This window comes from Lissotriton vulgaris, chromosome 2_1 (genome assembly GCF_964263255.1).
Source record: "Lissotriton vulgaris chromosome 2_1, aLisVul1.2, whole genome shotgun sequence".
Taxonomy (NCBI): domain Eukaryota; kingdom Metazoa; phylum Chordata; class Amphibia; order Caudata; family Salamandridae; genus Lissotriton; species Lissotriton vulgaris.
The window spans coordinates 1,596,333,384-1,596,405,472 of NC_141687.1; positions in this window are offsets into that span (position 1 = coordinate 1,596,333,384).

The following is a 72,089-nucleotide window of genomic DNA, read 5'->3' on the forward strand; positions in this document are numbered from 1 at the left end:
TGAGGTCGGGTCAGTGGTGTGAAACTGAAAAAAATGTAAAAAAAATTTGTACATAAGTTTGTGAACTACTTCTTGGTGGTGTAGGACAATGCTCCCACAAATGGTACTCAAAAACATTTCTAGGTGTTTTAGATTTGTGCAAGAAATGAAGACAATAATGTTGGTAACAGTACAAAGTGTCATAGTCTTAAGTACCTTCTAGCCTTTCAGTGTTCGGAAATGCAGCAGTTTTCTCTAAATCAAACAACATGTTAATAACAGTTTCAGAGTCCCAATCATCAGAATTTGTACTGGATGTAATGATATAACTCATTCAAATTTTAAATACATGAGACATTTTTAAAAGTTCAGTAGGGCCGAATATGTTGAAATCAACTGTGTTCCAAACTTTACCGTCCGATATAGGTACTGCTGTAATGTTCACTGATGACAAGTCTCTTTGTTTCCGATGAGAAGATTGATGTGGCTTCAGAATCAAATTAACTTTTTGGGCTATAGAGCTATGTTGGAGGTATCATCCATTAATAAGTAAGCATGCTAAAAGTTATAACTAAGCCTAGCCAGAAAAAACAGAACAGTATGACAGTAATTACCCAGAGTTCTACCTAAGGTGATGTCAGGTAAGACTTTTTGAGAATGGTCAGAAAGTCCTTGACTTGTTATTTTCGTGTTTGTGGAGCTGGCGTTGTTTCTGGTTCACTTGGATCCAAAGAAAACATATCAAAGTTCATGAAGTAGCCAGAAACAGTTCGATTAATTGTTGGAATGGCATCAGGATTTGTTGAAATCGTATTTTGCTCTTGTCGAGGCAGGTTGACGTAGACGTCTGTATTTGGTATAATTGCAACTTGGTTGTTATTTTGAGTTTCATTTAGAAGTTGAACTTCGGGTTCAAGGGGAACGAGTTCCATAGCATTGTTGCATAGTCCTTCATTCTGTATAGGAGGCTCTTCGAACGTGATTAGTCTCTTTGTTTGAACTTCTTGGATTGCAACTTGGTTGTTATTTTGAGTTTCATTTAGAAGTTGAACTTCGGGTTCAAGGGGAACGAGTTCCATAGCATTGTTGCATAGTCCTTCATTCTGTATAGGAGGCTCTTCGAACGTGATTAGTCTCTTTGTTTGAACTTCTTGGATTGCAACTTGGTTGTTATTTTGAGTTTCATTTAGAAGTTGAACTTCGGGTTCAAGGGGAACGAGTTCCATAGCATTGTTGCATAGTCCTTCATTCTGTATAGGAGGCTCTTCGAACGTGATTAGTCTCTTTGTTTGAACTTCTTGGATTGTAGCTAGAGGAGGGTGTCTGGAACTGTGGAGTCCACAAGGCCTACTGCTTAGTAGCGCGGCCACATAGTGTGGTTTTATTAAGTGGATAGAGGCAAATCTTTACTCATTTTTTCCAGGCAAGAGGCGGCAAAAGCACAGTTCTTGTTCCTTCAATTGCTAGTACTGGGACAGGCTTTCTGTATGATGGTCCAAATGATTTTTTATCCGCTAGTTTTTCTCTGAGCAGATCCCTGACTTTTGGGATCCAGACATGTCTTGCTGTGACTACCTTGACTTCCCTAGTGGCAGTCTATTTCATGAGGACGTTACTTTGTTGTGTCCTGGAATCATTTGGATTCCGTAAAACAGTCAAAAGATCATGGATATCAAATGATTTCTCATCTGCCATTGTGCCTTCACAATCAAGATCAGGTCCCACATTCTCATCCCAAATAGTACCTCATAAGGAATGACACCCCTAGAGAACTTCTTGGCTGGTTGTTGAGGGCTCTCTGTACCCTATATAGATGATTGACCCAACCACTGCCCTTGCCTAATACTCTAGCTGTTAAAGATTGCTTTAGGCCCCGGTTTTTCCTCTCCACAGCAAATTTCCCTCAGGATGGTACGGAGAGAAGTACCCCAATGCTACACCCATACTATCCATGGCCTCTTTGTAAGCCCGAGAACTAAATGCCGGGTCACGGTCAGAATGTAATGTGCCAACTGCGTATGTCCCTATAAAGACTTGCAAATCTTTGATAACAGTTCGAGCGTAAGTCGAGCGCTGAGGCCAAACCCATAGGAATCTTGAGCATGAATCCACTGCCACCAAGATATACTTGTAAGTCCCATCCGATTGTAAGGGGCCACAGTGGACCAGATACAAACAAGCAAGAGGTTTGTCTGATTTTAATAACGGTGTCTGTGTTGAACTGGGACTTGTCCAGGCTGGTGCGGGTACTAGGGACCTCCCAGTTGAATCTGAATCACAGTCAAAGCCAGAACCGGCTCGTTCCATCCCACTTGAACCTATCATAATTGTGGCGGCCCCTCTATCCACTTGCATGGTTAACCAGTTACCTCCCCAAACCAACAGTAAGGCTGTATCACAGGAGACACAGCAACCTTCCACTCTAAAAAACACAAAACCCAGTGGAAATAAACCCCGCAAACTGCCTACACCCAAAGTAGATATTACAGCTACCCAGGGATTCCACGCTAACTTGGCAGACGTGGTAGAAGGCGGAGCCTTTCAGCTGCTGGCAGATGTCACATTTTAAGTCATAGGCCCACATGCATCAAAGCAAAAACTGGTCACAAACGGGCAGATTCACAGAATCTGCCCCTTTGCGACCAATATTTTTTCATTTGGGATGCATCATCACAAATGCAAAAATCCCAATTTAAGTAATCTCTAAATTGCGATTACTTACATTGCCATTGCATTTAAGGAATCGCAAATTGATATTCCTTAAATGCAATGCATTAAAGTAAAAAAACTAGCGATTTTGCTAATAGGGGGAGCAAATTAACATGAAGTTGAACTTCATGGTAATTTGCAAAAACTGCATGGGGCATGTGTGTGTGCAAGATGCACTCATATGCAGATTTCAGGGGTGCAACAGGGTGTCCTTATGACACCCTGGCACCCTTGAATTTGCATTCCCAATTTACGATTCTCTAATTGAGAATCAAAAATTGAAAATGTCTCCCCATTCATTCCTATGGACCTCTAGGCTCTGGGGGAGCGTTTGCACACGCAAGGGGCTAAACTCACCGGCCAAAACTCTGCTACTCTGCTACATCGTGCTGCAACATCACTGGGGCCCTGACGCTGTGTGCTCTTCCCCGCCACCGTGCTCGCAGCATCGCACGGCCAGAGCGGGGGAAGACTACAGCTCCCAGAGGGCTCAGGGGCTGGAACCGCCCACTTCCTGTTGGAGCGCGCCCGGAGGCGCTTAAAGGACAGCAGCTCCCTCGGTGGAGCGGGGAGCGTTTGCATGCGCAAGGGGCTAAACTCACCGGCCAAAACTCTGCTACTCTGCTACATCGTGCTGCAACATCACTGGGGCCCTGACGCTGTGTGCTCTTCCCCGCCACCGTGCTCGCAGCATCGCACGGCCAGAGCGGGGGAAGACTACAGCTCCCAGAGGGCTCAGGGACGGGAACCACCCACTTCCTGTTGGAGCGCGCCCGGAGGCGCTTAAAGGACAGCAACTTCCTTCGCGTCGGGGGACGCGCGCGGGCGACGCCGGGCTGAGCCCGGGCAGAGGGCGGGCTGTCTGTGGCCATCCGGGGCAGGAAGAGGCATGGCAGGGCCAGTCACTTTGTCCAGTGCAATGGGGAAACACAAACTTGTCATAAAGTGCGGAGAAGGTAAGAAAGCCAAAGTCCCACGAAAATCGGAGACAATTATTTCCTTTCTTACCTCTGCGGTGGGGGCTTTGAACAACGAAATTGCTAATGCGGAGAAAGAACTGGGACTTGTCCAGGCTGGTGCGGCTACTAGGGACCTCCCAGTTGAATCTGAATCACAGTCAAAGCCAGAACCGGCTCGTCCCATCCCACTTGAACCTAACATAATTGTGGCGGCCCCTCTATCCACTTGCATGGTTAACCAGTTACCTCCCCAAACCAACAGTAAGGCTGTATCACAGGAGACACAGCAACCTTCCACTCTAAAAAACACAAAACCCAGTGGAAATAAACCCCGCAAACTGCCTACACCCAAAGTAGACATTACAGCTACCCAGGGATTCCACGCTAACTTGGCAGACGTGGTAGAAGAACTGTTTGAATCCCGGTTGGAACCACTATTGGTAAATATTGCAAAGGACATAGTGGACACTTTGAAATCATGTGTAGAAAATACCCTGCATAAATGTGAACATATTGACAACTGGCTAAAAGACCTGAAGTCCCACACTGAGGGGAAGCGGGCCCATGAAAAGCCTGAATCGATTGGTAGTCAGGAGGTGATCATGGGCTCACCAATGCAGGCTAATAGCCAAGGCCATACAACATGCACAAATCCACCCAAAGGGAACATAACATCTCAAGGGGAGGCACATAAGATCTTAGTCTCGGGGGCTGTGCCTGAGGACAGGGCAGCCAAACCACTCATCAAGGAGCGAAGAAATAGTGGGTTGTACGCCAGACAGAACAACATAGTGGATCTCCCCCCAGATGCAGCACCCCTAGTTGTAATTTTAACTGGGATCCCATGCCTTAATATTAACCAGAGGGAATCAGAACAGGATCTACTGAACAGAACCAGAAGATGGTGTACACAGTTTAGTAGTGGGAGTTTGGATGTGGGAAAAAATATTATAGCTGCCAGAAGGGTGGACTGGGTGGGGCGAAGGGAGAAATGTATCACTGGTGACTGTGTGATTGTTAACTTTAACAGTCCCAATATGGCTAATACACTACTCTGGGATGGATCTGAGCTAGATGGCGCAGGTATCAGACCCCTGCCATTAGGCTACTTCTATCCACCTCCACCCCATACACAGGTCAAACCACGATCCTGGCATATTCCGTCACCATTAGGACACATGGGAAGGGCAGGGGAAGTGAGACACTATTCCTATCAAGCACAACAGGCTCGTCTGCCGGCGGGGGATAAGCTTGCCGCCACCGCACGCAATGTCCCTGATCATTCAGCTGAAATTCAGGTGGAACCCGTTGTGCTAAGTAATAGGTTCTCGCCACTTGCAAACCCCTCTAGCCTGGATCTAGTGGATTGACAACTACCCACTCACCTGACTGGTCATGAGAATTCCATTATAGTCAATCAATGCCATAAACCAATGGTACTGAGCTGGAATATAGCGGGGCTAAGGAGGAAAGCCTTGGATGACAGATGGGTTTATTTTGTAACTCACCATGACATTATGTGTTTTCAGGAGACGTGGGATACCAACGGAAATTTTTATTTAAACAGTTATCGTAGCTTCTCAGTTAAAGCGACCGCTGGGCTGGGAGGGAAACCCAAAGGTGGCCGGTATACAATCACCTCTATCAATTTGGCAGGTTCCATGAAGAAAATAGAATCATCAGCGGATAGCATTTTGTGTGTAGAATGGGTCAGGCCCAACCTCCCTATAATTTTAATTGTACATTTTTATAATGCACTGGATAAGGTATCTTGTAACACACACTTAAGGTCCTTATCCTCTTTTCTTTCTCACTACAAGTCACATCAAACAGCTTTATTCGAAATTTTGCTCATAGGAGATTTTAACATACACCCCTGTGGATGGGATTGTTTTTCTAAACAGCAACTGGCACCCCCGGGCGCGATCCCCATCTTGAACACACACCGCAGGGGATGGAGTTGGAAGAATTACTTGCCGACCTAAACCTGTTTGAGGTAGCTGGGCCCGAGGGGGAGAATAGGGCACCGACGTTCATAGGTAGAGATGCAAACACTGTTATCGATTACATCTTTATCTCAGCGGGACTAGTTGATGCGGTATCCTCCCTGGAAGTCAAGGTTTCCGCCTTTAGTGACCATAATCCCCTGATTCTGACTTTAAACATTGGGAGTAACAACGCAACCCAAGTTGAGCGTCTGGGTGGCTGCTGCGATCCCATCGTTCCCAAGGACCGGGGAAGAAGATTAAATTGGTCCAAGGTGGTCCCGGACACATTTATTCATTATCTAAAAGCAAATGTTCATGCAGATCTGTTAACATGCACAGACAGCTCGGCAGCTGACTCTGATATTATTAAATCTTTCACTAACATCTGTACGCAAGTTAGCCATGATCTAACACTCAGGAAGAAGCGAGCTGAAACCATCCGTCCAAGGTGGTTTGATAGGGAATGCTCAAAGGCACATAAGGGGCTTATGGAGGCCCTCAAACAGCAGCCGAGAAATCGGGGGCGGGTGATTCAGTGCAGGAAGCTCTACAGATTAACCATTAATAACCGAAAAAAGTCCATAAAAAACAAGGCTTGGGACAATCTCACATCAATTAAAATCCTGAGAGATAGTTCCAAATTCTGGGCTGTGATCAACCACTCCTATTTTTCTGAGGAGGAAAACTCTATCATGGATTGTGTAATCCCGGAGGAAGATTGGGTTGCCCACTTCAGTAAAATATATAACAGTGAAGAGTCACTAGCACCAGACAGTCTTCACCGGCTCACGGTCCCTGCTGTCCCCCTGCAGTTTAGTGAGCACGAGGTTATGAGGGCCATTTTGGAGATGACAAAATGTAAGGCCCCGGGCCCAGATGGTGTCCCTGCAGATCTTTATAGGTCACCCCTGGACATGTGGGCTAGAATACTCACCAACGTCTTTAATTCCTCCTGCACAGCTGGGTTTCCAAAATCCTGGTCCTTTTCGACCATCATTCCCATTTACAAGAAAGGCTCCCGAACAGATCCGGCCTGTTATAGGCTGATATTATTGATTGACTCTGCCGTCAAAATTCTGGGCAGAGTCATATTACAGAGACTGGGGGATTTCATAAAGGAGAAGGGGGTCCTTTCAGACCTGCAGTATGGGTTTAGGGCCAGGAGAGGAACCATGGACCAGTGCCTAAACCTCCTTATGCTGGTCGGCAAATACACCAAGGCCAAGGAGGGTAATCTATACATGTCCTTCATGGACCTCTCCTCGGCCTTTGACTTGGTCAACCGAACCAAGTTATGGGCCATACTGGCCAGTCTGGGTATTGACCCATCGCTGGTTAACTTCTTAGCGTCACTTCACACAGACTTGTCAGCCTCCATCAGAACCGATCGTGAGGGCAGCTGTACTCGGCCATTCCGTTCTAGAAGGGGTGTTAGGCAGGGCTGTATTTTGGCCCCTCTCCTATTCACCCTTTATAATAACTCACTGGGCAAAGAACTGGAGGACTCAACACCTGATATTCCACGCGTGGGGGATTCCCTGGTGCCCGTATTACTATACGCGGATGACGCGGTGCTCTTAGCCCGCACAGGGGTAGGGTTGCAGAAACTTTTCGACGCATTTGGAGAGTTCATGGTCTCACTCGACCTGGCGATCAACAACAAAAAATCCCATATAATGGTGGCGGGGAAGCGCACGAAAACTCAAAAGCTAAAGACGTTTACCTGCACTGGTGAGGGGGTGACCAGGGTACCAGTTTTTACTTACCTGGGTGTTATCTTTGAAGATGGGGGCTCTTGGACCTCCCAACTAAAAGCAAAAAGCCTTGCAGTTAAGAGATCAACCTCAGCTCTAATGAGCTTTGCAAAGCGATTGGGCTCGCGTCCAATGGACGCTCTCTTGAAAGTGTATAAGACAAAATGCTTGTCCATAGCTATGTATGGTGCTCCCTTGTGGGCCTTTTCGCCACAAGGTAAAATACAAATTGCGGAAAATACTTTCCTCAGAACATTGCTAGGAGTCCCACAATCAACACCAGTTTTCTCCCTGCATACTAAGTTATGTATAGGCTATGTAACCGATGAGCTCCAATTGGCCCCTCTGGTCTATTGGGCCAAAACCTGGTTAAATAATGATATCCCTTTGAACCACTGCATCCTTAAGGACTGCATGGCGTTAGACAAGGTGTCTAAAATTTCTTGGCTAGTATACATTAAGAACACGTTGAATAAAATGGGCGGGCCAGATCTTTACAAATACCCGAATAACATAGTTAAAGGAGACGTAAAATGGATTAAGGAAAACTTCCTGTTTAGGGCGAATCAGGCTAGGGAAGAGGAGGTCTTTGTGCATGTGTTTAAATATCTGTAATCTAGAACTAGACAATATAAGTTGTCTGGTTTTGATGCGGGAAACAAAGGAATGTTTATTGGTGAGGTGCATGTTTCAAGGAACCCTTGATATTCAAATTGATCTAGGATCTCCCTGACCTGTTTTTTTGCTTCTTGCTTTACTGACTATTATCTCTGTGTATTTTGAGAGATTTCTAACGGGATCACGTGGTGTGTTGAATCCCCATCCCATCCGGCATAATTTTTATATAATGCGGGAGCTAGGGCAACTGCCCGCTCCCGTGCATATGTGTGTTTAATATGAATTGGAAAGATGTTGGAGAATGATGGAAAAATTTTCTCCCGAGGGCACTCCGTAACGAATGCTGGCAGCAAATCTTGTTCAGCTAATAGGATGTCATAACCAGATGACAGGTTCTCCCAAAAGAGACCTTTACCTTCCTGGGCTTGTCCATTCCATTTGGAGTATTATTTTATGTAACTTGGGGGGAACCCTCACCCTCGTGTCTTAAGTTTCCACTGTGATGTGGTCATTCAAGTTCGCTGTCACCAGATATTCCATCAGGTTCTGGTGAGCTATTGTAACCTCTGCCACACTCTCTAGCATCGTCTGAGCCCATTCCCCGTTCAGAAGTTGTGTCTTAGTACGCTCTTCTTTCTATGAGTTTTTTGTCGAGCCCTCAAAGGAACGAGAGGATTGAGTGTCAGTATCCTGATACCTGTCAGGTTTCCTGATATTTATTTTTTGCACTTGTACTGTGCAAGGGCTACCCAAAAAGGGTTTCCCAGCGCATCTTTGATGTTTACAGATGTAAAGGGTCTTATTTATCGAATAACCAACTTTCGGAAACTGGGATAGTTAGGTTCATTCCTCAGTGAAATGGGGAGAGAATTCCAGTGGGACGGGACAAAGTAGTCAAAAGATTTTCCTCCTATGCGAGTGCTCTTAAATTTAGGGATACTAAAGCGACCCTGAGTGGCTGATCTGAAGTTCCTGGATGGGGTGTAGATATTTGCCAGTGAACAGAGGTACTTCGGAGCTATGTTGGCTTTTATTTTATACATATAGGTGAGTGCTTTAAATTTCACTCGATTCTCAATGTTAAGGCAATAAAGTTTTCGTCGGAATGCAGAGACTGATTCCCTTTTTGGTACCTTACATAGTAATCTGACTGCCGCATTTTGGGCCATCTGTAGACGATGGAGGTTGGCCTTATTTGATCCTAGATAAAGGACCCTATTCCCAAGGTTGTACCTCTTTTCAGAGTGCTCCTGTGGAGGAGATCTACCTTGGGATTGAGATCTGTTTTCTTTAAAGTTTTGTTGTTTTTTATTATCCCACTTCTTTTTTGAAGAAGCAGGTGTCTACTTAGAAGTGTCCTTTTCAGGACTGCCCATCAGTTGCGGTTTTAAAGATTTCTCACCGAAACTGTCTCCGCCTAATTCTGCATACGCAGAATTGTTGATCTAACGGACTGAACTCCCGTAGTCGTTGGCAGATTGCTTCCCCTTTAATATTAGCTAGTATTATGGCTGATACCAGGCCATAATAACCTAGTAACGTCATTCCTAAGTTCAGAGCAGGCTCTGCTCCGTACTCACTCTGTATTTGTCTTAATATATCAGTTTCACAGCTAATGAAGGAATACCATGAGTTCTGGTATAAATGGCAGCAAAGACTGTACCGCAAGTGGTACAATCCTCTAATTGTGGTGTTATCTCCATGGGCAAGCAGATTGTTAGCATTCTGTGTTTATCAAATGGGGTAGTATTCGGTAATACTGCTTCTAACTGTATTATTTTCTGAGCTATCCAGAATGGCATTTGTCCGCGTTTCGTGGGCATTTTGCCAATTACTGTGTGTAAGATTTGTGGTGTTACTCGTACTCGTACGAGGTGGAAAAGGTGAAAAAAAATAGAAGTCTGTTTTATTCATTAGGTCCCGGGGGCAAATTACGGGGTCAAATATTTTGCATAATGGGGGTTTGTAAGGTGCCTCGAGCACTGTGGAACAGCACTGCTGTGGTTTTATTTTGAAGTATGTGGGGGGTTACACTCAGAGACTACTCCCAGCAGTCTCTGGAAGCGGCACCCCTCGGTCTTTTAAAAAAAAATTTTTTTGAGTTCTCCCTCCCTCTATCCCTGTACACATCACGAGGAACGCCACATTTTAAGGGCAGAAATATGTAAAATGATCTTCCAGCTACGGGTATATCCACTGTCTGGGATTTTTTATTAATGTTGAGAGGGTGGGCTTGATAATACGTCCTTGTTAATTCCCATAGAAGCCCATGTTCTGGGTTAACATGGGTTTCTCTGGGAAATAACAAGGCCGCATTATCAAGCTCATTATTGCCGTTTTATCCACAGTTTCCTGCCAATAAAACAATGATAATTTTTACACCAGTCTTTGATAATATGCACCTAAGTTTACTGGTCAAAAAAAGAGCAATGGGCCATATTATCAACAAAAGGCGATACATTATCACCGCTTTTATCGACTGCCGATAAAATGATCTTTATAATATGCCCTTGTGAATTGCCATAGCAGCCCATGTTAATACCAGAACCTGGGCTGCTACGGGAATTTACAAGGGCCTATTATCAAGTCCATTATTGGCGCATTATCCCCAGTTACTGGCGATAAAAGCGGCGGTAATGTATCGCCTTTTGTTGATAATATGCCCCTTCATTTCTATGATAATATGTCAAACTTTCCTTTTTTTGTGTAGCAGTTTTACTCTGTACGTATGCGCAGCCTTGTTTCGAAACCCATGTTTTTTTCTTTTTCTTCAAGTGTAACAAACAAACCTTTCTTTATTTCAGGTATTAAATTTGCCGCTTTGTTTTCCGGGTCGTGTGTGTCATCCGCTGCTGTACTTTTGTAATATATTAATAATCTAGATTTATTAGGAACGTAGTGCCGAGGCGCCAAACGTTGATCACGTACTCCGTCCAGCTCCATTTTAGTCATTTTTTACCGTTGTTTTTATTATATCTGTTACTTTCATTTTATCGTCCTCCTATTTTCTTTGTGATCAATGAGATTTCGAGGCACAGACACCACGGTGTTTGCCCTTAAACTCTGATGTTATCAGACTTGGTCACAAGTATAGCTAAAAACTAATTTGAAGGACATTAGTCACAGCCATTACAATGCGTGTTCGTCAACACAAAGACATTATTAAGATTATGCGTGGTAAATGGATAGTATTTGTAAAAGCATTCGTGGTAAAACTATGGGGCATATTAGATTATCGCCGCTTTTATCGGCAGGAAACCTGCCGATAAAGCGGCGATAAAGGGCTTGATAATAGGCCCTTGTGAATTCCCATAACAGCCCAAGTTAACACCAGAACCTGGGCTGCTATGGGAATTACCAAGGCCCTATTATCAAGCCCATTATAGCTGCTTTATCGGCACTTTCCTGCCAATAAAAGCGGCGATAATGTATCGCCTTTTGTTGATAATACCCCCCTTCGTTCCGTGCCCTACATCGCATTTTACGATGCAGGGTGCAGGATACGAAATTCATTTTATTAATTTAATTGTTTACTTACCTGCAATCATCCAGATTCCGCTGTTTATAACCCCCCACCCTGCCTCCCCTACCCCACCTGCCTACCCCACCACAACTCCCTCAATGGGCCACGGCTGAGTCAGTTACTTGTACTTATCTTAAGCATAATAAATATTACAAAAATTATATATTATAAAATGATCACCTGTGGAAGATACAAAAAAACATAGTTACAATATATATTTTACAACACAAAATAATTTGTAAAACATTTCATTTGCCTTTTTTGCTGTTCTCAGAATAAATTGATCTTCACTACAAACCATGAGTTCAATAGTACTCATCAAATAACAGTGGGCAAAAAAAAGACAATCCATAAGGATATCTTAAAAAAACCCAGTCAACATTCTCAATATCAATATAAAAAAATAGAAATAAAACATATCTTAAATGTTTTTTCTAAGAGCATTTTCTTACATAAATATGACATATCTGAAACAATCATAAAATAACAAAACATTTTGATTAATTTTCTTACACTGTAAATAATATTACTTACAAATATATGCTGACAAACTACAAAGCAAAAACTCCTTAATGGCTTCACACATTTTTCCTTACGGCCAAATAGTATGCATCAAGTCCTTCATTTGGAAGTTGTTCAATAGTAATCCTGAATGTCCGCCTCACAGCCTTCTGATCCAAAACCACTGACATCATCTAAGGGTCCCCCAGGACTCATCCATCACCCCGACGCTGTTCAACATCTACATGGCCACCCTAACACAAATAGCCCACCATCACAACTTCAACAACATCTCCTACACAAAGAACACCCACCTCATCCTCTTCCTCACCAAGAAGCCACATACCACCAAAAGCAACCTCTACGACACAATGAAGGACGTCACCAACTACATAAAGAGCAGCACTGTAAACACAAACCTGCACACGATGATGGTACTCATCCTCAGACCCACCCCCTCAGCCTCAGAAAACTCCTGCTACCTGACTGCACTGTGAACAGTACCAACACCAACCAACCACAACATAGGATTCAACCTCAACTCCACACTCTCCATGTGTAAGGAAGTCTACACCATCTCCTCGTACTGCTATAACACCCTCCACATGCTCCACAACATTTACAAGTGGATCCTAACCAAAAGAAGAAGAATAGTGACACAGGCCCTCATCAGCAGCAGCATAGACTGTGGCAAAACACTCTATACATGAATTACAGCCAAACACCTACAACAACTGTAAAAAATCCAAAAGACCTCCACCTGAGTGATCATCAATGTCCCCGGCTGCACCCACATCATCCACTACCTGGGACACCTACACTGCCTCAATATCAACAAAAGGATCACCTTCAAGTTCCTTACCCTCACTTACAAACTACTCTACAACACCAGACTAGTCTACCTTAACAGCAGTAATCCTAAATAACAAATTTTGATCTTAAAATGTTGCCTTTAAAAATATTAGGTAAGAATTTGGTAGCTCTTTGGGCAAACGTTGCTTAAAAACGAATGGAGTATCATTACAATGTATCCAACCTTTCAGACATTTTAAATAAACAATGTAATGTCCAGATGTGGTAGAAGGTCCATCATGAAAAATAATAGCAACAGCTACAAAAGTTCTTCCTGATATTGAACATTGACCAGCTACAACATTTTTTATTAAAGTTTTCAATTTTCTTCCATCAGCTCTACAACCTTGCAGCATTAAAATAACATACTGTCCATATCTTTGTATAAGTAATGTTGATGACTTTTCTGATTTACATTGGCTACACTCCATGTTTTGACTTGTTCCTCTAATTAGATTGTTAAAAGACACTGATTCACAGTCAGGTAAAGTCAAATATATGAATCTCTCAGTGTCTATGTCAGTGCTACATGTAAACAAACAATTTTGACAATCATGTTGCCATTTGTAAGAAAGGCCAAAAAGGTTTTCAATATCTATATCTTCATCTTCCAGTACACCAAGCATAAACATTAAAAATTCCTGACAATCTTGCTGAATATTCTGCGTAAATTGAATACAACCAGAACATATGTCCAAAACTTTTCGAATATCAGAAACACTTTGTATTTTACTTGTATCACTACTACATTTCTCATAAACAGAATTCAACAATGAACAGATTCTTTTGTCCCGATTTTCTACAATTTGTGACGCAAACTTTCAAGAAAAAAAACAACATTAACAACTACATTAGCATAGCAGTTGACACCACAACTATTTTCAAACCGATAACCAACATTCTCTTCAACACTGTCCTTTTTCTTTTTGCTTGCAAGCGCTACTTCATCTTGTTTTTTTTCTTTCTCTACAGTTTCACAACAGATATTCTCAAATCTTCTCTTTCTACCTACCACACGATTTTAAACTACTGTTTATTGATCTAAATTGGGTGCATATTCTCATCTTAACCTATTATACTCTTTCACACAATTTGCATCTGCACAAACCTTTGTCTCATTAAAATCAATCAAGTACAATCCAGAAAAGGTTCTGACTCGAGACAAAGCAACATATGCCATACCTTCTTTAAACACGGTACTTCCAATATTCACTAAAGCACAATCTACACTTAAAGGTTGAGATGTTATGAATGGTCACCGCATATGCCAAACAAACAGGAAACTTTTTTCTGCAGACATACAACTCTTTTACAAGCAAAAAACGAGCTTCACAATGACTAACTTGTTGTACTTCAGCAATTTCATCGAATTTGATTTTCAAAAATTCAATCCCACCTCTATTTACATAATTGACAAAATCAACAATTTTACCCTTTGCTCCATTTACTAAACCTTTTTCCACATTCAAATTACGTCGCAAAATTACCCTACAATTTACACATGCATGCAAATTCTTTTCTAAACCAGCAGTTTTACTTATCAATTTCTCTAAACAATCCAACTTCCTCTTCAAATTTTCACTCAAAATAATACTGATTCCTTCATGTTGTATTTTATAAATGGCTTCCAATTTTATAATTTCTTCATTTTCCAACCTTAACATTTCTTCATTGAATATAGAACATTCACGGAGTGTTGGCATTAAGCAGATTACAGATTTGTTTTCTGCAATTCTCATGTATATTTTCACTGGGACAATATTTGCATTTGGAAAGACATTGGAAAGTAATCGTCTCTGTAAAGTTTGTTTGCCATGTTTGGTCAATTCTTATATCTTGAAGAATAGTTCCATAATCAACATCATTTGCCTGTCGCATATTTGCAGTCAGTTCCTTATACTGAAAATATGACCAAGGGCCCGATGTAGGTACCAAATACCGGTCGGAAACGGCCGATTTCGGCCGTTTCCGTCCGGTATTTGGCCTACTGAGATGTAGGGGACCTTTTTTTGTCGGATTCGGTATTTTACCGATTCGGTAAAATTACCGAATCGCAAAAATACCGAATCGGTAATTTTACCGATTTTTTAAATTTGGGATGTAGGTGGGACTACTTTCAGTCCCACAGGCCCTTCAGATTCGGTATTTTAACACCCAATCCAATTGGGTGTTAAAATACCGAATCCAGGTGTGCATGCACATGTGTGCATGCACACCTATGCCATGTGACAGACAGACATGCCCTTAGGGCATGTCTGTGTGCCACATGGCTCACATGCCTTTTTTTGGGGTGCTGGAGGGTGTCAAAGTGACACCCCCTGCACCCTTGCACAAATCGGTAATTACCGAATCGGTAATTACCGATTCGGTAATGCCCATTGATTCCTATGGGCTTCAAGGCCCATAGGAAGCAATGGGGGATACCGAATCGGTATTTACAGAATCGGTAAATACCGAATCTTACAGATTCGGTATTTACCGAATCTGAAATACCTACATCTCCCCCCCTCTAATTTACCACTTCATAAATACCGATTCGGTATGAATCGGTATTTATGAAGTGGTAAATGTAGATTTACCTACATCGGGCAGCAAATGTTTACATTGCCAATACTCCCCAAAGACTTTCTAGTATCTTCATGCACCAGTGTTTTAAACACTGGCTGTCCTTTTACAGGAGTAAGTTGTAGAAGATCGCTAAAAACTATGACGTGTTTTCCTCCAAATAATACGTCATACTCTGTTTTAAGAATTTGCTGCATTCTTAAATGCACCAAGGCAAGCATTAAGTTTGAGACCATGCGTACCTCATCAATAATGAGAAGCTTTACATTCCTCAATACTCTTGAAACTTCACAAGGTGCTTCTCCAGATAGCTTGTGGTATTCTAATTTGTTGTCATGCTCTACTGGTAGCATTAATAAACGATGTAAAGTAATTCCTTTAATATTGTGAGCTGCTAATCCAGTTGGAGCAGTGACAACACAAGACAAATGTGACTTAGTTCTTTTCTGTAGAAAACTTGTGAATACTTTAATTAAAAAACTTTTTCCTGTTACAGCTTGTCCACTCACATACATACGGATAGGTTCAAATGATGAGCAAGAGCATTCTTTCTTCTCATGAAGTAATCCATGGTCAATCTGTTCTCTCACTTGCTCATATATTTCTTTCTGCTCAAGATTTAGTTGTTCTTCCAAGTTTCCTAAGTTTGTTGCATCTTCTTGATGTTAATACATTGCTGTTTCCACCTCTTCCATAGCAGTTGCTGCTTCATTTAGAACAATTGGTTCTCCTAATGGGTTCTAACTCAATGGAGCAGAAGTTTGACTGTCTTGAGAACTGTTTCTAGTAATCTCAGCTGCAATTGTAGCTCCTTGCTCAATTTCGTCATTCAACATTTTCACATAATTAGCAAAAACAGGACATTCTATAGTATCTTTAGTTGCATTGAAGGAATCTTCATAGCTCTCAAAATCTCCAAGTAATTCCAATTCTGAACGCCATGGCTTGAAAAGTTGCAAAAGAGCTAAATAGTAAAATTCGCTTTGGTCAGGTGTTTCGCAACTTAGTTTACGGTGATTAATCAAATGTCCTTTTCTTTGTTTCACCAGACATCCTTCGGAACCAATCACAGCATATATACCATTATTGATGTTTTCGGTAATATTCTGTTTAGAAATATAGTTTTGCAGCACTTCATATAGACAAATGTTCTCAAGATGATGACTTCTATTTGGATAATATGTATCCAACATATTTGTTTTCAAAATATCTGTCTTTTTCAGCTAAATATTCAATTTCTTGTCCAGAAGTAAGAACTTGGTTTGGTGTTGCAGCAAGACCTAGACTCACAAATGATTCTTCTAGATTTAGGGTACAGACTTGCAGATAATAAGCGATCCGAGCATTCAAACGCTCCAATTTCTCGATGAGATAACATCTTCAAACTGTAACTGTATAATTTCTTACTTGGACTCTTCTCAAGGGAAATCTCTTCCCATATTTCCTTCAATTCCGTCTTTTCTGACTTTGTTATATACAATGTCACATATTGAGCAACAGCAATGGAATTGTCTGCAACATATTGAATATCCATATTAGCATTCCACATGGACCAAATGACTGGGTTGTAGTCATTTATGTATTTTGACTCTTCATTTCTTCCTAAGTTGTAGGTATTTTTAGGAGACTTTCTTGTGATAGTATGTCACAAAGATGACATAAAACTGTTCACTCTTCCTTTTGATATTACAGGCTGAGGAAATGCAAAACGGCATTTGCTGTAGAATTTGTCCTTAGATTTGTACTTTCGACGATAGTATTTCCCACAACGATGGCTTTGGAATCGTAAGACTTGTTGTCTTAAATCCTCTACTTGTACTTTTGGGTACTTCACATGTAGCATATTCTTCAATAAAAGACAACACAGTATCATCTGAGTCTGTTCCAAATTTGGGAGCATCTTTGATCCATAATAGCATATGTATGTGAGGAGCACCTCTCGCTTGATACTCCTTTCTCTAAAAGAAATCCAGAACCTTTCCAAGAGGAGGATTTTTTTATTGGTGATAAAAGACATCATAGCTTCGAATTTATGATTGAAATACCTACATTAACAGGATCCAAAGAGCACAATTCTCCAGGTGTCTTGTATTCGATATTTAGTATATTTGGATTTGCCTCTTGAAGAAATTGAAGTACGTCATCCCAAGCATATTCAGCACAGCTTAGAGTAAGGAACCATGTAGGATGTTCCTAAGTTCCTTAGCATACATTTGAGTTCTCCGTGACAACAGTACCAGTACTCATTAGTACCACGCTGACATACCATCATATTAATCAGCTGAGATTCCAAAACATTATCTTTATGCTGTACTTTATCCATAAATTCCTTTGTAGAAACATTTTACAGATATACACCTGTTTTCAATATATGGTTTACTGCATAAGAAAGTCCAGACAAATCACTCTCAAACAAAAGATGAAAATACATTGTCGAAATCTTGGATCTTCTGCATATAATCTTGATGTCCGGTATTCAGATGCAGGAATCTGCACAGGTCGTTCATCATATCGTCCTCCTTTTCCTGTAGGAAACAACTGAGGGAAACAACGAGCTTCCAAGCTTTTTTCCCATACACTAATGGGACTTCCTTTTGCTTCTTTCATTTGAAATAACTCTATAGCATTCCCCATCATTTCTTTGGAATTCAATGGATGAACACTGTAATGTTCGTAGATTTCTTCAGTTCTGGACACATCCACGTTTTCAATTTGTCCAGATGGCAAGTCATTATCTTCTTGTACAATTATTTCTTCATCTCCCATATACACATTTTTTATAAGATACAACGTTGCCTTTTTCACTTTCATAACATCTACTAATTCTTGCCAGATTTTCTTACTCTTAGTAGGAACGCCATTAACAAGAATAACTAAAGGTTCATCCCCTACATTTTCTACACTAATAGTTTCAATATTTTTCTTTAAATCTAGAGGCAAATATACAACTCTTCCCTTTAATCCTCTCTGTAAATCAACAGGAGGCAATTTTCCTGTCTTAGGCTACATACAAACAATAGCCTGAAATGGATGCACAGATTGAATAAGAATAGACTCATAGGTATTTAAATCCATCAGTTGCGAAGGAATATTTACCAACTTAAGATTATTATGCACAGCTCTAGGAGGCACTTTCCTCTCATCTAATTTGTTATAACAATATTTACAAATACGCTGATCAGAACCCAAATCAAAACAATTCTCTACCAACAAATAAGTTGCAAAATCCTTCCACTCATTATTATTTTCCTTTTCACTTTTTAAATACAGATCAACAGTCCTGGTCTGATTTATATAATTAATTCGTCAACAACAGATACAAGAAAAATGTGGCCTTTTACCTGAAATCACCTTAAACTGTATAATTTCTTGCTCAAAATTTTCTACACTGCACTGTCCTACATTCTCCTTCATTTCTTCTATTAACCTCTCACTTTCTCCACTGTCTTCCTGAGGACCAAAGTAACTAATCTGAAGTTCATCACAAACATTTGTTACATCTGATACAGATCCACGCAAAAGAGCACTGTTCAACTTTTTTAACATTAGTGCTGGACTTTTCACGTAATACAATGTTCTGACTAATTTCCTCATCTGAGTATGATGAACTGCTAACATCCTGTAATGGTGGAAAACACTTTGACATACTTTTTTAGAAAGACAAGCCAGAGAATGACCTTGCAAACCAGTATTTTCTCTCACGCTGCAAGGGTCTTGTCCTTGCAACATCTTAATCTTTTGTTTAACACTTTTCTTAGTATGATTACGTAAGAAATTGCGTAAAAAATCAATAGATTCTTGCCGCACACTGCAAACACTACTACAATTCCAAGTGTACACTGGAGCTTTAGGACGTCTCCCTAAAACTTCACCAGCTAACACATCTTCTGCATTTCTAAAAGCTATTTTCTCTTTCTCAATAGGACAACCATTTCTAACCTCATAAGCACGGCCACCTGTGTCAACTACATGCAACAAATCATTACTCTGAAGATAACTTTCTTCATTAAAAAAAGGCTCAGAACTTGAACTATGTTTCCATTCACCCAAAAAAACCTCACAAAAATTACTTCTGTTAATTAATCTTCTCCACTTACTTTTGGACTTCATTAAATGGATTCGCTTATCTAGTGATCTAACTCTATTGATTACTAAAATAAACAATTTTCTTTTCAATTCCAAAGCTTTCTCAACTACATTTTCAATAGCTTTTTTCTTCTTATAAAATACTATTTTTCTCTTCCATACCTTATTTCTTTAATTAAATTTGTCACAAGTCTATTATAAAACATTTGTTTCCTAATTTCCATAAATTGGTTTTCCCTTCTTTTACTATACACAGTTTTGTCTGCATTTGATTTTCCATTATTATTCTTTTTATTAGTATTTTTTTTTTCGTTGCTGATACACTAAAATATTTTTCTCTTTCTGAACACTACTCTTAGTCTTTAATATTTTCCTCAAAAAAGTGCTCCTGCTCTTACCAGGACTTTCTTTCTGTTTGTTAAGACATCTCTCTTCATGTAAATCTTCTTGATGACTTCTCTTCAAATACACACTTTTCTTTTGTTGCTTCCGCTTTTGGAACTTCGTTGGCATCATACAGTATTTTCAGTATCGATAAACACAACCTATAATAAAAAAAGATATATAACATTACACATTTTTTTTTAATCAAATATTGTATTATATTACTTACAAGAACAGAGGGAGGATTATGAGGACAAACCTCGGACTATAAAAATAAAAGGACTTACAACAAAAGAACAAGGAGTATGAAACAAGGAAAATATAATAAAAAATGAGAGTATATATAGGCACTGCAATATAACGGAATAAAGAAAAACCCGCGGCCCGTGGAGGGAGTTGCGATGGGGCAGGCAGGCGGGGCGGGGGAGGGGCAGGGTGAGGAGTGATAAACAACGGAATCTGGATCATTGCAGGTAAGTAAACAATTAAATTAATAAAACAAATTTCGGGACATATTATCAACAAAAGGCGATAGATTATCGCCGCTTTTATCTGCAGAAAAATGCTGATAAAGTGTTGATAATGAGCTTGATAATATGCCCTTGAGTATTCCCATACCAGCCCAGGTTAACACCAGAACCTGGGCTCCTATAGCAATTTACAAGAACCTATTACCAAAGCCATTTTTGCAGTTTTATTGGCAGTTTCCTGCCCATAAAACATCAATAATTTTAACACCAGTCCTTAATAATATGCCTGTCAGTGCCATATTATCAGTAAGGGGCGATACATTATCGCCGCTTTTACCGGCAGGAAACTGCCAGTAAAGCAGCGATACTAGTCTTGATAATATATCCTTGTGAATTCCCATAGAAGCCCATGTTAAGACCATAACCTGGGCTTCTATGAGAATTCACAAGGATATATTATCGAGACCATTATCGCTTCTTTACCAGCAGTTTCCTGCCGATAAAAGCAGCGATAATGTATCACCCTTTCTTGATAATATGGCCCATAATCCCTTAAAGTACAGAGACGCACAAAATGATATTAAACAAAAAAACATAACAGCATGCATTATAGCAAAACACATTTACTACTATAAATTGTTTAACAACGGACGAATATAAGGGCATATTATCAAGACAGGCGATCACATTCTCGCCGCTTTATCAGCAGTTTTCTACCCATAAAGCGGCATTAATATTATCGCCTGTCTTGACACACCCCATATTTCCTTAATGTACAAAGATGCACAGCACACACTCCCATACAACTTATCAAGTCACCTTTCAAATTGATTTGTAGATAAAGAAGAATACCACTCAAACAGTGGATATTCGTGTACAGAATCTTGGAAAGGGGCGACCATTCGGTCCCCCCGAACGTATGGACGGGTGCCCCGATCCCCCCGGGAAACCATTTTGGGCAGGAGGCGTGGCTAGGCTGGTATGCCCAAAGTGGCGTAGCCGGGGCGCGCCCTTTCCCGCCCAGGAGGGGTTGTCCTAAACACCCGCACGGAAGACCGCGCCCAGTGGGCGTACCTGATGAGGGTCCCCGCCCTCCCACAGATGGATAAATAGAGCGGGAATCCGAAGAAGCATCCTCTTGTTCCTGTGCTCTGAAGGCTGCACCACTCGATTGCTCGTGAGCCCTCGACGGAACAAGCGGCAATTTTGAGAACTTGTAATCTTGTTGTTTCTCTTTCAGTTATCCGGAGGACGAAGGATCTGGGACCTCGTTGACCGACTAGAGCGGGATAATCGAAGCTATGGCCGGCAAAAAAGCGGGAAAGAGCTCCGAGCTGGAGAAGGTACTGCGCACCTTGTCGAACTGAATGGCGGTTATGGACCGAAAAATCGGTAAAGTTGATTCGATCAGTCGAGGTCTGGCCGAAGTCAAAAAGCAGTTAGCGGCCCAGAACAACCCCTCAGGCCGTCCTAAGAAGGTAATAGGCCCGGCCTTGCCGGGAGTCGTCCCTGAGGGTAGGGGGAAGCGTATTAAGAAGAGGGCGGTTTCCGGGGAGGATCCGGTTCCCGAGGTGCCCCCAGTCGCCCCATCACACCATCAGGCACCCCGGTACCAAACCCAGATATAGGCCTACCAATCCCAGTCGTAATTACCCCTGTTAATGAGGAGGAGATGCCCCCAGAACTGGCCATCCAGTTAGCGGCAGTGTTACCCTGGCTCAAGAAGAAAGCGGGGGGCAGTGGCTGCGGGGTACCCGGCCGAGGAGGCTAGGCTTATAATCGAGCAGTTACGGCAGTCGAGAGAAGCCGGGACGGCGAATGTTCCTTTTGTTACCCCACAGGTGGCGCCAGGAGTAACTACGGTTAGCCGGGAAAGGGCAGCAGACACGACGATTGAACCCGGTAAGCAACCATTGCCAATGGCAGGGGAGGGTTCATTACCTTCAAGGCGCGAAAGGGTGGCCCAGCACATCCCTGCGGCCACAAAAGAAATGATATGGGGGGAAAAATATGTGAATATGTTTTCGTTGTTGACTGACCATCGCGAGATGGAATATGCAAAATTCCAGAAAGATTTATGGCACCCCAGTGCATGGCGTGCCAAGATGGCCGAATTTAGGGTCGATGAGACCGTTGCGAACTGGGTAAAAGCCTTTTCGATATTTACCGCAGTCATAGGTGAACGAAAGCCGGAAGTGATGACCGAGTTGTCCTGTTATCAGAATAGGATTATGGATTTTTATTCCATGTATGGGGGGACGAGTGGAAAGGATATGACATGAAATTCCGAAAAGCGAAGGAGTTTGATGCAACTTTGACCTGGGATTGCCTCGACTCGGTGTCATGGCACAAACAGCTCTTGCCTGGTGCGGCGGGTACGTCCTCGTCGGGCGGGAGCAGGCCGGGGTCAGTTCGCCAAAAGCCTGCGTTGCCCTTTCGAGCAAGCGCCGCTGGGGACTTTCAGCCCAAGACTGGCGGAAATGGCGGCAAGCGGGGGGTTTGTTGGGGCTTCAATAGAGGCAACTGTAACAGGCCCCAGGGAACATGTAGGTTCAGGCATGCGTGTGCGGGTTGTGGGAACTCCTCTCACCCGGAGAGTAGCTGTAGATCAAAGAACAGCGGAACGGGAGGAAAAGGGGGGTCTAAGCCAGAGTGAGGGGATGCTTGGGAACCGATTGCCTACACCTGTAGATATCATGGCTCTGACTCCTTGGCTGAACAAATACCCTGATCATGTATCCGCCGGGGTTTTGAGGAATGGATTCCTATATGGCTTCAACATCCCGGCGGGGGATTTTCGGGGGGACTCCTTTTGTAGAAATCAGTTATCTGTCCAACATAACCCAAGCGTAGCAGCAAAGAAAATCTCCAAAGAAGTCAGCCTGGGGCGGGTGGCGGGGCCTTTTCAATGCCCGCCGGTGGCGGATTTCGTGTGTTCACCGCTAGGAGTGTTCCCAAAGAAAGACCCAGGGGAGTTTAGACTCATTCACAACTTATCTGCCCCAAGGGGTTCTTCGGTGAACGATGCCATTGACCCGGATATTTGTTCGGTTTGGTACGCATCGTTCGGCGATGCTGTTGCCATATTAAATCATCTGGGCCCCGGAGCGCTGATGGCGAAATCGGACATCGAATCGGCATTCAGGTTGCCCCCGGTACACCCACGGGACCAGCGCTTGCTAGGCTTTGCGTTTCAGGAGAGTTATTACATGGATAAATGCATGCCTATGGGTTGCTCCATTTCTTGTGCTTATTTTGAAATGTTCAGCTATTTTTTAGAGTGGGCATTCACTGAAACCACAGGGCATGGGCACGTTATGCACTATCTAGATGACTTCCTGTTCTTTGGAGCGGCCGGCACTACAAAATGTGCGCAGGCGCTGCAGGACTTCTGCATCCTCATGCGTGAGTTCGGAGTCCCATTGGCACCAGGTAAGACGGTCGGACCATCTACTTCACTGGAGTTTCTGGGAATTGAGCTCGATTCTGTGGAAGGATGTTTCTGTTTACCAATGGAAAAAGTGGCCAAGTTTAGGGCTTCCTTGGCGCAATGCCTGGGCAAGGAGAAAGTGACCCTGACCAGTTACAGCAAACAGTGGGTCAGCTTAATTTTGCCTTAAGAGTGATACCGATGGCCCGCCCCTTCTCACGCTCTATTGCACAAGCTATGGTTGGCCTCAAGGAGGGACACCACCGTACGAGACTGTCGGCAGAGGTTCGCCAGGATATGCGCATTTGGTTGGCATTTCTGGCGGACTTCAACGGTCCAGTTGTGTGGAACAAACCACCAGCATCATCGGATGAACTAGGTTTGTGGACCGATTCAGCTGGGAGCGTGGGATTTGGCGCCATCTTTGGTAACCGATGGTCGGCGCAAGTATGGCCGACGTGGTGGCACTCCAGCGGTCTGACAGGTAACATAGGGTTCTTGGAGCTGTTTACCATTTGGGTGGCTCTGATGGCATGGCCAGACGACTTTAGGGACCGCTCGGTGGTGTTTTGGTCTGACAATATGACAGTGGTTGAGTGCATTAATCAGCAGGCAGCCCGCTGCAAGTGGATCTTGAGATTGTTAAAAGAAATTGTTTTACGTTGCATGAAATTGAATGTACAGTTCAGGGCAAAACATGTGCCAGGTGTACTGAACAATGCAGCTGATGCACTCTCTCGTTCACACATGCAGGCTTTCAGGGGCTATCTACCCACAGCGGACCTAGTGGCGGCACCGTTCCCCGAAACGCTATGGCTAATCGGTGCCCCGGATTACAGGACCTCGTGGCAGCCAGCTTAGCACCCAGGACAAGGAAGGCTTACGAAGGAGCGTTTCGTTCCTACTGCACATTTTTGGGTCCGACAGGGAGACAGAGCTGGGGTCAGGAGGAATCCTTCCTGGGGTTCTTGGTAGCACTACACAGAGAAGGCCGATCAGCGGCAACGGCCAATAGACATAGGGCGGCCATTTCATTCATGGCACAGCTGCAAGGCATAAGTGACCCGACGGGTTCCTTTTTGGTTAGAAAGGCGCTCCGCGGCTGGCAGCGCCTCGACGGTCGCAGGCAGGATACGAGGCGCCGATTGGCTTAGACAGATTGTCTCTGCTTTTAGCAAAGCTGGATGAGACGTGCTCCTCCCCTTTCGAAGCAGTTCTGTTCCGGGCAGCTTTCGCCTTGGCATTCCATGGGGCTATGCGGGTAAGCGAACTCGTGGCAAGGAACAGGAAGGATATGGAGGGAGGCTTGTGCAGGGATCACGTACAAATAAGGGGTGATTCGATGGTAATCTCAATAGCCAGGTCCAAGACTGACCAGGATGCTATGGGAGATAGTGTTGTCGTACAGCGGGCACGAGGGTCCCCCGCCTGTCCGATAAAGTGTGTAGAGGAATACTTGACACAGAGGAAGGCTACATGGGGGGGGAGCCTGCTTAGGCACAATGATGGCACCCCACTGACGAGATTTCAGTTTCAGAGGGTGCTGGCACTGACAATCGCTGCCGCGGGCATGGACCCGTGCGATTTTGGGACCCATTCATTTAGGATAGGGGCTGCTACTGAAGCTACGGCCCGGGGTCAGAGTGCGGAGGAAGTGAAACAGCTGGGCCGTTGGTCCTCGAACTGCTTCAAAAGGTATGTGCGATTGCACATATTGTAAAAGTCAATTGACATGCACTCACGCTTCTTGTCTTTTGTTTGAATTACAGTTTCGCAAGCCTGTCACGCGGGGCGGAATTGGAAGTCGACCCAGCATCAGGAGACCAGCGGTCGAGGATCACCGACTGGAGAAAGAGTGGTATGGGTCGAGGGCCACTCCTACGTGAGGCTCGCCGGGGACGTATTCAAGGCAGGTGACGCGATTCACGCATCTGGGGAATACGGGTACAGAGTGACCTTCCATGGGAAGGGCGGCCTCTGTTTTGACCAATTTCAATCATTTTTTGAGGGTCTTTTAGGGCGGCAAAGGTCACCGCCATCTGTAGTCATAGTACACCTGGGGGGCAATGACTTAGTGAAGCTGGGAAGGCGAGTGCTATTAGAAAGCATCCTGTCGGCAGTTAGCTGGTTGGCTAAGAAACTCCCGGGGTGCACGATTGCCTGGTCCCACATGATCCCCAGGAAGATTTGGCGGGGGGTCTTTCAGTGCCAGCGTTGAACCACTCGGTGAAGAGGGTTAACAATAAAATTGGGAAATTGTTTCTCTCCGCACAGTTGCATAGCATTCCTCATGGGTGTATTCAGGGTGATCACATGTATCTGAATGATGGGGTTCACCTGTCCAGGGAGGGGAATGATTTACTCATAGGAGACTTCATAGCATGGTTAAGGGGTTTGAGAAAGCATGACCTATAGGAGGAGTGGGGGGCCGGATAGTTGGTCAACTATCCGGCCTGTGGCGGTAAGGTCATGATCGGTGAGCAGTAATTTCAAGGTCCCTAGAGGGGGGCGCCACCCAGAATGGATGAGAGCGCCCGGGGGGAGGCGGTCATTGGCCCCTTCCACGGGGAGGCGGCACCCACTAAAGATGGGTCGCCTAGGGGGAGACGGCCATAGGCCCCTCCCAGGGGGGAGGCGGCTAGATGCCCCTCCTACGAATTTCCCGGGGGCCGGATATCCGCTCCGGCGGAAGAGAGTGTGGGGATGGGGGGAGTCCACGCTGTCCTTCCTACAGATACCTCACACGGGAACTCAGACGACCTTTAAGATGGCGTCGAGTGAAAGGGGGCCCCCACGACAAGGGAAGTTGCAGTTGGCAATGAGGGTAAAGTCCTCTGCGCATGCGCCACTCACACCGTGAGGGCGGGATTTTGGTAGTAGGGATCTGACACCGGTTAAGACCTTGCCGTTGGCCCTTAATGCTAGGATGTACAATTTTAATTTAGAATGCATGCATTTTCAGGATGCTAGACTCGGCTAGGAAACCTTTGTATTAGAGATCTGCTAAGGTTAGCCAAAGAACATGTCTTCATCAAAATGTAATAAAAGTAAAATTGTACATAATTCATGAAACTTTTATTTAATGTTTTAAATTTTGTTTCATATTTTAATAAATACGGCCGGGGGGGTAACTCCCCCCGCCTTCCAAAAGTTCAAACCTGTGTCTGTCTCCTCCCATTGGGAATTGGTGTTGGGAGGGGGTGGCGGGCATCCCGGCCATATGGAAAGGGGCGACCATTCGGTCCCCCCGAACGTATGGACGGGTGCCCCGATCCCCCCGGGAAACCATTTTGGGCGGGAGGCGTGGCTCGGCTGGTATGCCCAAAGTGGCGTAGCCGGGGCGCGCCCTTTCCCGCCCAGGAGGGGTTGTCCTAGACACCCACACGGAAGACCGCGCCCAGTGGGCGTACCTGATGAGGGTCCCCGCCCTCCCACAGATGGACAAATAGAGCGGGAATCCGAAGAAGCCTCCTCTTGTTCCTGTGCTCTGAAGGCTGCACCACTCGATTGCTCGTGAGCCCTCGACGGAACAAGCGGCAATTTTGACCCACCCACCAGCCCCTAATGCAATGTTTGTCTGAATAAAGTTGTGGATGATATCTGATCGTATTAAAGTGTTGCAGTCTCATCTTCAGTAATTATATATGCCTTGGATTAAAATTGTGTATAGGCCTTTTTTCCTTTGTAGAAAAGTAAGGGAGTGATTCATATAATGATGTTGCTTCTGTTTTTAGGACATTTTCTTTGAAGAAAGGTGAAAGTTGATGACTTGTCAAGGCTATGTCAGAATTTTTTCTTCCTTTAGTAGATAAAACAACTATCGTATTTATTTTTGGTCGGGCGGTAAGGTCATGATCGGTGAGCAGTAATTTCAAGGTCCCTAGAGGGGGGCGCCACCCAGAATGGATGGGAGCACCCGGGGGGAGGCGGCCATTGGCCCCTTCCACGGGGAGGCGGCACCCTCTAAAGATGGGTCGCCTAGGGGGAGACGGCCATAGGCCCCTCCCAGGGGGGAGGCGGCTGGATGCCCCTCCTACGAATTTCCCGGGGGCCTGATATCCGCTCCGGCGGAAGAGAGTGTGGGGATGGGGGGGAGTCCACGCTGTCATTCCTACAGATACCTCACACGGGAACTCGGACGACCTTTAAGATGGCGTCGAGTGAAAGGGGGCCCCCACGACAAGGGAAGTTGCAGTTGGCAATGAGGGTAAAGTCCTCTGCGCATGCGCCACTCACACCGTGAGGGCGGGATTTTGGTAGTAGGGATCTGACACCGGTTAAGACCTTGCCGTTGGCCCTTAATGCTAGGATGTACAATTTTAATTTAGAATGTATGCATTTTCAGGATGCTAGACTCGGCAAGGAAACCTTTGTATTAGAGATCTGTTAAGGTTAGCCAAAGAACATGTCTTCATCAAAATGTAATAAAAGTAAAATTGTACATAATTCATGAAACTTTTATTTAATGTTTTAAATTTTGTTTCATATTTTAATAAATACGGCCGGGGGGGTGACTCCCCCCCGCCTTCCAAAAGTTCAAACCTGTGTCTGTCTCCTCCCATTGGGAATTGGTGTTGGGAGGGGGTGGCGGGCATCCCGGCCATACTCTAGTTCCGTGTTTGCAGCAGAACCGTCAAATAGAACATTTTCCCTCTAATTTTACACATACATACATACAAATAACCAATTAAAATACTGTACACATTAATTAAAAATAAAACACACATTTCTATTGGTTTAACATTCCAAACCTTTCCAAATAACAAACCTTTCAACCCTTCCCCCGTTCCACAATCTGCCTGTTACCATAGAAACACTTCAGGGAACACCTAACTCAGCACACAGGTTAAAGGTTCATCATACATGGTTGCAAATTGTAACAGCAAGGATGCTTGACTGGAGAATATACCAGCATATTTTATGTAATGGTCTTTTCTATCACTTTTTCTTAACCAATAAAAATAAGGCTTTTAAAAAACAGAAATATGCAACCTAGTTTTCTGTAAAATGTTGTCAAACAACCAATCATTTCTTTTCTTTTTTCAAAACTGCATGTTGTCCACCATTTGAGAAAAATCTTACTTTTCAAACTACCATTTCATTTACAGACGCCATCAGAGTGTATCCAGACCTCTCTTCAAAATGCTTACAGTGTGGATTGTGGGACACAGCTATATTTTCTGGGGCCAAAGGTACGCACAACAGAAAAGAATTCACAAGGACCTACGTTTACCAAATGTGGACATTAAATGGATTGGACAGAGAGGATTAAAGTGTCACCAATTGATGCCATTGGTTAATTCCTTTATGCATCTTTAACACCCTGAGCTCATAATTGTGCACTGTGGTGGTAATGACCTAGGCACTTTGACTGGGGTAGCTCTGGAAATGCTTATGAGGGACACCATTGCACAATTGATGACACTGTTCCCCAAAACTGCCTTTGTATATTCTAATATATGCCAAAGGCATAATTGGAAGCGGTCCAACCACTATTGTCCACGGTTTGAAAAAGCTAGGAAACATGTGAATAAATCTGTTTCTGCCTTTCTCCGAGACTACAGAATGGGGTCCATTTACAACAACAATCTGCGTTTCAATATGCATGGCATCTATAGGATAGATGGTGTACATTTTACAGATGAGGGGAATAGAGTCTTCCGCATAAACTTAAGACTCTGCATCAGTACTTACTTGTAGGTACTAAAATCTCCAAATAAACACAACGGCTCTTTTTAGAGCCACACAACACATAAACAAATAAACAAATACACTTCATAAATATCTAAAATTATTTTTATTTTTCTTGCTTACGTAGGCTTACTGACTTTCAACATTCCAGCTGTACGTCGTCCATATATGCTTGGTACGCCTACAATACATCTAACACCCCCTGAGCAACACTATGGGGGTCATTAGGATGGCGGGCGGTTGCCTGCCCGCCATACTCGTGGTAATAGGGGTCCGGTGGGGTCCGGTGGGGAGTATTAGGATGTGCCCGCCACAGTGGCGGGCACATCCTGTATTTTTAGCATTGTGGCAGGTGGTGCTCTCTGCACCACCCGCCACAATGCTAAAAAAGCATTTCAGCATTTGCATAATCAAAGCAGCAGGCACCGCGCGGTGCCTGCCGCTTTGATTATGCAAATGCAGGGGGGTACCACAGGTACCCCCGTGTGCACCCCCTTACTCTCCTTCACTCTGGGGGCCCACAGGGGGCCCCCAGAGTGAAGACCGCATGCCTTTCCGTGGCTGCATCGTCGCCATGGAAAGGCCTCTACCAAAGCCCATTGTAATATGGCTGGAGGTCTCTAATAGACACCGCCACCATATTAAACATTTTTGGCCCCGGCCGCAAAGCGACCGGGGCGGAAAAGTGGCAAGCAGTGTTTTTCTCCGCTGCAGTCCCCCCGCCATTGTAATATGGCGGGGGGAATTCAGGGAAGGATGTCGGGCAGATTGCCCTCACCAGGCTGGCAGTGGCTACCACCAGCCTGGCGGGGGCAATCCCCCCGACATCCTAATGGGCCCCTAAATGTTCAGAATGTTTCTACCCTACCCCCTATCCTTATTTCTCAACTTTGTTTTACTGTTTCGTTGTGACTCGGCTGTCGTGACAAATAAGATGGCTGCCAAAACTTACTGGTTTGGAGTATTGATAGCCAATCAGCATTCAGCTCCTGCTCGTAATTGTACGGATTTCAGTACGCGTACGGCGCAATTTTTCTTTAAAAAAAAAATAAAATAAAGGAGACTAAACATCCATATACGATCCCCTGAGCAACCGTAAAGGATCAGAATGTTTCTACCCTGCCCCCTTCCCTTATTTCTCAACTTTGTTTTACTGGTTTCGAGTGTTGATATTATCAAACCCATTATCGCCACTTTAGCAGCACTATCCTGCCGATACAGTGGCGATAATTTTGTCGCCCAGGCTTGATAATATGGCCCAGAGTGCGTAGTGTACAGCAGCTTCTCTGTAAAATCTATAATTACCTTTGAGCAGTGACAACAGATAACTTACAACAGTCTGACAAACAGATCCACAACCTTATTACGCCACTTTTGAGTCACTTTTAACATGGGTAAAGTGACGCAAGGAGCTTGTAAATCTACGTCTCACTTTTCAAGAAAAAATCTCAACTCCAGACTCTGCGAGACAGTTTTAATGTTCTTTTCTCTCTCTTTCTCTCTCACTCTCTGTGACATCATTTCTCTTTCTCTCTTAAACTTATAGACACTGCTGTCCACTTGCACATGTAGAAGAACAGCCCAACTGAAGTTGCGATTTCCACTGGCTGAAGTCTTTGGCCGCAGTGTTTATACAACGGTAAGCACAGAGGCCTAGATCTACAAAGCCTTCATAGCATTATATTAGAAATAAGTCGACATATTTACAATCCTGTTATGCCACTTTTGTGTCAGTAACACAGTAGGCACTTCCATATAGACACCATTTGAACACAGCATTATAACAAGTGAAATGTACGAGGCACACTGCACACGTAAAACCATAGAGTTACCTTGACTTGTAATGCTTCAGCTCATTTACTCACATCTACATAATTTTTGTTTTCCAGATTACCAATCGGACATCTTATGAAGTCCATTTAACAATTTGCTTATAGTATTGTTTGTTATTAAACTTATTTTTTTACTTGTTTGCAATATAGTTATAATTAAGTTTCGTTTAGTTATTGTTTTAATAGAAGTTAAAAAAAGAAAAAGTACATACTTCTTTTATTTTTTTGGGGGGGGGGAGGGGGTGTGTGACGGTCCACAATAGAAATAATGTTGAAATAGTATAGTAAGATATTCAACACTAGGATTGAAAACTAATGACTTTTATTTCCTCTGAATAGACTACAACTTAGAAAAGAAATCAAAATAATAGGAAACAATGTGTACCACAGTTACAACCCTCTTGCAACATTTTCCCATGCAAACTTACCCCCCTACGAAATTAAATGTTTGGGCCTCAATAACACCCCTCAAACCACGGAAACTATCACCCCACAAAGATTTCTATATTGTATGAGGAGCTGCGTGGCCCTCCGCCTACAGCCCTGGAGTCGACGATGCCCAGACCAGGTTGCTGCAGTGTCCTGGGGGAAACAGCCATTACAACGCGGTCTTAACCACGCATCATCGTCCCCACGAAGCCATTAGCATGAATTTCGGTATTATTTTCAACAAAACTAGATAGATTATTGCCCCTTTATCGCCACTTTCCTGCTGATAAAAGCGGGGATAATGTATCGCCTTTTGTTGATATCGCGTTCTGTTGATAATATGGCCCGAAATTCATTTTATTAATGTAATTGTTTACTTACCTGCAATCATCCAGATTCCGTTGTTTATCACCCTTCACCCAGCCCCTCCCCCGCCCCCCTGCCTGCCCCATCGCAAATCCCTCCACGGGCTGCGGCTGAAAGACGCGGTTGCGATCTATTCATTTACCACAGAGTTGTGGGGAATCCTTGGTGTGGCACGCGCTCACTAACTAGCGCGCACTTCACCAAAGACGTTCCGGAGTTCAGACCCGTTTTCAATTGCTCCTTAGACATACGTGAAGAGAAAGTGGAAATATTTCTGTGAGAGTTAAAGAACTTTGTTTGACAAGTTAGTGAGTAAGTAAACTTACCTGACATTATAGACAATATTGAATGTTCTCAGTCAATGTATTTTCTCTAACTTAAAACAAGAAACGATAAAATTTGTGTTAAGGAAGGTCTTAAGGGAAAAGAACACATTGAGTTAGGAATAGTAGGAAGACATTTGAATTAAAAAGGAACATTAATGAAAAACACAAGATATTGAAGGATTGAGAGAATAGATAACAAGCAACTGCATAAAGAAAAGTTAGTAGAAGAACACGAGAAAATTATTAACAAAAATTAGACAGTAAACTCAGTCAATGTATTTTCTCTAACTTAAAACAAGAAACTATAAAATTCGTGTCAAGGAAGGTCTTAAGGGAAAAGAACACATTGCATTAGGAATAGTAGGAAGACTTTTGAATTAAGAAGGAACTTTAATGAAAAACACAAGACATTGAAGGATTGAGAGAATAGATAACAAGCAACTGCATTAATAAATGTTAGTAGAAGAACACGAGGAAATTAATAACATAAAAATTAGACAAGCAACTGAAAGGCCTAGGTTAATGAATGTTACGTAATTATAGTTGTATAATTTTGGAAAGGACTAACCCCCACATTCATCAAACCCGAATTCTGCGATTTCTAAATTGCGAGAAATACTGAATCGCAATTTAGAAATCGCAGAATGGGATGCATGAACATTTGCGATTAAAAAAAGCGAATCGCAATCGGCCGCAATTGCTGATTGTGATTTTTCCAATATCGCATAAAAATCGCAGAATCTGCAGATTTCCCTGTTGAAATTGCATTCTCGCAATTACCCAAATCGCAAATTGCGATCTCGCTAATTGCGAGATTGCAAAAATGGGAAGTCCCATTTCGAGCACAGTGATGACATCACAACCAGGAAGCAGGCAGTTCCCACCCTCATTCTGCATACTGAGCCTGAAGTGGAAGCAGCACTGTCCAGAGCTCCACTCCAGACCACCTCCAGCTCAAAATCAGGAGACACCCCAGTGCAGAAAATGTCCCAGGAAGCAGCAGGGGGCAGTACCTCAGAAAGGAAAAGAAAAATAAACTTTTCCGAACAAGAACTGGAATTCCTCACAGAGGGAGTGAGCAAAGACCACGACCATCTCTTTGGGAAGGATTCAAGGAGGGTGCCTGAGGCGGACAAAAGAAGGATATGGATGCGCATCCGCGCCAAAGTGAATTCCGTGGGAGTGACCCAGCGCTCCATAGAAGATTTAAAGAAGAGGTGGTACAACCTCAAAGGGCGTGCCAAGGAGAGGATCGCAGTGAGGGTGGGGAGAGTATCGCAACAGGAGGAGGAGAGGCCCCTGTCCCACCCAACACCCCACTTGAGGATCTCGTGGAAGACACCCTGAACCCCCAGGCATGCGTGGGGGTAACCCAGCTGGACTCCTCCCGACCCACCCAAGATTCACAAGGTAAGTGCCATGCGACTGCGACCCAGTCCCCTGACAATGGCCATGACCCTAGAGCAACCCATCAGCAACCCCAGTCATGCAGACCATGCACACCAGAAAAGCCCTATTGCATTGTGGGACATGTAGTCTGACCACATGTTCCATCTAGTCCCTTACAGCCAGTCCTGTCCAGTGAGAGTCAATCCTACAGCCAGTCGTGGAATGTTAGCCTGCATGCATGTAGCAACCTTCTATGTGCAAGATACATGTCATTAATTACCGTCCACTTTACATCACAGGTGGCGCTGCAGAACCCAGCACTGACAGTGAGGCACTGCAAATAGCTGATGATCCTGAGGACACAGAGGGAGACGTCCATCCATCCCCTCAACCAGGACCATCAGGCCAAGCTGCAGCACCAGCAGTAGTACCACCACCTGCCCCTGTGGACAGTGCCACCTCAGCGCCAACGGGCGCGCCACAACCGCAGCGTGTGACACACATGCCAATGGGACTGACAACAACAGCTGAAGCACGTAAACAAACACAGCGAACTGCCGCTGTGAGAACCCAGTCCAGCGGACTGATGAGGGAGGCGCGCACCACGACAGCATGCGCAGCCACGGGGGTGAATGTGCGGGCACCTGGGCTCTCCATTGAGCGCCGTATGCTCAGCATACATCAGAAACAAGCCTGTCATCCCGCGGCAATTCACGTACAGCTGCACAAGACCGCTAGCAATGTGGGACAGCTGTCAGACAGGATGGAGAGGATGACCGCTGCAGTGGAGGCCAACACCCAGGCCATGTCGACTCAGCGGGACGTCAACCGGCGCCGCCACCGCCAGCTGCTGACCCGCCTCTCTGCGTACACGAGGTCAAACTACTTAATAGGGAATGCCACCTCTCACGATGCTCGTTGGCCACGCAAGTGCAAATGGTCCAGTGCTGCCAGGATGTCGCAAGGGCACTGGAGCAAGTTATCACTGCAGTGCAGGGTCTGCAGGCAACTGGCCATGGCCAGGCAGTTGGGGGGGATGACACTAGTGAGGCAAACTCAAGCCACAGCAGCCAATCTGTGCCACTGGTGATAGTACCCCACCGCAGCACCAGGCCCACTGCTGCCTCACTGGCAAATCCTGAGGAAGAGCTGGAAAGACGACTGGGAGCGTCCGCCCAGAGGCGCCATTGGCCATTTCTTAAGTACCATGAAGGGCCATGCTGCTGAGACAAGCATTCCCTCCTACAATACATGGGAACATATGACTCAATATAGCTCTCATGTTACAGTGTGAGAAATTTAAAATTTATTGTGAACAAAACAATAACAAATATTCCGTACCAGTTAATCCGACTCATGTCATTATTTGAATTGTCATGCATGAGTGAAGTGTTGGGTGAGGGGAGTGGGTGCACTAGAAACAGTTAATAGTCATTTGGTTGTGGCGCCTGTGTCCTTCTGCAGGATTCTCCCCGCGTGCATGCCGCACATGTGCAGGTGGGCGGTTGTCCCCTTACGACTCACTGCAAGAGAACTCTAGAGGTATCCTGCGCTTGGTAGCAATGTTGTGGAGTATTGCACACACGGCCACGATGCAGCAACAGACCTCAGGCTCGTATTTGAGGGCCCCACCAGTCTTATGAAGTATGCAGAATCGGCTATTCAAAAGGCCAAATGCCCTCTCAATGCAATTTCTTGTGTGTATGTGTGCAGCATTGTAATGCCGTTGCTGTGGTGTTGCAGGGTTGAGGAATGGGGTGACCGTAGGCGCTGTCACCTGAATGTAAGGAGCAGAGGGTGAGTGCCTGTTATGCGCAGCTACATGGTCACAGTGTAGATTTTGGTGGCATGTGTACTTACCAAGTAGGTGTCCTTCGCCAAAGTCTCCCCTGGCCAGTCGTGCGTGCATGCCGCTGTGCCAGAATATGAAGGAGTCATGTGTGCTCCCCGTGTATTGTGCCGCTATGTCCGTGATGATTGTCTTACCATCTGGATATTCAGGGAGTGGTAGGACTTGCAGTTCCGGTACATATATTCGGTTTGTGAAGGTGGTCAGATGTGGATGTGGGTACAGTCAATGCATCCTATTACATGTGAGAATTGCGCAATGTTGTAGAAATGAAGCTTGGTTTGATTCAAGTGCTGTTGGGTGGTCAGGAATGTGATGTAATGGTGTAGCCGGGTCAGCATAGCCTCCAGGAAACTCCTTAGGCAGTGGGACATGGTGCTCTGGGAGTTCCCCCCTGCAACGGCGACTATCCCCTGGAAGCTTCCGGAGGCCAGGATGTGCAGGCTGCACAAGACCTGAACATGGGTTGGCACGGCATTGGTCCTCCTTGTTGGGTGCTGCAGCAGGGGGTCTAGGTCCCGGATCAGCTTAGTGATCATTGCCCCATTCAGGCGGTACTTGGAGTAGATTTGCTCCGCAGTTTGGCCCAGAAGGGTGATCCACTGGCGGAATATTCGCTCCTGGATCCTGCGTCTGTTCTTTGCTGCAGCCTGGAGCCTTCGCCGTCTGACCACCATGTATAGTCCAGGCATTATGAGAGTCCTCATGCTCCTACTGTGTCTCCTTAAGTTTGTTTGAAGAGGCCTGCACCTGTGGCTCGTTTTTCTAAACTTTTTTTTTCTTCATGGTTACCACCTGGTTTGGGCTCTCCTTAAATTGTGCCTCGCAAAATGCGATTTTCTGAATTTTCGCAATTTACAAGGAGCAAGAACATAAAGGAAAAATTATGGAAACAGAACAGCCCCATACCCCTACTTTAAGTATAATTTAAGAACCAATCGTATTTGTCACAGGCAATGAGAGTGAAGAAGGAGAAATTAGTGCTGCAGACATGAATTGTGATTTTGAAGACGAAAGCTTTGATGGAGATTTTCTGGAAGTTTAAAATTATGTTGAAATTTTAGTACAAATTAAATCAGAAACTGCTGACGAGGAAATTGATCTGAATGACATATCTGATGAAGTTGCATTGGAATATCTGTTAAATTTTGAGATGTTACAAGAATACATTTATTGAAAAATAATAAAGGTTTGAGCACTATCTACTAATGTATTTACTGTACTAAAAGTGAAGCAGTTATAGATTCAGTTATATATTCTTTAAATGTTTGTATTGACTTAAAATATGCAAAGTGGGTTTGAGGGTATCGATTGCTTAAAATCCGTATGGAGTATACATGCAGCCTTTTATGCAGCTGCAAACTTGTGTTTTATGCCTTCAATTGCCCAGTTTATAAGCTTAGACTTCCTGCAAACCCTGTGACACTGCTGTTTTAGTATTGTAGTGAGCCAGTCAGCAGTATGTTCTTATTCATTGTACCGTGGTAAAACTGAAGTTGTAATAAATTTAGTGAGGAACTTTTTTTTCAGAAGTGTAATGATCCAGTCAGTATTTAGATACTTATGGATTAAAAGTGGCCTTAGTTCATAGGCTGTTTCAAACCTCTATAGACTGTACATGCACTGTTCTATTCACTAGCAAACTTATGTTTTATACATTCCATTCCTCAATGTGTAACCTAATGATTCTAGCAAACATTCTCACACTACTGTTTCAATATTGTAGTGAGCCATTCAGCAGCATGTGTTTATCTGTATACTGTGGTACAACTGAGGTTGTTATAAATTCAATCAGGTTCTTTCCGTGCAGTCTTGTAATCATCCACTCACTATCTAAGTACTCATGCATTAAAATAGGCCTTAGGTCATAGACTGCTTCAAAACCCTTATAGACGATGTATGCAGTCTTCTATGTACTTGCAAATTTGTGTTTTATATGTTCAATTTACTAGTTTGTATCGTTACACTTCCAGCAAATACTCTGTCACTGTTGTTTTAGTTTTGTAGTGACTCATTCATCCGTATGTAGTAATCCAATCACTATATTAAAACACTAATGGGCACATATACAATAAATGGCAAATCCCCAGGAATATGTCAGTTATTGTGCTCCGTGACACCACCACCATGGATGCGCCGTATTTACAATGTGGTGTACCATGGGACAAAAATGGGACATATATATGTGATGTATCTGTGCTGTAAAGGTGGTGCATTGTTTGAGTTATGTTGGAAGTGCAACGTATCTCCTGCAATGGCCTGGGGGCTCTATGTTTAGACTGCTGTGTCAATCCTTACACCTGCTTCAAGGTAGTGCAGGGTTTTGACACAGCATGAGTGCAAAAGTGACAAAGTGAAATCTTGTAGATTTTAGTCAGCCACTTTAGGAGTTGTTCCTGCGAAGGAGCGCCTCCCCGTGTAGGAATGTGTCCTTCTGGTACAGTGATTTACAATGTGACGTACCTCCCAGATACGTCACATTCTATATACCACATGTCGTGGTGCATCTTTTGCACCACTGCTTCATCAGAAAAGTGATGCAACAGTGGTGTAAAAGAGGCACAAGGGTGTTGTAAATCTGCCTCTAACAAACACTTACAAATTCACTGAGGCAGTTTCACTAGCAGTGCATTCTTTTTGAATTTACGTTTGTTATTATTTTACATAAAAAATATGAAATGTAACTTTAAAAATAAAATAAATATAAGTATTTATAATAAAAATGTAGAAAGTTACTATAAAAAGAAAGAAATATAATAATTAGTATTTTTCAAAATTATCATTTACAAAACCTTTGAAATTCACAGAAAAAAACATAGGTTTCATACATGTTATAGTTAGGAATTAGCATTTACAAAACCTTAGAAATTCACTGAAAAAACCATAGGTTTCACCCATGTTATAGTTAGCTGCACATTTCTCTCATACAAAACCATTGAAATTCCCTCGTTATAGTTAGTTCAGCTAACTAGCGCGCCCGCAATGCACTGCTGATGACGTCACATATTACATCACTCATGACATGGCCAGTGACTTCACTCATGACATCACTGATGACATCTCAAATGACATCACTGATGACATCATCCTTGTGAAAGAGTGTCAGAACTCCTCTCAGTGTAATATAACCCTTAATACACACATACAAAATAGAAACTAAATATTTCAAAACAATGGAGATACCAATACCAGTTAGAACAACCTATTCAGTAATTCCAAAATCTACATACACATCCACTCATTCACCAACAGTTCTATATAGTCACTCATACATGTACTCACTCATCATATGTACTCATACACCTATTCATCCTGTTACACACCTACACTCATACATAGTTACTCACACACATACTCACACATGCAAATAAACTATCAAACATCCATTTACTTGTATATACAGCTATACATACACCACTACACTTACTTCTACAGAAACGTACACATACTTCCTCTCTTAAACAATCACTTATAAAAACACATACTTATTTATACAGGAACTCTTACAATCTCTCACTCTCATATATACTCACTTATAAACATACATTTTCCGATATACTAGTTTAAAACATATGTAGTTACTCATAAAGACACTATTGAGACCGTAAATTACTCACTAACACACACATACACACATTCATCCACCCATACAGTCCTGCAGACATGCTGTGTTCAAAACACATACAAACAGTGAGTCACTCATTCATGTATCTATGCGCTAAGTAATATCCCCACCAAACCATACAGACACTTAGGGGCCCGATGTAGGTAAATCTAATTTACCACTTCTAAAATACCGAATCATACCGATTCGGTATTTAAGAAGTGGTAAATTAGAGGGGGGGAAATGTAGTTAATTCTGAATCGGTAAATACCGAATCTGTAAGATTCGGTATTTACCGATTCTGTAAATTATGAATCGGTATCCCCCATTGATTCCTATGGGCCTTGAAGCCCATAGGAATCAATGTGGAATACCGAATCGGTATTTACCGATTCGGTAATTACCTATTCTTGCAAGGGTGCAAGGGGTGTCACTTTGACACCCTCTAGCACCCCAACTACAGGCTTGTGTGCCATAAGGCACACATACATGCCCTATGGGCATGTCTGTGTGTCACATGGCACAGGTGTGCATGCACAGATGTGCATGCACACCTAGATTCGGTATTTTACCACCCAATTGGATTGGGTGGTAAAATACCGATTCTTAAAGCCCTGTGGCACTCTGACATGTGCCAGCTACATCTACATTTACAGAATCAATATTTTACCGAGTCTGTATTTACCGATTTGGTAATTTTACCGAATCGGTAAATACAGAATCGGTAAAATACTGATTCTGTAAATGCATGCCCTACATCTGAAAACCCTAATACCGGTCGGAAACGGCCAAAATCGGCCGTTTCCGACCGGTATTAGGGCTCCTACATCTGGCCCTTAGACACTTATTCTGATACTCAAAAAAACAACTAATTATCCATATACACACTCATGTAGCTACTTAGCAACCCATGCAGCCACTTATAGACAAAGTGAGACACTGATATAGATATTTACATATTTAAACATTACTCGCTAATACATGTATTCTCTAAGATACACTTAATAAGTCAGTTATGCAATCATTTTTACAAAAAAAATCATTCAGACACTTATTTACCCATTTATTCTTCCATCGACCTTTAGATATACATATATAAAAAATATTTATTTTTCAGAAAGACACACATTCACTGGGTAATGTCATCAGTGATGTCATTTGAGATGTCATCAGTGATGTTATGAGTGATGTCACTGACCATGTCATGAGGGATGTAATATGTGACGTCATCAGCAGTGCATTGCGGGTGCGTGAGTTATAGTTAGCTGAACTAACTATATTGGGGGAATTTCAATGGTTTTGTATGAGAGAAATGTCCAGCTAACTATACCATGGGTGAAACCTATGGTTTTCTCAGTGAATGTATATATATATATATATATAAAAAAATAAACTGTAACTGTGTAACTATAACTCATGCCCTCACATTGCATCAATCAATTATGCCATTTCAGATGTCATCAGTGATATCTATGATGCCATAGAATATGTCATGAGTAACATCATGTGAGTGGTTATAAGCAGTACATGTGTTTTAGGGTCTGATTACAAGTTTGGCGCAATGGCGCCAGCTCAGTGCCAGATCTGCTGTGCCAAACCTGCACAAGGACCACCAACGGTATTACGAGTTGAACTCGTGTAACATGAGTTCAACTCTTGGTGCGGGCGGTGGTCCTTTGCCTTTCACATGGCTGTGACTTGAAAACAGGCACTGCAATGAGAACAGCAAAAACATTTCAGCTCGGCATGGACATGGACATCCATGCCATGCTGGAACTTTGTGGAAATACAGAAAGGGGGGCACACGTTGTGTCCCCCTAAATGAATCTCCATGGTGGGGGGGCAATCGGGCCCTGTATGTTTCCCTTTGTGCCTCAAACACCAGCCTTTTCATGATGGGGCTCCCACTATGAAATGCTGGTGGTAGACAAACTTGTAATATTCTGAGCGGGACTGCGCCAGTCCCTGTGCAACATATTGCTTTGTGGCGCAGCTGGCGGCCTACCACAAATGCGACTTTAATAGTCATAATACAATGGATGGTGGACCACTTGAGTGACTCAGGCGGTTTCCAGACCACCAGACTCTTAATCAGGCCCATAGTTATTTCAGTTAACTATAACTGGTGGATTTCACTGTGTTTGTTAGCTGAAAATGTTATGTTTTTACTGACATTTTTATCTCACTATAATGTCACTTTAACCTATGTCTTTTTCAGTGAATTTCTGAGTTTGTTTCTAATCTGAAGTAAGATATTACTAACAGACATGAATATAAAAATTACTGAAACATAAAAATTACTAACAGACATGAACCTAAAAATGACTGAAACATAAAAATGACTATACAGTACAAAAACTGGTCACTGTAAAATAAAATGCATCAGTGCCTAGCCTCGTCCCAATTTGAACGTGCAAACAATTCTAGAAAGAGGACCATATTATCCCTTTAGCTAATCATTTCCAGTTCAGCGTAGTGCTCGACCCATATGGGATAAGAGCTTTGCCTTATTTACAAGCCATCACTAAGCCACTTAACGTGGCTTTATGCTGACTTGTAAATAAGGCCCCCGTTCACAGTACACTTAGCCAGTAAGGGGCAGGCAATGAGTGTTGTAGTGGGGTGTTCCGCCACAACACCCATTGATTTTTTACGCTGCACCCTATTTACAAGAGCAGCATAAATTGGAGGCGATGCCAAAATTAAGACCAGGGAAAACCTGGCCTTGGGCAGCACACATGGAAACAACAAAACACCAATGATTGTTTATGTGCAGGAAAGTCCTCCTTCCTGCACATAAACAATTATTTAACAATGAAATAATCATTTAAAATAATGCTGTTTTGCAACATCTATGTGTGCTGCATTAAGCTGCACACAGAAGTTACAAAACAACATTTTAAAGATTGTTTATGTGCAGGTAGGGGGACTTTCCTGCACATAAACAATCTTCCCCTGAACACAGGCACCCTTGTACTCTGGTGCAAGGGTGCCTGCATTGCAGCTAGACAGCATAATTTAGCGTCAGCGCTGGGGGAAACGCAGGGCTGCACCATATTGTAGTAAATCAGGTGCAGCCCTGCTTTTCAAAGTGGCTAAGAATGTCGTTAGCCTTCTTATCCGTCACAAAATGCAGGTTTCACCATCAATCGCGTAGAATGCAAAAATATTACCATCTATGGGATTGCTGAGTTTAATTTGCATCGTCTAGTCTTGTATCTTAGATTTAACTACAGTTTCAAAATGCAGAACCTTCTTTTCTATGAGGAAACTCTGCCGGATTCTCTGACCAGAAAATTAAAGAAGAAACATATACATCTGAAAAATTACCTAACCAAGTATGTAAAAAGTATATTTAAACAAACTGTACTTATTAACAAACTTAAAAATGTAAAATAGCAAATAATTAATACATCACTCTCCAACTTATATCTCTTTACATAGACTTCCTAAAAAAAACAGTATCACTTGGAAAATTATTTAACTGCCAGAAGAACCAACTATCACAAACCAGCAAAAAGATATAAGAAAGTAAGTATATATAGAATAATTAAGAACTGTAAACTCACCCAAATAGAGAGTAAAAATAAACCGAACAACCTCATTCTCTACATACTACCAACAAATTAACATGTAAAAATGAAATTGACAGGGCGTTCTTATCCAACAGAAAAGAAAGCACCTGCACCACATCAGAACAAAACCAACAGAAAAGCTGCAAAAAAAGTGTGAAACATCTAGAGCGGAGATTCTGCCCCTAGTGTGGAGACTCCCCATGACTGCTGGGCCTTGGCCTTGAGTGTGGAGGCCCTTTGTGAATCAGGCACTTAAACAGAACATACATGTAAGTATACAAAATAGAAGTAGTCGAATAATTTAACATGTAAATAAACATACACATTTTAAAATATTGTATCTAGTTATATTTTACACTACTTTCAGATACAGAGACAGCAAAATACATAAAATTACAAAAAGAAAAGCAGTTACTAAATCACATGGGATACACCTACAGCAAAAAATGTGCTTCAACAGAAAATATAAATCGGAAATATACCAAATATTATTCTATAGCATGCTATTGTTGGGCAACTACAAAAGATGATGTTGTAATTTTTTTAATGGAGCACAACAGTCATCTCCCACATGTGACAGAATGGAATTAAGGGAGATAGTGCAGGATATAATAGATTCAAGCCCTGGCACCCAGGAATCCAAAACCAAAATCCTTAAAGATATACTTCCTAAAGTACCCAAACACATCACAGGCCAATAACCACCCATACCCACTTTAAATTCTTTAATCGCACAAACTAAAAAAGGCATCATAAGTCCTCCTCTTGTCCATAGAAGGTATGAGGAAACTTTCCTTTTACATGATAGCCTAAACAGTGAGAAACAAATCCTAATGTTCTCTACAGCAAATCTCTTATTAAAGCTATCCTGGATGATGGATGGGACCTTCAAAATGTATTCTAAACCATTCACTCAGAAATACACGATACATGGTGAATATCAAAATGGACATTCTCCTTGTATTTTGGCCCTACTATTATAAAACAAAGCAGCACTTACTATGAACTTTTAAACTACATTAAATATAAAACAAATAACTACCATGCCCAAAAAATAATCCTTGATTTTGAGCAAGCCATGATTAGAACCATTTTAAAAACTGTACCCCACACCCAGCCATGTAAGGCTGTTACTATCATTTTAATCAAAGTATATGGAGACACCACCCACACTCTGCACTACGTGTAGAATATTCTACACAGATTCAATTTGCTTTTAAAATAGAACCATGATAGAACTAACCTATGCCCCTGTCACAGAGGTAGCTAACCACTATAATTTACTAATAGAAAGCCTTTTCTACCCACAAAACTAAGGCAAATTAAACCCCCTAGTAGATTATTGATGTAGACACTTGCACAAGGTATCAATCTGGACACAGATGCCAACCCAAACTCTAAATAACATGATGGAATGTCTATGACAACACCTTGGCACAGGATGCCAAAATAAAGAACTCAGTGAAAGGATGGCACAATACCTTCCAATCGACACTAGGCAGAACCCAACCTACACTCTATAAATGTATAGAAGCTAAAGCTACCAATAACTACAAATGAAGCAAAATGTTTGGCAAAGTGACCATAAACTAAGCAAAGAAACCAAAAGAATGTATGACATGCTACAATTTAATATCAAACTCTTCATAAATAACAAAGGAGTAGATTACTTAGAATCGATAGCCAACAGCTTATTATAAAATGATTAGCAATCTACCAAAGTCCCCAAAAACTATCACAAAATCTAACCCAACATAGCAAATATATTTTTTATAAATAATAAATATAGTATTTTATTACATCGGTCAAAAAGCAGTCCAATGTTAATGAAAACTGACATAATAAAATGATATATTTATTGTTTAAAGAACAAATGTAAGCATCACCATCTAAAATACTATAAGCACAAATTCAATCATCACATAAAATAATTACACATAAACAACACAATTCCAAAAACACAATCACATCGTATTTACAGAAACAATAAAATATCCCATTTCCAAACCAAAGGAAATTAAATAAATAAGACTGCAGATCTTCCTCTGTATCCATGAATTCAAAAGTAGTAATCCACCAAATATGGGAAAAATAGGGCGCAAACCGCACAAAAGAAAATGCAAACAACTCTAAATCCAATAGAGATCCCTTGAAGCAATCAAAAATATCTAAGGACCATAAAAAAAAACATATTTTTAAAACAAAAAAAGAAACACTCCAGGAAACTCGAAAAAAGGGAAATCAAAGTAAAAAGCAATGGTTTATAATAAACCAAAATTGCTTCCCTTTAAAAAAAGGTAAGTCAAAAATGCCCATAAGACATGTTTGTAGTCAAAAACCTGCAGAAAAACCTGTAAATTAAATAAGACAACCAAACCGCAAAGCACATTACACTCCCAAAAATACATATATATCACACTTAATCATCAAAATATAAGTAACACAACACAATTTAACATAACATACTGATATATCACTAAAACAGTGTATAAAAACCCAAAACTACAAACTGGTGATAAACAATACTATTAATACTTCTTAATACACATAAAATAACACAAAATCCACTATAACTTACTTCTAGACATCTCCCCTAAAGCTCCCATACCTTTAGAACCCTTAAAAATCCCTAACAAGCCCTTACCTGTTCCAACAAATAGCAGCACCTTAACATGACCTGGTTCCAGGAAAATCACCTAACGATAACACAAATAGATTGTAGCAGTAAACAAAACAAGGGAGCTAAATTAACCCCTTAAGTGCGGGGAACGTTCAGCGGTCGTCGCGTGCACTACCTCGCTAGTGCTGCGCACGTCCGCTGAACGTTCCATTCCCGTTAGCGCAATCGAACGTCCGCACTGGGGCGGAATTTTCGACGCGCTAAACGGGTTAAACTTAAAAAAGATTACCTCCCCATATAAAGGAAAGAGAAATAATGCAACAATATTGAAAAAAATTTATGAAAAAATTTAAACAAATTAATAAATATGTAAAACATGTAAAACTGTTCAGAAAATGTAGAAACAAATTATGGTATCAATTAAATAATAGTATAAAAAATATATTTTTTTAATTTATGCTAGAAAAATCGTATGCTAAAATTATGCTGAAAATATGTATGCAAAACAATTTAAGAAATGTTAAAAAAAGTGTTAGACAGTGAAAACAAAATGGAAAATGTACAACATACAATAGTGTTTATAATTTACATTTTTTATTTGAAAATAAAATTAATTACAAATGTTTTATTTATTTAACTATAAATGTTTCTTTTTAAGTTGAACTATATATGTCCAAAAATTTAAAAAATATATATTAAATAAACTTTGATAACATACATATGTGAAATCTGTTACGTCATTATTTTATATTTTTATTATATTTCTGAAAACCAACAACTTTAATTAAATAAATCAAGCTATTTCTGCTAAATGCAAATAGAATTAGATCAAAGGATTTCAGACTAAAGTTATAAAAAATAAATGATCACACTCCAACATAAACCATTTTAAAGAAAGTGTTGGACACTAAAGAGGTGATATTTACTATTCCTGCTCCAATATAAGCCCTTCTGTGCCTGTCTGCACCTCGACCGTGCCCAGTTCCAGAAACCCTGACTGTCCAGCCACCCAAAGCTACACTCTGCAAGCTCAAAGCCCTGGACCCAGAATTCTGAAACAATAACTTCTGCTTTACCTCTTCCTGATACATGGTAGGATTTTCACCTGCCATCACTGGAGCACTTTGACAGCGCCTACGCGCTGGAACAAGGGTGTTTGCTTTGGCTTGGCAAGAGCTGTCAAAGCTCCCGCCAAGCAAAAGCAAACAGCTACGTCCCAGGAGTGGGCACCCCAGGAGCCAGCCCTAAGCCATGGCAGTCCTGATGGCCATGTATGGCTCCAGGAGGGGATCCCTGCAGCTCCCCTCCTTTCATTTTCATAGGCTGGCCCCAGGGAGATAGTGGTTGCCTAGGCTGCATATGGCCTTGGAGGGGGGGCATGTGACTCCCTCCCTCTTTTTAAAGTTATGTGCCCCGGTGGTCCGTGGCGCTCAGGGTTCTGCGAGGCCCCACCTTCACTTTCAAATTAGCCCTGGGGATGTGGTGGTCCCCGGGGCACATGGGAGTCCGCACGGCCTGTCCATTTTCTCAATATTGTAGCCCCGTGGTGGGAGGTGGTGTTCCCCGGTGCCCAGTGGGGTCCACGAGCCCCTCCCATTATAATGTTCAAAACACCCGGGGAGGTGGTGGTCCTTGGGGCAAAGTAAGCCCTTGGAGGGGGGGCCCATGCACCCCCTTCATTCATTATAAAATCGCAGCATGCAAGGTATATTTATTACCTGGGGTAATTTTGCTGTCCTAATACGTGGTTGGATTTGTGAAGGCAACAATTTGGGGAAACTTTAGCGGTGTATAGTAATACTGCGCAACTCAGAATATCAGGATCAGACACAAGCAATGTTCCAGATATAAATATAGGGCCTCATGAAGAGGACACTGGTAACTCGACTGGTCATTACATTCCTGCAGCTATCGTTACCATCTAGTATTGTATCCCTGGTGTTAGAGATTAGGTTTTTGGTGGGCAGAGAATACACCCTGTCCAAGCAGGAGCCACATCCTAGTGAGAGTAAGTCAGATACACAATCTAAATAAACCTGTGCTCACCCTCTGATAGCTTGGTACAGAGCAGTAAGGGTTAACATAAGAGGCAATGTGTAAAGTATTTGTTAACACTTTAATTACTGTAACATAGTGAAAACAGTACAAATAGACTCCACAATTTAGAAAAACAGAGAAATATGATATGATTACAAGACCAAAACAATAAACATCCAATAAGTAGAACTTGAGATCTGAAGTCCCAAAGTAGCTGTTAGCTACTGAGTAGCACTGGTGCTCCCCTGTTGAAAGTATTGAACCACTGTGGTGCTGGTGCTCTACATTTCAGTGTAAGTAGGCCCAGGTAGACACTACCTGATAGTCTGAAGATATGGACTGGCTATGGGGCTAAGGAAAACATCTCAATGGCAATTTGTTGATGGAGCTTTTGATGGGAGATCTGGATGTGGTTTAAAAGAGAGGCTCTAAATGGTGTGTTTTAGAGAGGTATATGAATGGCTGGGGCTTTGTCAATATCTGAATGGTGCTCTTTATAATGGGGCCTTGGTATGGCTTTGCAGTTGCTGTTTGGGGGGTGCTTTGCAGATGAAGTTGAGATAGGCCTATGCGTGAGCTCTGCAGATTGCGTTTGAGTCGAAATTTATAGTTTTCAAGATAGGACTCTGAAGAGCTGTATTATGATTACTCTTGTCAAAGGAGATCATAATTTGCCTTTTTTGAGGGGCCTGAATGGGGCTTTTGCTCGAATGGCATTCCCAAGGTTCTGCTGATTTAGTAAGCCTCCTTTACCTTGACTCCATCCATTGCTTTCAGAAGTGGAGGGGGGCCTGACTCCAAAACATTGTGCTAGAGTGGGGGATCATCATAACAGAGTTTGAAGACCGCCCTGTCTAGAGGGATTGCACAAACCCTGCTGCCATACAACCCAGGAGTGTATTCAGAGACAGGCAAAGGCACAGAATGGTTAAAGTAAGAAAATGCCAACTTTCTCAAAGTTAAATAAGAGAGAGGGGGTGCACTCCTAGTGCTCAAATTATACCTATAAGTTTTACATGGGGTGCAGCAACACGCAAGGATAGTCGGTCCTTGCTCTTGCAATTACTAAACATACAAGCATAGGGGCTTGAATGCGTTGCGCACTGTTCACCTGGTGTAAATAAACGCCACTCTGTATTCCTTTGCTGCAATCAGTGTATTCTGATATTTATTAAACTTTTTTCAATTTACTTTGCTTTGATCATAATCAATAAACATACCAAAATGACATTTCTTGCATTGTTACATCACAATGATTGTCACATATATAACATCATGGTCATAAAACAAAATAACACAACAATTACAAACTCATCTATTTAGATAATTCCAAATTTCTTTGCCGTTGCCCATTGCATTTCGGAACTTGAAGCAGTTCCTTCATCAGGGAATAATTCGCCCGCGGTCCGTGTTACAAACTTCCGGGCGAATTAAGGTTCTGTTTATGTGATCCTCAGAATACACAGAATTGACTTTACATGATTGAGATTCCAAAAGCATTGACTGGTTTTGGAAGCTGGTTGATCCGGTGTATCATTAGTTGTTGGACTACTCGTTTCTGTGGCAGATTAGCCCCTGATGAAGCAACTGCTTCAAGTTCCGAAATGCATTGGTCAACGGCAAAGAAATATTGAATTTTCTAAATAGATGAGTTTATAATTGTTGTGGTATTTTGTTTTATGTACAAGATGTTATATATGTGACAATCATTGTGATGTAACAATGCAAGAAAAGTCATTTTGGTATGTTTATTGATTATGATCAAAGCAAAGTAAATTGAAAAAAAGTTTAATAAATATCCGAATACACCGTGCAGCAAAGGAATACAGAGTGGTGTTTATTTACACCAGGTGAACAGTGTGCAATGTATTCAAACCCCTGTGCTTGTATCTTTAGTAACTTTCCCAAAGTGTCATTTTTCAGACTTGCAATTTGAAATCTGACTTCACCATAAGTTGTGATTTTAAAGTGTGAGTCCAGAGATATCAAACTCCAAATTCCTATCTGCTCCCAAATGAAAATTACACTTAAAAGGTGGTTAAGGAAATCCAAATGTTAACCTATGCAGTAGTGAAATACACATGTAGGAGTATTCCACTACCAGGGAATATAAAACTTTAAAGTACATGTCCTACGTTTTACATACACTGCACCCTGCCAATAGCGCTTCCAAGGGCCTAACTCGGGGGTGACTTACATGTCATGAAAAATAAGTTTTGGTCCTGGCAAGTAGGTTAAATTGCCAGGTTAAAATGGCAGCTTATAATTGTACACACAGTCTTGGCAGGGGCATGCCTGAGTCATGTTTAAGAGCTACTGAAGTGGGCTGCACAATTAGTGTTGCAGGCCCACTAGAAGAACTTAATTTACAGGCCCTTGGAACATATATTGCACTTTACTAGGGACGTACAAGTAAATTAAAAAGAGTAATTCTGGATAAGTGAATGCTACCATGTTTCGATTACATAGCAAATGTACTTTAGTACCGGTTAGCAGTGGTAAAGTGCCCACAATACTAAAAGCATTAAAATTGAAATCAGCAAAACAGGTGGTCAGGAAGAAAAACATCTGTGGAACCCATGTCAAGGATGCCAGGTCTAACACCTGGGGAAAAACACAATATTTTGAGTAGAGTTGAGAGGGTCCACGAAGAAACATCTGGGAGAACTGGGTGTTCAGCATCCAATTCCCCTGGTTATTCCTCATTTGTGGCCACATTTTCATCTCAAAAGTGAAGCTGATCTGAGCATCTTGACATCTATGGGGAAATTGTCTTTGTCTGCATGTTTATGTTCTATAATAGATGTAGGCCTGATAACTCCAGTAACTTAGCCCAATCGCCAGGTAACTCCAGTTACAAGACTCATTAGATGTTTAAGGCAATTCACAATGAGGGCCCATGTCTCTAAGCCTATTTGCAAGGTTATCATAAGTGTGTCAAGAAACACATGAAGGATGGACACTGGAATAAACACTCTAATAGGTGGAATAGGTGGAATCTATATGCAGCATAACTAGGTTATTTTTAGAATGACGGAAGGATGTGTCCCATTATCACTGGAAATGCAAATATTTTCCCCTATAATGTCCCATCACAATTTTGGCTGAACAAGTTTTACATCAATGATTAATAATAATGACCATGGCATTACAGCATAATGCAGAACTTCTTAGACTGCCTTGTCCTTCCTCTGAGACTGCCACACAAAGTTTAAGTTCTGTGCAGAATGCACACATTTACTAAGTTATCTTCTCTTTTTGTTTCTGCATTAATATTCATTCCCTACAATTTTATGCCAGCCATTAACACTTGTCAGATATATATGACCAAAGTCATCAAAGTGGGAAGCGGTCAAGTTAGAAGAATTACAACAGCACATGTGGTTAGAAGTAGCATTTAGAACAGTATTTGGATTCAGCACGGCTCTACAACAGATGTTGCTATATAAATAATACATAGAACATTTTCATTAGCAAAATTATTAACACCTCATGATCTAGGTACACTGTTTTATAAAATATGCATTAACATTTTAATCATGAATTTCTATTAACTTATTTTAATGTGCGATGTGATTCACATCATAAAACTATCGCACAGTTTGGAACAGCTTGGCGCTGCTCACAGCTTTTGCCCATGGGAGACAGGCTGAAAAAGCAAAGGTAGTATAAAACAGGATAGTAATGAGACAGAAAAAAACTGTCATGGATGCTCACGTGTTACCTGACTGTGCTGTGGAAGAAATGTACAATTCCAAAAAAGTCTTAGTTTGCATTTCAAAAATAATTGTGTTGCTTAAAGCGAGGGTTTTTTTTGTACAAAACATTAATAAGCCTATCTTATGATGGGTGCTGCCTGACACTATTAAGACATAGGAAAGTTTATAATACATTAACAAGAGGGACTTAGATTGACAACACCTCTCTTCCATATAACCACAATTTATTTATACTACTAAGGCCTGGATTATAAGTGCCCCCGAATATTCCCCATTACATACCCACCCCAAATTGCAGTTATCAGTGGTCCCAGTAAATCCATGAGCAGGAAATAATAGGGCTTCCATGATTTGGGGGAATAACAAGAGAGGGTCAGTGTTTCCACAACAATTTCCACATTATATCCATCATGTATTCCTACAAAGATCTCAGCTTCTTTAGAAACAAAAACAGTTTTAAAGGTGTGTTTGTCAAGTTAGCTCTGATTGGGTGTATGTTTATTGCATGACACCAGGATATCCAACATGCCAATGTCCCTTGTAACCATTCTAGTTTGTAAATATAATGACAGTAGAATGGACTACTTGAACAATTTATGGGCTTCCCTTTTGATTACTACTTGACCAAATGATGGGGTTCCCTATTGATTCTATAAGTTATTTGCAACACTTCTGAGTTGACACTAGTTCAGCCTTTCATAACTGCTGCAAAGATTTTCAGCACTCATTATCAGCTCTTCGGCTTCTCTTGTTTACATGTGGGTTCCTCTAATCAGTCCTTCCCTTTCTCCAATTAACTTCCCTACTTCTAGTGCCCAGTGATCTATTCCACTCATCTACTTAGTTCATTAGCTCCAGTGAACAGATTTTCAACCCAAAAGTGCTGCTTCATTACCTCTAGCTACTTCAAACAATCCTTTATTTAGCACCATCGCCCCAGCCAAGATTGGGTACTTTCTCTAGCAGGAAGATACTGGTGGATTGCCTTTCTAGTTTGCGCTTCAGTGGAGCTTATCAGTGGCAATAAGGTTTATGTACACAATGTCTGCTGCTTGTCCAGTCCAGCCCATGACACTTTCATATCAAATAAACCTAACAGCTATCTAGGCTCTGCGTGAGGAGAACAAGAGGTCGATTGACTGAAAAGCTGAGTTGTCATTGGCTTCTTAAATCATGACGGGCCTTTCCTTGGAATAGGATTTCAACTGATCTAATCTATTTGAAAAATGACAGCTAATGATCCTTATCTTTTCAATGCTTTCACAGCAAACATCCTCCAACGATTCCTTTCTAGTGTTATGGACACTTTGTTCCATGGGTTATAAACACCATGTGCATCACCCTAGACTCCACCTAATGTGAGCTAGGGAGTCTATGCATCTTTCTTAGGGTAGTAGAAATGTGTCATGAAGTCTAAAATTCACTAACAGCCTGGCTGCTTAGTTATGGATTTTTAGTGGTCTGCCCAAAACTTTCCAGTGAGCACCATCAAACAATTATAGCTTTTGGGAAATTAGAAAATGTGCAATTTGATTATATTGTGAATACAATTTCAATAATTGTTTGTCAACTGCTTGACCTAACCCTTCAGAGACAACTGTCCATCCCACTGGCAAGCAATGTTATGCACATTAAGTCTCTCTGCAATACCTAGTGGTCACCAGATTCTTCCCAGTTCCAAGGATGGATAGGTGGTCTAAATACAGCCAATGTGGTTGTTTGGCCTTCATAGTCCATCTGCTTTTTCGGTTCTCTTAATTTTCTATCAGAACAAGTTTAAGTGAGAGTAGTAAATCTAACCCCTTCAAAGTTCAACATTTTCCCTGCTTTTGCTTATGTTGAACTCAGTATGATAGATGGGACTCCTCCAATGTTTAACAGCTTCCCTACATTTATAACTATGGGTGAAAATAGTAATTCTGACCCCTCCAAATTCCAACACTTTCCCTACTGTTGTTTACATTGGAGTTAGTATAGTAAATCTAACACCTTCAATGTCCAATCCAACACTTCCCTATTATTGTTTAGTTTGCCTTGCTAATATTTGTTTGATCTGTTAAACTTTATTATTATTAGTAAAATATTAAAATATTTCTCATTTTTACTTATATTTAAAATGTTTTGGTTTTGTATAATTTTTTTTAAATTCAGTTAGATATATGATTGAAATATATGTTTGGTAATTCTTTTGAATTATTACGAACAGTTTTAAGTACATTTTTTACATATTATTATTATTTTTTAATTATATGTATATGTATTTTATCTTCCATATGTATTTATTTTATTTTCTAATACAAATTGAAAGTATTTTTATCATTACATTTTAAATGAATTACATATAGGCCTTAATATATATATATATATCGAGTGAACAAGCGGCGTCAAGCCGCGAAACGCGTCTCTGACCTTTGGGGAATGAATAATTGAAGCATCGTAATTGGGTCCGTATCCTGTTTGCTGGCGGCAGCGCGTGAGTTAAAACGTGGCGGCGGATTTGACAGGATTGTTGGATATATATATATATATATATATATATATATATATATATATATATATATATATATATATATATATATATATATATATATATATATATATATATATATATATATATATATATATATATATGGAAGAAAAGGTTGCCACCTAGGTGGGAATGCACTTACAGGTAGGAATTAATGCCAGCGCAAGGGCGCGAGCTGCGAACAGAGTCCCTTTCCTGCCAGACGCGTTTCGGGCCAACGCCCTCTTCAGTGGCAGCACATGTGACATGACGGCAGCTGCAGGCACCAGTAAATACCCTCAGTGATTATGCACAGGTGTGAAACCTGAAGCAATGCTTTCTGGGACTGGTGGTTCGATAAAACCCAAGTGGGTCGCCGCCGCCATTCGCATGCAAAAAAAGTTTTAAAGGGATTGCCAATGTCCCCGCAAGCACCCCGCAAGTAAAGGCACCTCCTGTACCACAAAAAGCTGCCCAAATGAGGCAGCCATGGACCCGCAGTTTGTCCGCGGATGTGCAAACCCGCGACCATGGCCGGCCGCTAACAAATGGAAGAAAAGGTTGCCACCTAGGTGGGAATGCACTTACAGGTAGGAATTAATGCCAGCGCAAGGGCGCGAGCTGCGAACAGAGTCCCTTTCCTGCCAGACGCGTTTCGGGCCAACGCCCTCTTCAGTGGCAGCACATGTGACATGACGGCAGCTGCAGGCACCAGTAAATACCCTCAGTGAATATGTACAGGTGTGAAACCTGAAGCAATGCTTTCTGGGACTGGTGGTTCGATAAAACCCAAGTGGGTCGCCGCCGCCATTCGCATGCAAAAAAAGTTTTAAAGGGATTGCCAATGTCCCCACAAGCACCCCGCAAGTAAAGGCACCTTCTGTACCACAAAAAGCTGCCCAAATGAGGCAGCCGTGGACCCGCAGTTTGTCCGCGGATGTGCAAACCCACGACCGTGGCCGGCCGCTAACAAATGGAAGAAAAGGTTGCCACCTAGGTGGGAATGCACTTACAGGTAGGAATTAATGCCAGCGCAAGGGCGCGAGCTGCGAACAGAGTCCCTTTCTTGCCAGACGCGTTTCGGGCCAACGCCCTCTTCAGTGGCAGCACATGTGACATGACGGCAGCTGCAGGCACCAGTAAATACCCTCAGTGATTATGCACAGGTGTGAAACCTGAAGCAATGCTTTCTGGGACTGGTGGTTCGATAAAACCCAAGTGGGTCGCCGCCGCCATTCGCATGCAAAAAAAGTTTTAAAGGGATTGCCAATGTCCCCGCAAGCACCCCGCAAGTAAAGGCACCTCCTGTACCACAAAAAGCTGCCCAAATGAGGCAGCCGTGGACCCGCAGTTTGTCCGCGGATGTGCAAACCCGCGACCGTGGCCGGCCGCTAACAAATGGAAGAAAAGGTTGCCACCTAGGTGGGAATGCACTTACAGGTAGGAATTAATGCCAGCGCAAGGGCGCGAGCTGCGAACAGAGTCCCTTTCCTGCCAGACGCGTTTCGGGCCAACGCCCTCTTCAGTGGCAGCACATGTGACATGACGGCAGCTGCAGGCACCAGTAAATACCCTCAGTGATTATGCACAGGTGTGAAACCTGAAGCAATGCTTTCTGGGACTGGGGGTTCGATAAAACCCAAGTGGGTCGCCGCCGCCATTCGCATGCAAAAAAAGTTTTAAAGGGATTGCCAATGTCCCCGCAAGCACCCCGCAAGTAAAGGCACCTCCTGTACCACAAAAAGCTGCCCAAATGAGGCAGCCGTGGACCCGCAGTTTGTCCGCGGATGTGCAAGCCCGCGACCGTGGCCGGCCGCTAACAAATGGAAGAAAAGGTTGCCACCTAGGTGGGAATGCACTTACAGGTAGGAATTAATGCCAGCGCAAGGGCGCGAGCTGCGAACAGAGTCCCTTTCCTGCCAGACGCGTTTCGGGCCAACGCCCTCTTCAGTGGCAGCACATGTGACATGACGGCAGCTGCAGGCACCAGTAAATACCCTCAGTGAATATGCACAGGTGTGAAACCTGAAGCAATGCTTTCTGGGACTGGTGGTTCGATAAAACCCAAGTGGGTCGCCGCCGCCATTCGTAGGCAAAAAAAGTTTTAAAGGGATTGCCAATGTCCCCGCAAGCACCCCGGAAGTAAAGGCACCTCCTGTACCACAAAAAGCTGCCCAAATGAGGCAGCCGTGGACCCGCAGTTTGTCCGCGGATGTGCAAACCCACGACCGTGGCCGGCCGCTAACAAATGGAAGAAAAGGTTGCCACCTAGGTGGGAATGCACTTACAGGTAGAAATTAATGCCAGCGCAAGGGCGCGAGCTGCGAACAGAGTCCCTTTCCTGCCAGACGCGTTTCGGGCCAACGGCCTCTTCAGTGGCAGCACATGTGACATGACGGCAGCTGCAGGCACCAGTAAATACCCTCAGTGATTATGCACAGGTGTGAAACCTGAAGCAATGCTTTCTGGGACTGGTGGTTCGATAAAACCCAAGTGGGTCGCCGCCGCCATTCGCATGCAAAAAAAGTTTTAAAGGGATTGCCAATGTCCCCGCAAGCACCCCGCAAGTAAAGGCACCTCCTGTACCACAAAAAGCTGCCCAAATGAGGCAGCCGTGGACCCGCAGTTTGTCCGCGGATGTGCAAACCCGCGACCGTGGCCGGCCGCTAACAAATGGAAGAAAAGGTTGCCACCTAGGTGGGAATGCACTTACAGGTAGGAATTAATGCCAGCGCAAGGGCGCGAGCTGCGAACAGAGTCCCTTTCCTGCCAGACGCGTTTCGGGCCAACGCCCTCTTCAGTGGCAGCACATGTGACATGACGGCAGCTGCAGGCACCAGTAAATACCCTCAGTGATTATGCACAGGTGTGAAACCTGAAGCAATGCTTTCTGGGACTGGTGGTTCGATAAAACCCAAGTGGGTCGCCGCGGCCATTCGCATGCAAAAAAAGTTTTAAAGGGATTGCCAATGTCCCCGCAAGCACCCCGCAAGTAACGGCACCTCCTGTACCACAAAAAGCTGCCCAAATGAGGCAGCCGTGGACCCGCAGTTTGTCCGCGGATGTGCAAACTAGCGACCGTGGCCGGCCGCTAACAAATGGAAGAAAAGGTTGCCACCTAGGTGGGAATGCACTTACAGGTAGGAATTAATGCCAGCGCAAGGGCGCGAGCTGCGAACAGAGTCCCTTTCCTGCCAGACGCGTTTCGGGCCAACGCCCTCTTCAGTGGCAGCACATGTGACATGACGGCAGCTGCAGGCACCAGTAAATACCCTCAGTGATTATGCACAGGTGTGAAACCTGAAGCAATGCTTTCTGGGACTGGTGGTTCGATAAAAACCAAGTGGGTCGCCGCCGCCATTCGCATGCAAAAAAAGTTTTAAAGGGATTGCCAATGTCCCCGCAAGCACCCCGCAAGTAAAGGCACCTCCTGTACCACAAAAAGCTGCCCAAATGAGGCAGCCGTGGACCCGCAGTTTGTCCGCGGATGTGCAAACCCACGACCGTGGCCGGCCGCTAACAAATGGAAGAAAAGGTTGCCACCTAGGTGGGAATGCACTTACAGGTAGAAATTAATGCCAGCGCAAGGGCGCGAGCTGCGAACAGAGTCCCTTTCCTGCCAGACGCGTTTCGGGCCAACGGCCTCTTCAGTGGCAGCACATGTGACATGACGGCAGCTGCAGGCACCAGTAAATACCCTCAGTGATTATGCACAGGTGTGAAACCTGAAGCAATGCTTTCTGGGACTGGTGGTTCGATAAAACCCAAGTGGGTCGCCGCCGCCATTCGCATGCAAAAAAAGTTTTAAAGGGATTGCCAATGTCCCCGCAAGCACCCCGCAAGTAAAGGCACCTCCTGTACCACAAAAAGCTGCCCAAATGAGGCAGCCGTGGACCCGCAGTTTGTCCGCGGATGTGCAAACCCGCGACCGTGGCCGGCCGCTAACAAATGGAAGAAAAGGTTGCCACCTAGGTGGGAATGCACTTACAGGTAGGAATTAATGCCAGCGCAAGGGCGCGAGCTGCGAACAGAGTCCCTTTCCTGCCAGACGCGTTTCGGGCCAACGCCCTCTTCAGTGGCAGCACATGTGACATGACGGCAGCTGCAGGCACCAGTAAATACCCTCAGTGATTATGCACAGGTGTGAAACCTGAAGCAATGCTTTCTGGGACTGGTGGTTCAATAAAACCCAAGTGGGTCGTCGCCGCCATTCGCATGCAAAAAAAGTTTTAAAGGGATTGCCAATGTCCCCGCAAGCACCCCGCAAGTAAAGGCACCTCCTGTACCACAAAAAGCTGCCCAAATGAGGCAGCCGTGGACCCGCAGTTTGTCCGCGGATGTGCTAACCCGCGACCGTGGCCGGCCGCTAACAAATGGAAGAAAAGGTTGCCACCTAGGTGGGAATGCACTTACAGGTAGGAATTAATGCCAGCGCAAGGGCGCGAGCTGCGAACAGAGTCCCTTTCCTGCCAGACGCGTTTCGGGCCAACGCCCTCTTCAGTGGCAGCACATGTGACATGACGGCAGCTGCAGGCACCAGTAAATACCCTCAGTGATTATGCACAGGTGTGAAACCTGAAGCAATGCTTTCTGGGACTGGTGGTTCGATAAAACCCAAGTGGGTCGCCGCCGCCATTCGCATGCAAAAAAAGTTTTAAAGGGATTGCCAATGTCCCCGCAAGCACCCCGCAAGTAAAGGCACCTCCTGTACCACAAAAAGCTGCCCAAATGAGGCAGCCATGGACCCGCAGTTTGTCCGCGGATGTGCAAACCCGCGACCGTGGCCGGCCGCTAACAAATGGAAGAAAAGGTTGCCACCTAGGTGGGAATGCACTTACAGGTAGGAATTAATGCCAGCGCAAGGTCGCGAGCTGCGAACAGAGTCCCTTTCCTGCCAGACGCGTTTCGGGCCAACGCCCTCTTCAGTGGCAGCACATGTGACATGATGGCAGCTGCAGGCACCAGTAAATACCCTCAGTGATTATGTACAGGTGTGAAACCTGAAGCAATGCTTTCTGGGACTGGTGGTTCGATAAAACCCAAGTGGGTCGCCGCCGCCATTCGCATGCAAAAAAAGTTTTAAAGGGATTGCCAATGTCCCCGCAAGCACCCCGCAAGTAAAGGCACCTCCTGTACCACAAAAAGCTGCCCAAATGAGGCAGCCGTGGACCCGCAGTTTGTCCGCGGATGTGCAAACCCACGACCGTGGCCGGCAGCTAACAAATGGAAGAAAAGGTTGCCACCTAGGTGGGAATGCACTTACAGGTAGGAATTAATGCCAGCGCAAGGGCGCGAGCTGCGAACAGAGTCCCTTTCTTGCCAGACGCGTTTCGGGCCAACGCCCTCTTCAGTGGCAGCACATGTGACATGACGGCAGCTGCAGGCACCAGTAAATACCCTCAGTGATTATGCACAGGTGTGAAACCTGAAGCAATGCTTTCTGGGACTGGTGGTTCGATAAAACCCAAGTGGGTCGCCGCCGCCATTCGCATGCAAAAAAAGTTTTAAAGGGATTGCCAATGTCCCCGCAAGCACCCCGCAAGTAAAGGCACCTCCTGTACCACAAAAAGCTGCCCAAATGAGGCAGCCGTGGACCCGCAGTTTGTCCGCGGATGTGCAAACCCGCGACGGTGGCCGGCCGCTAACAAATGGAAGAAAAGGTTGCCACCTAGGTGGGAATGCACTTACAGGTAGGAATTAATGCCAGCGCAAGGGCGCGAGCTGCGAACAGAGTCCCTTTCCTGCCAGACGCGTTTCGGGCCAACGCCCTCTTCAGTGGCAGCACATGTGACATGACGGCAGCTGCAGGCACCAGTAAATACCCTCAGTGATTATGCACAGGTGTGAAACCTGAAGCAATGCTTTCTGGGACTGGTGGTTCGATAAAACCCAAGTGGGTCGCCGCCCCCATTCACATGCAAAAAAAGTTTTAAATGGATTGCCAATGTCCCCGCAAGCACCCCGCAAGTAAAGGCACCTCCTGTACCACAAAAAGCTGCCCAAATGAGGCAGCCGTGGACCCGCAGTTTGTCCGCGGATGTGCAAACCCGCGACCGTGGCCGGCCGCTAACAAATGGAAGAAAAGGTTGCCACCTAGGTGGGAATGCACTTACAGGTAGGAATTAATGCCAGCGCAAGGGCGCGAGCTGCGAACAGAGTCCCTTTCCTGCCAGACGCGTTTCGGGCCAACGCCCTCTTCAGTGGCAGCACATGTGACATGACGGCAGCTGCAGGCACCAGTAAATACCCTCAGTGATTATGCACAGGTGTGAAGCCTGAAGCAATGCTTTCTGGGACTGGTGGTTCGATAAAACCCAAGTGGGTCGCCGCCGCCATTGGCATGCAAAAAAAGTTTTAAAGGGATTGCCAATGTCCCCGCAAGCACCCCGCAAGTAAAGGCACCTCCTGTACCACAAAAAGCTGCCCAAATGAGGCAGCCGTGGACCCGCAGTTTGTCCGTGGATGTGCAAACCCGCGACCGTGGCCGGCCGCTAACAAATGGAAGAAAAGGTTGCCACCTAGGTGGGAATGCACTTACAGGTAGGAATTAATGCCAGCGCAAGGGCGCGAGCTGCGAACAGAGTCCCTTTCCTGCCAGACGCGTTTCGGGCCAACGCCCTCTTCAGTGGCAGCACATGTGACATGACGGCAGCTGCAGGCACCAGTAAATACCCTCAGTGATTATGCACAGGTGTGAAACCTGAAGCAATGCTTTCTGGGACTGGTGGTTCGATAAAACCCAAGTGGGTCGCCGCCGCCATTCGCATGCAAAAAAAGTTTTAAAGGGATTGCCAATGTCCCCGCAAGCACCCCGCAAGTAAAGGCACCTCCTGTACCACAAAAAGCTGCCCAAATGAGGCAGCCATGGACCCGCAGTTTGTCCGCGGATGTGCAAACCCGCGACCGTGGCCGGCCGCTAACAAATGGAAGAAAAGGTTGCCACGTAGGTGGGAATGCACTTACAGGTAGGAATTAATGCCAGCGCAAGGGCGCGAGCTGCGAACAGAGTCCCTTTCCTGCCAGACGCGTTTCGGGCCAACGCCCTCTTCAGTGGCAGCACATGTGACATGACGGCAGCTGCAGGCACCAGTAAATACCCTCAGTGATTATGTACAGGTGTGAAACCTGAAGCAATGCTTTCTGGGACTGGTGGTTCGATAAAACCCAAGTGGGTCGCCGCCGCCATTCGCATGCAAAAAAAGTTTTAAAGGGATTGCCAATGTCCCCGCAAGCACCCCGCAAGTAAAGGCACCTTCTGTACCACAAAAAGCTGCCCAAATGAGGCAGCCGTGGACCCGCAGTTTGTCCGCGGATGTGCAAACCCACGACCGTGGCCGGCCGCTAACAAATGGAAGAAAAGGTTGCCACCTAGGTGGGAATGCACTTACAGGTAGGAATTAATGCCAGCGCAAGGGCGCGAGCTGCGAACAGAGTCCCTTTCTTGCCAGACGCGTTTCGGGCCAACGCCCTCTTCAGTGGCAGCACATGTGACATGACGGCAGCTGCAGGCACCAGTAAATACCCTCAGTGATTATGCACAGGTGTGAAACCTGAAGCAATGCTTTCTGGGACTGGTGGTTCGATAAAACCCAAGTGGGTCGCCGCCGCCATTCGCATGCAAAAAAAGTTTTAAAGGGATTGCCAATGTCCCCGCAAGCACCCCGCAAGTAAAGGCACCTCCTGTACCACAAAAAGCTGCCCAAATGAGGCAGCCGTGGACCCGCAGTTTGTCCGCGGATGTGCAAACCCGCGACCGTGGCCGGCCGCTAACAAATGGAAGAAAAGGTTGCCACCTAGGTGGGAATGCACTTACAGGTAGGAATTAATGCCAGCGCAAGGGCGCAAGCTGCGAACAGAGTCCCTTTCCTGCCAGACGCGTTTCGGGCCAACGCCCTCTTCAGTGGCAGCACATGTGACATGACGGCAGCTGCAGGCACCAGTAAATACCCTCAGTGATTATGCACAGGTGTGAAACCTGAAGCAATGCTTTCTGGGACTGGTGGTTCGATAAAACCCAAGTGGGTCGCCGCCGCCATTCGCATGCAAAAAAAGTTTTAAAGGGATTGCCAATGTCCCCGCAAGCACCCCGCAAGTAAAGGCACCTCCTGTACCACAAAAAGCTGCCCAAATGAGGCAGCCGTGGACCCGCAGTTTGTCCGCGGATGTGCAAACCCGCGACCGTGGCGGGCCGCTAACAAATGGAAGAAAAGGTTGCCACCTAGGTGGGAATGCACTTACAGGTAGGAATTAATGCCAGCGCAAGGGCGCGAGCTGCGAACAGAGTCCCTTTCCTGCCAGACGCGTTTCGGGCCAACGCCCTCTTCAGTGGCAGCACATGTGACATGACGGCAGCTGCAGGCACCAGTAAATACCCTCAGTGATTATGCACAGGTGTGAAACCTGAAGCAATGCTTTCTGGGACTGGGGGTTCGATAAAACCCAAGTGGGTCGCCGCCGCCATTCGCATGCAAAAATTTTTTAAAGGGATTGCCAATGTCCCCGCAAGCACCCCGCAAGTAAAGGCACCTCCTGTACCACAAAAAGCTGCCCAAATGAGGCAGCCGTGGACCCGCAGTTTGTCCGCGGATGTGCAAGCCCGCGACCGTGGCCGGCCGCTAACAAATGGAAGAAAAGGTTGCCACCTAGGTGGGAATGCACTTACAGGTAGGAATTAATGCCAGCGCAAGGGCGCGAGGTGCGAACAGAGTCCCTTTCCTGCCAGACGCGTTTCGGGCCAACACCCTCTTCAGTGGCAGCACATGTGACATGACGGCAGCTGCAGGCACCAGTAAATACCCTCAGTGATTATGCACAGGTGTGAAACCTGAAGCAATGCTTTCTGGGACTGGTGGTTCGATAAAAACCAAGTGGGTCGCCGCCGCCATTCGCATGCAAAAAAAGTTTTAAAGGGATTGCCAATGTCCCCGCAAGCACCCCGCAAGTAAAGGCACCTCCTGTACCACAAAAAGCTGCCCAAATGAGGCAGCCGTGGACCCGCAGTTTGTCCGCGGATGTGCAAACCCACGACCGTGGCCGGCCGCTAACAAATGGAAGAAAAGGTTGCCACCTAGGTGGGAATGCACTTACAGGTAGAAATTAATGCCAGCGCAAGGGCGCGAGCTGCGAACAGAGTCCCTTTCCTGCCAGACGCGTTTCGGGCCAACGGCCTCTTCAGTGGCAGCACATGTGACATGACGGCAGCTGCAGGCACCAGTAAATACCCTCAGTGATTATGCACAGGTGTGAAACCTGAAGCAATGCTTTCTGGGACTGGTGGTTCGATAAAACCCAAGTGGGTCGCCGCCGCCATTCGCATGCAAAAAAAGTTTTAAAGGGATTGCCAATGTCCCTGCAAGCACCCCGCAAGTAAAGGCACCTCCTGTACCACAAAAAGCTGCCCAAATGAGGCAGCCGTGGACCCGCAGTTTGTCCGCGGATGTGCAAACCTGCGACCGTGGCCGGCCGCTAACAAATGGAAGAAAAGGTTGCCACCTAGGTGGGAATGCACTTACAGGTAGGAATTAATGCCAGCGCAAGGGCGCGAGCTGCGAACAGAGTCCCTTTCCTGCCAGACGCGTTTCGGGCCAACGCCCTCTTTAGTGGCAGCACATGTGACATGACGGCAGCTGCAGGCACCAGTAAATACCCTCAGTGATTATGCACAGGTATGAAACCTGAAGCAATGCTTTCTGGGACTGGTGGTTCGATAAAACCCAAGTGCGTCGCCGCCGCCATTCGCATGCAAAAAAAGTTTTAAAGGGATTGCCAATGTCCCCGCAAGCACCCCGCAAGTAAAGGCACCTCCTGTACCACAAAAAGCTGCCCAAATGAGGCAGCCGTGGACCCGCAGTTTGTCCGCGGATGTGCAAACCCGCGACCGTGGCCGGCCGCTAACAAATGGAAGAAAAGGTTGCCACCTAGGTGGAAATGCACTTACAGGTAGGAATTAATGCCAGCGCAAGGGCGCGAGCTGCGAACAGAGTCCCTTTCCTGCCAGACGAGTTTCGGGCCAACGCCCTCTTCAGTGGCAGCACATGTGACATGACGGCAGCTGCAGGCACCAGTAAATACCCTCAGTGATTATGCACAGGTGTGAAACCTGAAGCAATGCTTTCTTGGACTGGTGGTTCGATAAAACCCAAGTGGGTCGCCGCCGCCATTCGCATGCAAAAAAAGTTTTAAAGGGATTGCCAATGTCCCCGCAAGCACCCCGCAAGTAAAGGCACCTCCTGTACCACAAAAAGCTGCCCAAATGAGGCAGCCGTGGACCCGCAGTTTGTCCGCGGATGTGCAAACCCGCGACCGTGGCCGGCCGCTAACAAATGGAAGAAAAGGTTGCCACCTAGGTGGGAATGCACTTACAGCTAGAAATTAATGCCAGCGCAAGGGCGCGAGCTGCGAACAGAGTCCCTTTTCTGCCAGACGCGTTTCGGGCCAACGCCCTCTTCAGTGGCAGCACATGTGACATGACGGCAGCTGCAGGCACCAGTAAATACCCTCAGTGATTATGCACAGGTGTGAAACCTGAAGCAATGCTTTCTGGGACTGGTGGTTCGATAAAACCCAAGTGGGTCGCCGCCGCCATTCGCATGCAAAAAAAGTTTTAAAGGGATTGCCAATGTCCCCGCAAGCACCCCGCAAGTAAAGGCACCTCCTGTACCACAAAAAGCTGCCCAAATGAGGCAGCCGTGGACCCGCAGTTTGTCCGCGGATGTGCAAACCCGCGACCGTGGCCGGCCGCTAACAAATGGAAGAAAAGGTTGCCACCTAGGTGGGAATGCACTTACAGGTAGGAATTAATGCCAGCGCAAGGGCGTGAGCTGCGAACAGAGTCCCTTTCCTGCCAGACGCGTTTCGGGCCAACGCCCTCTTCAGTGGCAGCACATGTGACATGACAGCAGCTGCAGGCACCAGTAAATACCCTCAGTGATTATGCACAGGTGTGAAACCTGAAGCAATGCTTTCTGGGACTGGTGGTTCGATAAAACCCAAGTGGGTCGCCGCCGCCATTCGCATGCAAAAAAAGTTTTAAAGGGATTGCCAATGTCCCCGCAAGCACCCCGCAAGTAAAGGCACCTCTTGTACCACAAAAAGCTGCCCAAATGAGGCAGCCGTGGACCCGCAGTTTGTCCGCGGATGTGCAAACCCGCGACCGTGGCCGGCCGCTAACAAATGGAAGAAAAGGTTGCCACCTAGGTGGGAATGCACTTACAGGTAGGAATTAATGCCAGCGCAAGGGCGCGAGCTGCGAACAGAGTCCCTTTCCTGCCAGACGCGTTTCGGGCCAACGCCCTCTTCAGTGGCAGCACATGTGACATGACGGCAGCTGCAGGCACCAGTAAATACCCTCAGTGATTATGCACAGGTGTGAAACCTGAAGCAATGCTTTCTGGGACTGGTGGTTCGATAAAACCCAAGTGGGTCGCCGCCGCCATTCGCATGCAAAAAAAGTTTTAAAGGGATTGCCAATGTCCCCGCAAGCACCCCGCAAGTAAAGGCACCTCCTGTACCACAAAAAGCTGCCCAAATGAGGCAGCCGTGGACCCGCAGTTTGTCTGCGGATGTGCAAACCCGTGACCGTGGCCGGCCGCTAACAAATGGAAGAAAAGGTTGCCACCTAGGTGGGAATGCACTTACAGGTAGGAATTAATGCCAGCGCAAGGGCGCGAGCTGCGAACAGAGTCCCTTTCCGGCCAGACGTGTTTCGGGCCAACGCCCTCTTCAGTGGCAGCACATGTGACATGACGGCAGCTGCAGGCACCAGTAAATACCCTCAGTGATTATGCACAGGTGTGAAACCTGAAGCAATGCTTTCTGGGACTGGTGGTTCGATAAAACCCAAGTGGGTCGCCGCCGCCATTCGCATGCAAAAAAAGTTTTAAAGGGATTGCCAATGTCCCCGCAAGCACCCCGCAAGTAAAGGCACCTCCTGTACCACAAAAAGCTGCCCAAATGAGGCAGCCGTGGACCCGCAGTTTGTCCGCGGATGTGCAAACCCGCGACCGTGGCCGGCCGCTAACAAATGGAAGAAAAGGTTGCCACCTAGGTGGGAATGCACTTACAGGTAGGAATTAATGCCAGCGCAAGGGCGCGAGCTGCGAACAGAGTCCCTTTCCGGCCAGACGCGTTTCGGGCCAACGCCCTCTTCAGTGGCAGCACATGTGACATGACGGCAGCTGCAGGCACCAGTAAATACCCTCAGTGATTATGCACAGGTGTGAAACCTGAAGCAATGCTTTCTGGGACTGGTGGTTCGATAAAACCCAAGTGGGTCGCCGCCGCCATTCGCATGCAAAAAAAGTTTTAAAGGGATTGCCAATGTCCCCGCAAGCACCCCGCAAGTAAAGGCACCTCCTGTACCACAAAAAGCTGCCCAAATGAGGCAGCCGTGGACCCGCAGTTTGTCCGCGGATGTGCAAACCCGCGACCGTGGCCGGCCGCTAACAAATGGAAGAAAAGGTTGCCACCTAGGTGGGAATGCACTTACAGGTAGGAATTAATGCCAGCGCAAGGCCGCGAGCTGCGAACAGAGTCCCTTTCCTGCCAGACGCGTTTCGGGCCAACGCCCTCTTCAGTGGCAGCACATGTGACATGACGGCAGCTGCAGGCACCAGTAAATACCCTCAGTGATTATGCACAGGTGTGAAACCTGAAGCAATGCTTTCTGGGACTGGTGGTTCGATAAAACCCAAGTGGGTCGCCGCCGCCATTCGCATGCAAAAAAAGTTTTAAAGGGATTGCCAATGTCCCCGCAAGCACCCCGCAAGTAAAGGCACCTCCTGTACCACAAAAAGCTGCCCAAATGAGGCGGTCGCGGGTTTGCACATCCGCGGACAAACTGCGGGTCCACGGCTGCCTCATTTGGGCAGCTTTTTGTGGTACAGGAGGTGCCTTTACTTGCGGGGTGCTTGCGGGGACATTGGCAATCCTTTTAAAACCTTTTTTTGCATGAGAATGGCGGCGGCGACCCACTTGGGTTTTATTGAACCACCAGTCCCAGAAAGCATTGCTTCAGGCTTCACACCTGTGCATAATCACTGAGGGTATTTACTGGTGCCTGCAGCTGCCGTCATGTCACATGTGCTGCCACTGAAGAGGGCGTTGGCCCGAAACGCGTCTGGCAGGAAAGGGACTCTGTTCGCTGCTCGCGCCCTTGCGCTGGCATTAATTCCTACCTGTAAGTGCATTCCCACCTAGGTGGCAACCTTTTCTTCCATTTGTTAGCGGCCGGCCACGGTCGCTGGTTTGCACATCCGCAGACAAACTGCGGGTCCACGGCTGCCTCATTTGGGCAGCTTTTTGTGGTACAGGAGGTGCCTTTACTTGCGGGGTGCTTGCGGGGACATTGGCAATCCCTTTAAAACCTTTTTTTGCATGCGAATGGCGGCGGCGACCCACTTGGGTTTTATTGAACCACCAGTCCCAGAAAGCATTGCTTCAGGCTTCACACCTGTGCATAATCACTGAGGGTATTTACTGGTGCCTGCAGCTGCCGTCATGTCACATGTGCTGCCACTGAAGAGGGCGTTGGCCCGAAACGCGTCTGGCAGGAAAGGGACTCTGTTCGCAGCTCGCGCCCTTGCGCTGGCATTAATTCCTACCTGTAAGTGCATTCCCACCTAGGTGGCAACCTTTTCTTCCATATATATATATATATATATATATATATATATATATATATATATATATATATATATATATATATATATATATATATATATATATATTTATATATTACCTACTGGCGGTCGCCAGTGGGTAGTTATAGTTAGGATCTACTTTCCATAGGGAATCCGCAACATTCTATTGGGAATAACTTTGGCGCCGGGGGACGAATCTTCGCGAATTTTTTAAAGAAGGTGGCCCGCTCCTTCCCTAAAAATGTGGAGGGGGATTCGTCAAGCGGGGGCCGAGATAAAAGGGGGGTCCCAAAACGTGTTTTCTCCATGTTAATTTCCATAGGGCGGTCGAACTCACTTTTAGCCCGAACGGCTGAATGGATTTCCACCAAACTTGGCAAAATTGTAGGGACTGGTAGCCCGATGTGCCTTTGCTATGTCTCAAGATATGTGCTCCAGTGGATTTTGAGTAATTTAGGTTAAAAAAAATATATATATATCTATGGCCGCGCCCCCGAAACGCGCCACGTGATCTGCGCATGGAAAGCTGATTGGCTCTCGGGTGTCTGTAAACATTCGAAACAGTCCGGAGCGGCCGCCCTCTTGTGTCTCGGTAGGATAGAGACACAAGAGGGGCCAAAAACTAAGGGGGTAATAACCAAAAGGGGGCAGGGTAGACCCCCCCTGACCCCCTAGGTTTGATGTGGGGGACATAAAAGGGCCCCGGCGCTGAAAACAAAAAACAAAATTTAGATTTTCGTGGGGTACGTGCCCCGATACGCGTACCGTGGAGAGTGCCGTGGAGAAAAAAGCATGACAGAGTTTCCCAAAAAAGTTGCTTTTTTTTATACATTAGAGGTAGTTCTAAAAAGAACTGCTGTTTTTATTCTTTTTGTTGTTTTATATTTTTTATTGTTTTTTTGAACATTTTTTACTTTTTTTGACTTTTCTGAACATTTTTTTTTTGTATTTTTTAAGGGGAGAAACAAAACACAGGGAATTCTAAAGGGCTCAACAGGAGGAAAAAAAAAAGCGGAAAAAATTAATATTTCCTTGGGCACTTGTGGTTATCCCAAGCACGGTTAATAAGTGTGATGCATTTCTCTCCATAGCATATTGTTTGTCCACAAAAAATACAAACCATTTTAAAATTGGAAAACTTTGTTTGTATGGTGGAGCACATCTCCCTAACTTCCGGTCCCGATGGGTGGAAACATTAGTTTGGGAGGTGCTGGCAGAAGATTGGACAGGGTTTCTGGCCATTTCCCTGACCTCTGCCCTAGCATAGTTATTTGGATGCTCCCGTCGCATATGTCTGATCATGGTGTGGTTGCCAAAGGAGTATTTTTTGTTGGGATTCCCCCTTGACAGTTCCTGATGACATATTAAGCAGGTTGCCTTAGGCGCATTTACTTTTTTTTTGTCGTTGGGGATTGAAAAAAACTGCCAGATGATGTGCTCTTTAGGTTTGTAGGTAATATTCTCCTCTCGGACGAATCTCCTCTCCTCCTCCTCATCCTCCTCCTCTTCTTGATCTCCACCACTGTGAAGTTGTGGTGGTCCTTATGGTGGTGGTGGTGGTGGTGGTCCAGAAGATCCAGCAGCTGCAGCTAATGTAGCCATTTTCTACTGAAATAACTGCAGGTCTACCTCTCTCAAAGCACAAAGGTAGAATGAGGAAAAAAGGTGGGGTCTTTCATCATTTGGAAAAGAAAACTGTTCTGAACCAATGAAAAGTGTTATTTTTAGGTCACATGACCTGGCCTTACATCATTAGGAAACCAAAAGTGAAATGAACCAATAAAAAGTTTTATTTTCAGGTCACATGACCCGACGCGCTTACGCTACGCGCCCCGGGCTGCGCCCCGGAGCTCGCCTAGGGGCGCATAGCGTAAGCGTGTCAGGACGTTGCGCGATCGTATGCGCTCGCGTGCTCCCAGGTGCGCTTATGCAGTGCGTCAGATGATGCATCACGCGGTTACGCGAAACGTCACAATGTTGTTTTCGTACGCGAGAATAGTGCTAACGGGACGCTCACCGGTACGCGCCCCAGGGCGCGCCAAAGCACTGCGCTTACCCGTGCGTTCACCGGTACGCGCCCCAGGAGCGCCCCGGGGCAAAAAAATAAATAAATAAATAAAATATTAGATAATTATTCAATATAACATTCGTTATGAACATTTTTACTTTTTATACCTATAGAGAAATGCTATTAAAAAACCATTGAAATTCACTGAAAAAACCATAGGTTTCACACCAGTTATAGTTAGGAATTAGCATTTAAAATACCTATTAAATTCACTGAAAAAAGCATAGGTTTGACACCAGTTATAGTTAGCTGGAAATTTTAAAGAAATAAAACCATTGAAATTCCCACGTTATAGTTAGTTGGACTCACTATAACTTGCGCGTGTAATGCACTGCTGATGACATCACATATTACATCACTCATGACATGGTCAGTGACATCACTCATGACATCACTGATGACACCATTCAGTGAATGTGTGTCTTTCTGAAAAATAAATATGTTTTATATATGTGTATGTAAAGGTCGATGGAAGAATAAATGTTTAAATAAGTGTCTTAATGGATGCTTTTTTAAAAAAAACAATTGATTGGTTAACTGGCTTATTAAGTGTATTTTAGTGAATACATATATTAGCGAGTATTGTTTAAATATTTAAATGTTTGTATCAGTGATTCACTTTGTGTATAAGTGGCTGCATGGGTTGGTGAGTAGCTACATGTGTGGGTATATGGATTATTAGATGTTTTTTTTAGTATCAGTATGAGTGTCTGTATGGTTTGGTGGGGGTATTACTTAGTACATAGATGCATCAATGACTGACTCACTGTTTGTATGTGTTTGGAAGACGGCATATGTGCAGGACTGTATGGATAGATGAGTGTGTATATGTGTGTGTTAGTAAGTGAATGATTGTCTCCCTAGTGTCTTTATCAGTAACTACATATGTTTTAATCTAGTATAAGTGAGTATATGTGAGAGTGAGAGATTGAAAGAGTTCTTGTTTAAATAAGTATGTGTTTCTATAAGTGATTGTTTAAGAGAGTAAGTATGTGTAAGTTTCCTTAGAAGTAAGGTGGTAGTGTGTGCATAGCTGTATATGCAAATAAATGGATGTTCAATAGTTTATTTGCATGTGTGAGTATGTGTGTGAGCAACTTTTGGAAGACTGTCGGTGTGTTACAGGATGTATAGGTGTATCACTACATATGATGAGTGAGTATATGTATGAGTGACTATATAGAACTGTTGGTGAATGAGTGGATGTGTATATAAATGGTGGAATTACTGAATTGGTTGTTGTAACTGGTATGGGTATCTCCACTTTTTTGAAAATGTTAGTTTCTATTTTTGAATATGTGTTTCAAGGGTTACTTTACAGTAAAAGGAGGTCTGTCACTCTGTCACAAGGATGGTGTCATCAGTGATGTCATGAGTGATGTCACTGACCATTTCATGAGTGATGTAATATGTGATGTCATCAGCAGTGCATTACACGCGCAAGTTATAGTGAGTCCAACTAACTATAACGTGGGAATTTCAATGGTTTTATGTCAGTAAAATTTCCAGATAACTATAACTGGTGTCAAACCTATGGTTTTTTCAGTGAATTTAATAGGTTTTTTTAAATGCTAATTCCTAACTATAACTGGTGTGAAACCTATGGTTTTTTCAGTGAATATATATATATATATTACGTACTTGCGATAGCCAGTAGGTATATATAGTTAGGACCTAGTTACCTTAGGAAATTCTGTACATTCTATTGGGAATAACTTTGGCGCCGATTGAGGGATCTGCCTGTAGTAGTTGTTGTTGAGAAATTGAATTTGAGCAAATGATATATCTATATGCGCTCAACATTCTATTGGGAATTACTTTGGCGCCGATTGAGGAATCTGTGTGTAATTTTCCAGAATTTTGGCCAGCTCTGCTCCGCTCCTTCCCTGAAAGTTTTGGGGGGATTCGTCAAGCGGGGCCGAAAGGGGGGTCCCAAAACGTGTTTTCCTCATGTTAATTTCCATAGGGACCTTTAGACACGGCTACAGCCCGAACGGCTAAATGGAATTACACAAAACTTGGCAAAATGGCAGGGCCTGGTATGCAGATGTGCCTTTGCTACGTTTGGTGAAAATCCCTCCAGTAGTTCCTGAGAAAATTGAATTTGAAATTTTTCAAACTGCATTTTTTATGGGACCTTCAGACACGGCTACAGCCCGAACGGCTGAACGGAATTACACCAAGCTTGGCAAAATGGTAGGGACAGGTATGCAGTAGTGCCTTTTCTATATTTGGTGAAAATCCCTACAGTAGTTGTTGAGAAAATTGAATTTGAGCAAATTATATATCAATATGCGCTCACCGTACGCGCACCGAACGCGTACGGTACGCGTACCGTACGTGTACGTGCACGTTCTCCTACGTGCGCGAGCGAGTTTCTGATTGGCTGGCAGTCGACTGTCAACATTCCAAACTGTCCAAACCAGGAAGTGTTGGCCACCATCTTGTTTTTCAGGAGAACTGAGGCACAAGAGAGACCAAAACAAGAGTGGAAAACACGAAAAGGGCAGGGTAGAGAACCCCAACCCTCTAGCCCTTCTCAGGGGTCCGAAAAGGACCCCCAAGGGCAAAAAAAATAATTAATAAATTCAAAAAAATCACGGGGTACGCGCACCGTACG